The sequence below is a fragment of the Hypanus sabinus genome, unplaced genomic scaffold, assembly GCF_030144855.1.
Source record: "Hypanus sabinus isolate sHypSab1 unplaced genomic scaffold, sHypSab1.hap1 scaffold_118, whole genome shotgun sequence".
NCBI lineage: Eukaryota > Metazoa > Chordata > Chondrichthyes > Myliobatiformes > Dasyatidae > Hypanus > Hypanus sabinus.
This window is the reverse complement of record NW_026779240.1, coordinates 755,487-827,575: the sequence shown is the minus strand read 5'-3', so window position 1 is coordinate 827,575 and position 72,089 is coordinate 755,487. Positions and strand designations below refer to the sequence as shown.

General features: G+C 44.3%; 1 protein-coding gene and 4 non-coding genes across 6 annotated transcripts; 2 read left to right on the top strand and 3 right to left on the bottom strand.

Annotated features, from left to right (window-relative positions):
- Positions 1-13,269: 13,269 nt before the first annotated feature.
- On the bottom strand, positions 13,270-48,902 carry LOC132386494 (NACHT, LRR and PYD domains-containing protein 3-like). 2 transcript variants are annotated; one of them, XM_059958784.1, is made up of 12 exons: positions 46,013-48,902; positions 43,504-43,670; positions 41,576-41,672; positions 39,135-39,422; positions 34,340-34,506; positions 32,276-32,447; positions 32,108-32,173; positions 15,966-17,703; positions 14,922-15,008; positions 14,596-14,766; positions 14,273-14,440; positions 13,270-14,108 (listed from the first exon to the last, which is right to left on the bottom strand). In XM_059958784.1, exons 3-12 carry the CDS (start codon positions 41,583-41,585, stop codon positions 13,991-13,993), a joined length of 2,985 nt encoding a protein of 994 aa, XP_059814767.1. In that variant the 5' UTR covers positions 41,586-41,672; positions 43,504-43,670; positions 46,013-48,902; the 3' UTR covers positions 13,270-13,990. The 2 variants fall into 2 exon arrangements, with proteins under 2 accessions (XP_059814767.1, XP_059814769.1); XM_059958786.1 differs by lacking the exons at positions 39,135-39,422; positions 41,576-41,672; positions 43,504-43,670; positions 46,013-48,902 and adding an exon at positions 33,620-33,721 and having other exon boundaries at positions 34,340-34,459.
- Positions 48,903-64,968: 16,066 nt separating this feature from the next.
- trnas-gcu (transfer RNA serine (anticodon GCU)) lies at positions 64,969-65,050 on the bottom strand. Its single transcript has one exon. It is a non-coding gene; the product is annotated as a tRNA-Ser (tRNA).
- Positions 65,051-65,946: 896 nt separating this feature from the next.
- Positions 65,947-66,038, top strand: trnar-ucg (transfer RNA arginine (anticodon UCG)). Its single transcript is given in 2 exon segments — positions 65,947-65,983; positions 66,003-66,038. It is a non-coding gene; the product is annotated as a tRNA-Arg (tRNA).
- A 3,183-nt stretch (positions 66,039-69,221) lies between these two features.
- Positions 69,222-69,293, top strand: trnae-cuc (transfer RNA glutamic acid (anticodon CUC)). The gene has a single exon. It is a non-coding gene; the product is annotated as a tRNA-Glu (tRNA).
- Positions 69,294-71,868: 2,575 nt separating this feature from the next.
- trnas-uga (transfer RNA serine (anticodon UGA)) lies at positions 71,869-71,950 on the bottom strand. Its single transcript has one exon. It is a non-coding gene; the product is annotated as a tRNA-Ser (tRNA).
- Positions 71,951-72,089: the final 139 nt, after the last annotated feature.

Here is a 72,089-nt window from a genome sequence, read left to right as displayed (position 1 = left end):
TCCCGAAATCGTCTTCTTGAAGATCCTCTGGACTCTCTCCAATGACAACGCACATTTTCTAAGATAGAAGTCCCACATACTCTAACTAACGGAATGTTAGCCTTCATTGGTAGAGGGATTGAATTCAAGAGCAGGGAGGTAATGCTGCCACTATACAGGGTACAGGTGAGGCCGCACCTGGAGTACTGTGTCCAGTTCTGGTCTCCGTACACGAGGAAGGATATACAGTACTGGCTTTGGAGGCAATGCAGAGAAGGTGAACCAGTTTGATTCCAGGGATGAGGGGGTTAACCTATGAGGAGAGATTGAGTCACCTGGGACTTTTCTGTCTGGGGTTCAGAAGAATGAAAGGGAATCTTATAGAAATACCTAGAATTTTGAAAGGGATAGATAAGATAGTAGGAAAGTTGTTTCCTTTGGTAGATGAGACTAGAACTCGGGGACATTGCCTCAAGACTCCGGAGAGAGGATTTAGGACGGAGATGAGGGGAAACTGTTTTTCCCGCAGAATGGTGAATCTGCGGACTTCTCTGTCCAGGGAAGCAGTTGAGGTTTCCTCACGAAGTATATTTAAGATACGGTTAGATAGGATTTTGCAGAATAAGGTAATGAAGGGTTATAGGGAAAAGGCAGGTAGATGGACCTGAGTTTCCTGACGGATCAGCCATGATCTTATTGCATGGCGGGGCATACTCAGTGGGCCAATGGCCGACTCCTGCTCCCATTTCTTATGTTCTGACGTGCGGCCTGAGGAGTGTCTTGTAAAGAATCAGCATTATCTCCTTGCTAATATATTCTACTTCACTTTAAATAAAGCCAGCGTTGTATTTGCCTTCTTTACCACAACTCAGCCCGGAAGTTAATCTTCTGGGAGTCTTGCCCAAGGTCCTGGTGTCGTAGTGACGTCAGCGCCGGACTCCGTAACGGAGGTCCCCGGGTTCGAATACAGTCGGGCCTCTCCCTTGTACGCTTTCCATCCGTGCCCGGTTGAGTGTTGAACTCGCAATTCGACCTCATAAAATAAAGAAAAATACTGTAGGAGAAGCGCCCTACACAACCTTCCGATTCTCGCCTAGTAAGGCATGGAAATGCCCGACGCTGCCCTGAGTCAGTCCTGAGTCGAGGACATCATCATCATCATCATCACGCTTCCTTCTGTACTTCTGTGGCTTGAACCTTCTCCCCAATCACGTAACAGTTCACTGTTGTTCCTTTTGCCGAAATGCACTACCGTACTTTTCCCAATATTGTATTCCATCTGCCACTTTCTTGATCGTTCTTCAAATTTGTCTGTGTCCTGCTGCAATCGCATTGCTTCGTCAGCACTACCATCGCCTCCACCTACCTTTGTATCATCCACAAACCTTGTCACAAAGCCATCAGTTCCATTATCCAAATCATTGACAAACAATGTGAAAAGTAGCGGTCCGAATACTGACCCCTGAAGACCACAAGTCACTGCTGGCCAACCAGAAAAGGCCCCTTTTATTCCCACTCGCTGCCTCTTGGCTGTCAGCCAATCCTCTATCCATGCCAGTATTACTTCTGACTTTTATCCTGTTAAGCAGTTTCATGTGTGACACCTTATCAGAAGCTTTCTGAAAATCCAAGTAAATGACATCCACTGTCTCTCGTTTGTCCGTCCTGCTTATGACTTCCTCGAAGATCTGTAACAGACTTGTCAGGCAAGATTTCCCTGTACAGAACCTATGCTGGGTTTGACATTATATCATTAGTCTCCTAGTACACCAAAACCTCAACTGTTATCATGACTCCACACTTTCCCAGCCACTGAGATTAGGCTAACTGGACTATAATTTGCTTTACTTTGCCTTCCTCCCTTCTCAAAGAGTGGATTGACATTTGCAATCTTCCTGTCCTCCGGGACCATGCCAGAATCAAGTGATTCTTGACGTGTCATGACCAATGATTCTGTTACCTCTCCAGCAACCTCTCTCAGGACTCTGGGATGTAGTCCATCTGGTCCAGGTGACTTATCCACTTTAAGAACCTGAGTTTGCCCTGCACGTTTTCCTTTGTAATTGCAATGGCACTCACTCCCGTTCGCTGACAGTCATGGATCTCTGGCACACTGGTGGTGTCTTCCACAGACAAGATGGATGCAAAGTATCTATCAAGTTCACCTACCATCTCTTCCGTATTTGTACCCCATGAGCATCATTTTCCAGTGGTCCAATATCAACTCTCGCCTCCCTTTCGTATTTTTTATAACTAGTTTTTATTATTGTATATTTTGCTGACTTATTTCACCTTTCCTCTTATACCTTTTATTTTAAATTTGCCTGTTGTTGGATGTTAAAAGCTACCCAGTTATCCAACCTACTACTCAGTTTTGCTACCTTGTATGCTTTTATACAGTCCTTAACTTCCTTTTTCAGCCACGATAGCCGAGCCCCGCTGTTTGAGAACTACATCTGTGGGACATATCTATCCTGTACATTGTGAACTATTCCCAGAAACGTCAGCCATTTCTGCTCTGACGTCATCCCCACCAGCATCCTCCAATCCACCTGGGGAATCACCTCTCTCACGCCTCTGTAATTCCCTTTCATTCCACTGCGATACTACACATGTGACCTGTGCTTCTCCCTCACAAATTGCAGTAGGAATTCAATCATATTATGTTCACTGCCTTCTAATGGTTCCTTTACTTTAACCTCCCTAATAAGATCTGGGTTATTACACAACACCCAATCTAAGATAGCAGTTCCCCGAGTAGGCTCAACCATCAGCTGCTCTAAAAAGCCATTTCGTTAGCATTCAATACATCCCCTCTTTTGCGATCTCACTCCAATCTGACTTTCCCAATCCTCCTGCAGATTGAAGTCACCCACTACAGTTGTGTCATTAACTTTACTACATAAATGCCAAACTTTCAGCAGTACCTCGGGCAGAAGTGAGGATAAATGCTTTTACAAAGGAGAGAAGGTGTTTTTGAAGCTGAAAGGCCTGAAGGTAGATAAGACACCGCAGAGTTCAGGAAGAGGTAGCAGAAGAGATTGTGAAGGCATTAGAGTCATAAAACACTACAACACAGGAAAATGCCATTCGGCCAGTCCAGTCCATGCTAAAGCATTAATCTTCCGAGTTCCAACAACTTCCACCTGGACCATCGCCCTCCACATGCTTCTCATCCAGTGACCTAAGCAAACTTCTCTTAAAGATTACAATCGGATTCAGCGGGTGACGCTCATGGAGTGAGTACTGTTTTAGATTCGCTCCATAACCTTTACTTTTTTTAACCTTTGATCCCCCTTATCCAACTTATTTTTAACTACACCAAAAGATTTTGGAATTATCGTTAAGAGTTTATTGTGAATTTTTGAAGATATGCAAACAGAAATGTCTCTTAGATCTAAAGGACGACAACCTGGGCGGAACCCGAACGGTAATGGAAAAAAGCAAGCTCATCCACAACGCACTGAATTAACTTATGAGCTGTTTATGGAGGTTCTGGATAAAAAGTTTGATGAACTACAACAAATTTTTAAACATGATATGAAGGCTTTTCAAGATTATATGGTTAAGACGGATTCAGTAATTAACCAGCAGCAAGTTCTTATCGCATCTCTGCAAGAAACGAGCATTTTCTGCTCGGAAACGAGATTTGACAATTGAAAAATTGCAACAGGATTTAATTTCGACCACTAAATTGGAGGAAACTCTTAAAGCCAAGAGTGTCAACTTTGAGAATCGTTCCAGAAGACAGAACCTACGTATACTTGGTCTCCCAGACGGCATAGAAAAAGACGACCCTTCAAAATATTTCGCTCAACTTTTAAAAGAAACGTTTCCGTCGGTTTTTCCAAATAACCCCCTGTTACTTGATCGCGCACATAGAATTTGGCGTCGATCATCGAGTGCTCCAGCTAAACCTTTGGTTGTCATTGTCCGGTTTCATTATGTACACGACAAAGAACAACTTATTCGTGTGGCTCGGCGGGCAGGACTGTTTAAATTTCAAGATTACTATTTCCGTTTGGTTGAAGATTTTAGTCCTGAAGTTACGAGGAAAAGGCTTCTTTTTAAACCTCTGATGTCTGAATGTTATGAGAAAAATCTAAAACCTGCACTCTTATACCCTGCGAAGCTTAGAATCTCTCCGCCGAATGCTCCACGGCAAGTTGTCCTTTCAACATCTGAAGAGAGAAGTTATCTGGATGAGAACTTCCCTACTGCTACAGACACTAATCTCTAATAAATGAGTGATTCTGATCGTGTAAGATGGTTTTCGATTCCTCAAACCGGATTTAGTCTCTGGTTATTGGTGTAGGTTTATCCTACACTTTATATTTAAGTTAAAGTGTGTTTTCGTTATTTTAATCGCTCTGTGTAATACACTTTAACCATTATACTATATTCTTGACCATTATTTTTGTTCCTTTGAAGGTGTATTTTTAACCCTGCGAAGGTGAATTTTTTTTATTAAGATGGTGGTTTTTTGAAAAATATTTTTTTGGTTTTGTTTAAGATGGCGGTATTTTTTTTCTCACTTGTCTTCTCCCTACAATGCATCGCTTATCATAGTTTAAAATTGTTTTGATTTGTCTGGGTTATAACCCGATTTATAAGCTTTTAGTGATTATATTCTTTTTTTTACAACTAAGTATATCAAGAAGAGTGGTTTTCGTAGAGTGATCATAATTTTTAAGGTCGGGGTGGATTTCTTTATATATATCCTAAATATACGGAGTGGTCTTCCGCTGATATGGGAGTAGAGTTAGTCTTATCTTTTCCTTTTTCAAGCCACAATTTGGCTTATTCTTGTCTTTTTCTTGTGGGGTGGGGGGTGGTCTGTTCTCTAATTTTATATTTTCTTTACTAGTTTGTTTCAGTTTGTTTTCATTTGGGCTGTTTTCGAACTTCAAATATGTCTACGATGTCGTCACTTCCGGGTCCGCTCTTTATTTTTGTTCCTCTTCCGGGTGCATGAGTTTAAAATCTGGTTAACCTCTTTTTATACCAAAGGGTTGATTTTAGAATTATGGCTCAGACCATTAATTTTGTGTCTTGGAATACTAATGGTTTAAACCATCCGATTAAACGAAAGAAGATTTTCAAAGTATTCCAAAGGCTTAATGCTCATATTATTTTTGTTCAAGAAACTCATGTGAGGAAGGAGGACAAATATCGCTTTTTTAGGTCTTGGCGGGATCAACAGTACCATTCGAATTCGAATGCCAAAGTAAAGGGAGTTTAAATTTTTATTGACTCCTCTATTGCATTTGTTCAACACGATATCTTTTCGGATCCGAATGGTAGATTTTTGTTAATTACTGGTTTGCTTTGTAATAAAAAGGTTGCTATGGTTAATGTTTATGCTCCAAATGTGGATTGTCCTGATTTTTTAAAGTCATTTACTTCTTTACCTAATCTAAATGAATATAAGTTAGTAATGGGTGGTGACTTTAATTGTTGTTTAAATCCTTTGATGGATAAATCTTTATCTATTCAGACTTTACCCAATAAGTCAGCCACCTGTATTAACTCCTTTTTGTCTGATAATGGAGTTGTTGATATTTGGAGATTTCGGTATCCAAATATAAAGAGTTTTCTTTTTTCTCACATGTTTATCATTCTTATTCGAGAATTGATTATTTTTTATTGACTCTTGTTTTATTCCATCGGTAATCGGCTGTAATTATGATATTATAGCTATCTCTGACCATGCTCCATTAAAACTTTCTATTAAATTTACGGATACAGTTTCTAATGTTAGACAATGGCGATTTGACTCTACTGCAAAATTCGGACTTTGTTAAATTTATGAAGGAACAGATCGATTTCGTCTTTTCAACCAATTCCATGGATGATATTTCTTGCGGAACTCTTTGGGACACTTCTAAAGCGTATATATGTGGACAGATTATCTCTTACTCCGTTGGTTTGAGAAAACGCATTAAGAAGGAAACTCTTTTTATTGGTCGATAACATTAAAGAGATTGACAAGAAATATTCGATTACTCCTGGTAAGGAGCTTTAAAACAAAGGTTTGAACTTCAAACGGAACATAGTTTATTACTTTCATCTCCGATTGAAAATCGATTAATGAAAACCAGATCTGATTTTTATATACATAGTGATAAATCAGGTAAACTGTTAGCTAGTCAGTTGAAGAGTGCTTTGTTTAATCTTCAGATCACTAAGATTCGTCAGCAGAATGGGGATTTGACAGTTAACCATGATGAGAAAAAATAAGTTATTTCAAGACTTTTATACCTCTCTGTATCAATCTGAATTCCCACAGGATCGTAATACCATATGTGAATTTCTTGGGAAATTGAATTTTCCAAAATGATCATCTGATGATCTTTCAATATTGGATACTTCTATTACGGACGCAGAAATCAAAGGGCTTATTTCCTCAATGAATTCTGGGAAAGCACCAGGTCCAGGTGGGTATACAGTAGAATTTTTAAAATGTTTTTCCCCTACTCTTTCTCCTTGGTTATGCAGGGTTTTTGAGGAAGCGATTAGATTGGGGAATTTGCCACAATCTTTTTATAGAGCTTCTATTTCTTTAATACTGAAGAAAGATAAAGACCCTACTGACTGTGCATCCTATAGACCAATATCTTAATGTAGACTCCAAGATCTTTTCCAAGTTACTGGCATCCAGGCTGGAAAAGGTTTTACCCCAAATTATTTCGGAAGATCAAACCGGTTTTATTAAAAATCGCTATTCTTTTTTCAATGTTAGGAGATTACTGAATATTGTCTACACTCCTTCACATAGCTCTTCTGAATGTGTTATTTCATTAGATGCGGAGAAAGCATTTGATAGAGTTGAGTGGCCTTACTTATTTAATGTGTTGGAGAAGTTTAATTTTAGTCCGACATTTATTTCCTGGATTAAACTGATTATCACATTCCAGTAGCCTCAGTAATCAAAGATCTCCCATTTTTCGTTTATTTAGGGGCACTAGACAAGTCTGTCCTCTTAGCCCATTACTATTTAACATTGCTTTAGAACCCTTGGCAATTGCAATCAGAGAATCACAAGCTATTTTGGATATTAATCATGGGACAGATATTCATAAGTTATCTTTGTATGCAGGTGATTTATTATTATTCATTTCTAACCCTGAGAAAACTATTCCAGCATTTGTGTCATTGTTGGCTCAATTTAGTGAGTTTTCTGGGTATAAGTTAAATCTTAATAAGAGTGAATTGTTTCCTTTGAATAGACAGGTCCCAATTTATGGAAATTTACCTTTTAAATTAGTTAATGACCCTTTTATTTACTTAAGGATTAAAAGCACAAAAAATCATAAAGAATTATTTAGGTTTAATTTTTTTACCCTTAATTAATCAGATTAAAGGTTTCTTTACTAAATGATCATCATTATCTTTATCTCTGATAGGCAGGATTAATGCTATTAAGATGATTATTTTACCTAAGTTTTTATATATTTTTCAAGCGGTACGAATTTTTATTCCGAAGTCTTTTTTACTAATGTTGATTCAAAAATATCCTCATATATATGGCAGAATAAAAATCCCACGTTAAGTAAAATACATTTACAGAAGACAAAGTAGAAAGGTGGATTAGCATTACTTAATTTCAGATTTTATTATTGGGCAGTTAATATTAAATATTTTTTATGTTGGTTGAAAGATTGGGATAGATCTTCTGCCCCTCATTGGGTGAATTTGGAAATTAAATCGGTACCAGGTTATGCTCTGGGTTCTATTTTAGGGACTTCTCTGCGTTTTGCTCTTTCTAAATTGCTGAAACGTATTGACAACCCGATAGTTAAACATACTTTACGTATATGGTTTCAATTTCGGAAATATTTCGGGTTGACTCAATTCGTTTGAAATAACCCTATTGTATCTAATTGCTTTTTCCACACTTCAATTATAGATCAAGCTTATTTGGCTTGCAAAACTATGGGATTACTAAGATTTTCTGATTTATTTTTGGACAATTGTTTTATGTCTTTTGAGCAATTATCTAATAAATATAATTATCCTAGATTTCTTTTTTTTTAGATATTTACAGATTAGGCATTTTTAAGTACTGTACATCCTACGTTTCCAAATTTTGTGACTTCAGATATTTTGGAGAGTTTGTTTGGATTGAACCCTTTTCAAAAAGGGCTTATATCAAAACTTTATAGTATAATTATGAAGATACGTTCAGAACCCCTTTATAAGATAAAAAATGATTGGGAAAGAGAGCTTAATCCTATTATTCCTGTTGAGAATTGGGATAGAATTCTTCAATTAGTTAATACATCTTCTATATGTGCCAAACATTCATTAATACAATTTAAGGTTGTGCATAGGGCCCATATGTCCAAGGATAAATTAGCTCACTTTTATTCTTATATAAATCCTATTTGTGATATATGTCAATTTGAAACTGCGTCTTTAACTCATATGTTTTGGTCTTGTCCGCTTTTGAAAAAATATTGGAAAGATATTTTTGATATTATCTCTCCAGTATTAAACATCGATTTACAACCCCATCCTATTACCGCAATTTTTGGTTTACCAATGTTAGACTCACTGCATTTATCTTCTTCCGCCTGTCGAATGATTGCATTTCTCACTCTGATGGCTAGAAGATCTATTTTGCTGAATTGGAAGGAAATAAATCCTCCCACTGTATTTCATTGGTTTTCTCAAACTATGTTATGTTTAAATTTAGAAAAAAAAATAGAAGTGGTGTATTTGATACTTCTATTAAATTTGAAAAGATATGGAGACCATTTATTCAATATTTTCATATGATGTAATATGACCCTGTTCCAGGCTTATTTGATTCTACAGTTTTAATCTTATTTATGTTGAGAGGATTGGAGTTGATGACACTGATGACTATGTACTCTTGTGAGATATTATAGACAGCCCTTTTTTTCCTTTTTTAGTTTTTTTTTCTTTATTTTGCTTTTTTTTCTTTATTAGCTATTAGATTAGGTTAGTAATTTTTGCATATTTTTTTCTTTTTTCTGTGTTTTTTTCTATATTATATATGATGTAATACCTAAATTTACCTTGTTCATATACTGTATGGTTTATGTTTTGGGAAAACTCATTTATATTGTAATTATTGCTTATGTATTCTTTCATGTGTAATGGGAATTTGTATGTTTGTAATCGCTTTATTAATATATCAATTGTATTTTCTACTTATTATTAATGATAATAAAAAGATTGAAAAAGAAAGTAATTTTCTAAGTAGGACTGACTGTGGCTTTTCCATTAAGAATAACAGGATCCAGTAGCACAGAGAGTTGTTGAAATCCAACGAGGACAGTTTCCCTATCAACCTCTGAGCGATGATCTTCTTCAACGCCAAGCTGAAAAGCTGAAGATGAAGAACAGTGTCCTGGCGGATCAGTTACCATTTGGTGATGGCACGGGAAGGAGTGGAGGTGCAGACGCATCATCACTGGATCGAATTGAGCGATAAGTGAACTAGAAACCATGCAATAAAGATCGGAGTTAATGTCATCAATAATGAGCCACTTGAAGCAATTTATTTCTTTTTTCAGAGGTCGGCGTCACTGGACATGTACTTCTGTCAACCTCTTGGGAACCGCAATGATGGTGTCAGCTTAGCAGCGCGAGTGGACAGTGAACTGTTCCAGGGAGATGTTGAAAATATTTCTTAGAACCTGTTAACCGGCTGTCAAGTCTCTCAGAATGCTTCCATGTAAATTATCAGGACCAGCAGCTTTACCTGGAATGATCCTGGCTTGGGGTCTCCCTCACATCAGCTGAGGCCAGACAGAGTGCCTATTCCTTGGGGGTATTGGGGGCATTTGTTCCAGGCACGTCGTTCCGTGTATCAAACTGAGCAGAAAAGACCCGAGAGCAACTTATTTCCCCGATGCGACAGAAGCATCTCGATCTCTCAGCCGTGCTCAGACATCTGTTGCCAGCCATCATCCATGGTTTGTCCTGACGCAGATATGGTTAATAACGGTGACGTCATCAATGCCCTTCAGAGATCTCGCATACTCATTGCTGTTAATGTGGCCGCCTCTCTGAACATGACATCCGTATTTTCAAAACAGTCCCGAAATGCTGAGGTTCTTCCCTCTGGTCAAATCTTTATCTCCCTCTGAACTCGTTTGATTTGTTCCATCAGGGGTTGATATGCAGGAATCTGCAGAACAGATAAGATGTCAGAGAGGAAGACTCAGTGCCAGAGACCCGGCCTCTGCGACTTTTCCCTGTTATGTCGACACTCCACAACAGTATCCAAAGTGGCAACAGGGTTACTCTGCATTGGCTCCTTAAACCCTTTCCTCTTCCTGTTGGTCACACAGTTTCCTGTGTCCTGTACCTTGGGTGTAACTACCTCTCCATTTGTCCTATCCATCACCCCTCAGCCTCCCGAATGATCCGTTCATCCAGTTCCATCGCCAACTGCTGAACACGGTTTGTTAGGAGCTGCATCCGGATGCACCTCTCGCAGTTGTAGTGTTCAGGAACACTGAAGATCTCCCTGCCTACCCACATCCCTGACGAGGACGCACTCAACTATCCCGCCTGGTATCTCTGCTGTCCTAACTGAGCTGATGTAGTGGTCAGAGACACTGAAGATCTCCCTGCCTACCCACATCCCTGACGAGGACGCACTCAACTGTCCCGCCTGGTATCTCTGCTGTCCTAACTGAGCAGACGTAGTGGTCAGAGACACTGGAGATCTCCCTGCCTACCCACATCCCTGACGAGGAGCATTCAACTATCCCGCCTGGTATCTCTGCTGTCCTAACTGAGCTGATGTAGTTTACCACGAGATTTTATTTTTTTTTTCTCTCTCTCTTCTCTGAAACCTCGAAGAGCGAACGCCTCAAGATCACCACTCTCACTCTGTCCACTCAGACTATGGCCACTGCGACAATACACAGACACTGAATTAATTGTACATCCCACCATAGAGTTTTATAAATTTGCAACTTAACTTCCTGGCTTTTTCACTCAGTGCCTCCATGCCATTTGCCTTCTTAACCACCATATCAATCTCTGCAGCCACATTCAGGGAGCTGTGAACTTGGACTTCAATATCCCTCTGCTCATCAACACTGTCAAGACTGTTGCATTTAACGGAGTACTGTCTCTTTACATTTGACCCACCGAGTTGCCGAGGAGCAGGTCGAGAAGAGGTTTACAGGAATGATTCCAGGAATGAAAAGGTTATCATACGATGAACGTTTGATGGCTTTGCGTCTGTACTCACTGCAATTCAGAAGGATGATGGGGATCTCATTGAAACCGGCCTAGACAGATTAGACATGGAATGGATCTTTTCCATGGTGGAAGAATCTAGGACAAAATGACACAGACTCAGGATAGAGGGGCCACATTTCAAAACAGAGATGTAGGGAAATTTCTTTAACCAAAGGGTGGTGTATTTGTGGAATTTGTTACCACATGCAGTTGTGGAGGCCAAGTCTTTGGGTGTATTTAAGGCAGAGATTGACAGGTTCTTGATTGGACATGGCATCAAAGGTTACGGCAGAAGACTGGAAAGTGGGGTTGAGAAGGAGTAAAAAAGATCAGCCATGATTGACCTGGTTTTCTCAAGTCCTGTTGAATTTATTGCCAAATGAGCAAGTACGGGAAGGTACAGGGACAGAGAAACACTGACTTGTGGCAGTATCACAGGCAAGTACATTCAGATAACACACGGAACATAAATTATACAATTCTCTGTCAGTAACAATATAGAAACATGTTTTATGTCATGGGACCAGAAGAAACAGAGGATGAGCGGCAGCACAGGTCAGTAACAATCTGAGAATAGACGTTTTACACAATTTACAATAAATAAATATGCATTTGTGTCGTAATCAATATATAAATATATTTGTGTCATGGAAAATATATTAATATACATTTTGTGTCAATAACAGACTCTGAAATGTTGAATTTGGTCTCTCAGCCAAAGAGTTGGCACAGTTTGGAAACAACAGGGCTCCAAACACTGGTCCCCTACAACACCCAATTGATCACACTGTAGGCCCAAGAAGGGTCTGATTATTCCTTCTCTTTAAACTCACAGACAACAGGAGAAATGAGCAGGCCACAGAAGATGGGATGGTGCAGTTAGAGAATTACGTAATGACTGTCCTGTGAGAGTCTGACCTGGGAGTGTGTGATGTGATGCTGCAGAGGGAGCTTCTCTCAGTGCTTGACTTCCGGTGTTTGACGGGATGGTGTGGTGGGAACTGCTCTCAGTTTCTAACCCAGGGACTATTTGATGGGTCGGTGTCGAGGGAGTTTCTCTCTGTGTTTGAGCGGTTAGTGGGGTCGAGATGGTAGCTCTCCCGGAGATTGTGTAATATGCTGATGCAAATTGGGCTTTACTCTGTGTTTTAACCCCAGGAGTGTGTGGTGGTATGTTGAGGAAGAACCTTCAGTCTGTTTCTGACCTCAGGAATGTTTGACGGCTCTTTGTGGACAGTGTTTTGGTCTGTGTCTGAGCCAAAGGAGTGATTGATGTGAGACACTGAGGGAGCTTCACTCTGTATCTGATCCGGGGACTGCGTGATAGACGGTGCGGTGGGAGATTTACTCAAAGTCTGACACTGTGACTATGTGATGTGTCTGATGCAGGACCTTTGTCATGGTACGGCCCGGAATAATCTTTTCCCAAAGTCTGACCCTGGGAGTGTAACATGGAATTGTGTGGAGGGAATTCTCTGTGTCTGACCCTGTAAGATAAGTGTGTGATTATTTATTTTGTGTCCAATCCAGGGATTCGGAGATAGGACGGTGTTGAAGGAGTTTCACTCTGCATCTGAGCCTGTGAGTGTGTGATGTGACGATGTGGCGGGAATTTCACTCTGTGTCTGATTGAGAAATATTGAAATTCAACGTCCCGGAGTGACAATGAAGGGATGATGCACACCCTATGTTGATTGTTTTTTTTTTCCATTCTCTTGTTCGTGACCTTTGTAGACGCAGGTCAGATATTATACAGCATATGAGCTTCCAATCTCTTTTGTTGTTTTGTCTGTGAGAGCTGGAAGGTAGGAGTCAGGATAGTGCACGTATCTGGGGTGTGAGGAAGCGGTGGTCAGCCTGGATGGCGATGGGGAATGAAGAGGTCCTGGGGACCAGACACTATCAGACTAATATCCCTCAGCCTGGAGCTGAGACGCTGCTGTACCAGTGTGAGGAGCTCAAACCCATTATTGCAGTTCACCGGGTGCGGGGGGTGGGGGTGATCAGTAACCCCAGGTCACTGTGTCTCCTCTAATGAGACTCGAGTCCAACACCAGGACAGGAAGTTACAGTGGTTTATTGATTTCATCATGACAAATGTAAATTAAACAATGTGTGAGCTGCTGACGTGCGGGAATAAATAAGCTGCTCCCGACTCACTCACAGTCACACACAATTAACTGACCGGCGACAACGAGTGACAGTTTGAATAATCAGTCCCGTTTCTCACCGTCACTCTGCATCGGGGAACATCATAGATGACGATGAAATCGCACTTCAGGGCCGTATCCGAGATCGCTGCAGGTTTCTGCTGAAGGATTTGTCCATCTAACATTATTATATGGGTCACACTGCTGAATGCACCGTCCTCAGCAAAGGGAGCAAAAGGATTCTCTCCTGGGATAATCCCACCCCGGGACACTGACGTCCCAAATTGAGCCCTGGGCCCCAGACACTTCCTGCCTGTGTAATTACCAGGTTCTTACGTGAGGGAAGTCATGAACCCGGACATCCGGCGGCTGTTGCGACGCCGGACGACAGGCGGAAATACATCACTACGGAAACACTTCAGATGTCACAGAGCGTGAGACTGGAGCCACGTACGTTAGAATTAGATTTAGAATTAAACCTGGCGGGTGCTCATTAAAGGTAATTGCAGAAATTAAAGGTGAGGCCGGGCATAATCGGCCAAAATGTCGATCCCGCCGGCGGGGATGTTCACAGATCCAATTTCAGTCGGGGTTCGGGTTCCAGCAGAGATCTCAGTTCCTTCCTCCCGGTCTCACTGAACCGATTCACCACATTCAGATGTCCACAGATCCACTCTCAGTCCGGGTCTGGGTTCCTGCAGAGATCTCAGTTCCTTCATCCCGGTCTCACTGAACCGATTCCAGTCCAGCCTGAAACAGATGGGAGAATAAAGATGAAATAAACAGATCACACAACAGTGTCAGTAACAGGGGACTGGCGTTAATGTTTCAACAACACTCACAGACAAATATCACCAGAAAACCCGCGGATCCGCTGATATTTTATCACATTGAACATTAACACAAACACTCACCTGATCCACATCAGACTCCGGAGGGTCTGTATGAGGCGGCGGACAGTGGGGACAGATCGGTCTGTCAGCAAGTTTGATCCCAGGTTTAGCTCCATCAGTGATCTGTTCGTACTGAGAGCGGAGACGAGATCCTTAGTACCAGAATCTGTGAGACCGACATAGTTCAGCCTGGAGATGAGACAGAGTGAGAGTGAGGAACACCGAGAGACAGGAGACAGTACAAATCCACAGTGTTTATTAGTAACAGAAATACTGATCACATTAATGTTCAGTGTCAGACACCCAGTGACTGTAAACACAATCTCCCACAGTCTGGTACTTACTCCAGTTTCTGTATTTTACACTCCGGATTGCTCAGAGCCGCAGACACCAGTTTCACTCCTGAATCTCCCAGGTTATTATAACTCAGATGCAGCCCCATCAGTGAAGGGATTGTACTGAGAGCGGAGGCGAGATCCTCGGCACCAGAATCTGAGAGACCGACACGGTTTAGCCTGGAGATGAGAGAGAGTGAGGGTGAAGGACACAGAGAGACAGGAGACGGTACAAATCCCCGGTGTTTATCAGTAACACAATTACTGATGACATTAATGTTCAGTGTCAGACACCCAGTGACTGTAAACACAATCTCCCACAGTCTGGTACTTACCAAAGTTCCTGTATTTTACACTCTGGGTTCCTCAGAGCCGCAGACACCAGTTTCACGCCTGAATCTCCAAGTTTATTATCCCCTAGGCTAAACACAAATAGAAAAATTGAAGAACAAAGTGATTCAAACCGTGGGTCTGAGGGAATTTCACTCACTCTGATATTTCAGGAAACATTAAACCCTTCAGTAAATCACTGATCAGAGTTCCCATCACTGCCAATGCCCCTCACTGTCCAGCTCCAGGGGATTCACCAAATGTCAATAATTTAATCTGTCGGTGTGACCCTGTAAACTCCACATATTCTGTTTCATTCCCCAATGTTTAGAAAACCTTTCTTGACAGGAGAGGGTCGGAAGGGGCAGGGTTGAAGGATGGGAGGAAGTCCCACAGTGAGGAAAATTTGTGAATGATGAAATGTCAATGGGAAACAGTGGAAGAAACCCCACGTGAAGAAAACGGATAGGGAGACAGAATGTGCCGGAGGAGGGGGAACGGGAAAGGAAAATCCCTCAGGAGGAAGGGGAATGGGGATGAGAAGTCCCCCAGCAGTATACCGATGGGAAAAGATAATCCAATAAGATGAGATGATCCAGAAACAGATTGCAACGGAGTGGTGGATCTGAACTGAGGCCCACAATCGGGAGAGGAGATGTGCCCATCAGGTCTGGGTATCTAGTAGTGAGCACAGTCACACAGGTGGAGTTGATGGTGATAGTTACACATGAGGATAGACAATCTCACTGATGCATTTCTATCCCTCTCGTGGGGAAGTCCGCTGACCATTCTTGTCCCTCACCGGGAAGGGGGTGTGAATCTCTAACCCACCTGCTGCACTCAGTGTCGGTCTGGGTGTCAGTAACATCGAGACGAAACATTGTCAATGGACATGTCACAGGCCATTCCTGTGACTTACTACCATTAAACCAATGGCCGTTGTTCACCAGGTATTTGTCACAATTCTTCACAGTTACACAAATTCCTTTACATTGAAACAACACAATGGAACAGTTTCACAGTTCAGAGTGAGAGATAAATCAAGTTACCCCAACTCCTGGCACTTGTGCAGCCCGGGTCCCAGCCGTTGGATTCCTTCAGACTGAATGCGGCAGTTGTCCAGGTCAAGGTTTTTTATTGTATCACAGAGTCCAATGACATGAGACAGGACCGCGCAGTCAATAGGGGTCAGTGTCATTCCACTGAATGAAAGTGCTTCCACTGATCCCAGAGCAGCCTGAGCCAGTCCACGATTCTGAGACTCAAACAGGTAGTGCAATGTGTTCAGGAGGCTCCTTTTACCAGCTTCACTCTCTGTGTTTCCACTCTGGCGTTGAATCTCCTCCTTCACCCAGTCAATCACCCGGCAGGTTGTTTCATTGGGAAATGGACCCAGAAACTCCTCCAGGCCCCGAGCTGTCATTGGGTAGGAGAGACCAGCAACAAAACGGAGAAATACCTCAAATCGCCCATCTGTCGTGCTGTGGAGTTCAGTGAGGAATTTCAGGATATCCCCGGGATGTGGATTCAGGAATTGTGCGACTGCAGCTACAAACTCTTGGATCGTGAGGTGTGGGAATGTGTACACCACGCTCCGGGCAGAATCCTCTCTCTCCAAAAGCTCCATCAGGAACCCGGACAGGAACTGGGAAGGCTGCAGATTGTACTTGATCAAATCTCCATCTGTAAACACAATCTTCCTCTCCGACACCCCTCTGAAGGCCATCTGACCAACCCTGAGTAACACATCACGGGCGTTCTCAATCTCACGGCCGTGATTTTTCAGGACGTTGTAAATATAGTAGGTGTACAGTTGAGTGATGGTCTTGGGAACTCGCTGCGGGTCCCTGACTCTTTGTGTGAAAAAGGGGCCCAGTGCCAGAGCAAGGATCCAGCAGTAGGAGGGGTTGTAGCTCATGGTGTACAGGATCTCGTTCTCCTTCACATGTTTGAAAACAGCTTCTGCCACTGTCTGATCTTCAAAATGTCTGATGAAATATTCCTTCCGTTCCTCACCAACAAATCCCAGGATTTCAGCCCAGACACTGATATACGCCTTTTCCAATAAATGTAACGCAGTGGGGCGGGTCGTCACCAGCACTGAACACCCTGGGAGCAGCTTGCCCTGGATTAAACTGTACACAATGTCAGACACTTCACACCACCACTCCGGATCTGGACACTGGTGCTTGGGTTCTGTATCTCTCCGACTGTCAGCAAAATCAATTTTGTCTTTGGATTCATCTAAACCATCGAATATAAACAGCAATCCCTCTGGGTTCTTCCAGATCTCTCTCAGGATATTCCCAAAGTAAGGATACTGATCCAGAATCAGTTCCTTCAGGTTTATTCGACAGTTAATGGAGTTTAAATCCCGGAATTTGAAACTGAAGACAAACTGGAACTGTTGGTATATTTTCCCTGTTGCCCAGTCATAAACAATCTTTTGTACCATTGTTGTTTTCCCGATCCCCGGGACTCCAGCCACTGCTGCTGAACTACTAGATTTGGTTTTACTCCGGGAAAAGCTGCTCTGGAACAACTGATCAGTCCGGATTTTTTCCAGCTCTCCACAGAGATGTTTCTTTCTCCATTTTTCATGGTCTTTGCCTCTTGCCAGCAGCTCATGTTCCACCAGTCTCCGATCTCGAACAGTAGAAATGACCGTGAGCTCAGCGTATCGATTAACCAGCTGGAAAACCTTCACCTTCTCCCTCATCAGGGTCGTGTTCACTCTCAGTATTTCAGTTTGTGCCCGCAGGGTCTCCTTGTGTTTCTGCTGAACATCTTAAATGGCAAAAGAAATAAAATGATAACCAGATTACACTTGTCAAAGACACAACTTGAAAACTGCAACCGGATCACTGTGCTGATATTGCAAGAACTCAACGTTCCTACAGCTGACGGTGTGGACAATAAAACCTGGTTCATGGACCAAGAAAATGTAAGACATAAAATTCAGCGATGAGTAAAGATGAAAGTTCCCACTGCTGATCGCTATCTCCGGGTATCTCTAACCTACCTCAACACCAAAGCTCACATGTAACCTCTGCTCCTTCAGTTCAGCCATTCTGCCTCTTCACACTTTCCAAACCTGCACTGATAGCTCGAGATCTGAAATATAATATCCACTCCCTTTATTTTTGTATTTGTTATCCTTGGTATTGTACGCATCAATTGGGACAGAATATGAAAAATATGGCATAGATTCCCTGAGAAAATCAATATTGAATATGCCAGGCAACTGCGCTCACCGGTTCTCTGGCAAAGGTTCCTGTTGCACTGCAGCTATGGACGGATGTATTGCAAAGTTATAAATAGAAAATGTTAAACAGGAAAAGTGACCATCTTACAGATTGCAAAAATATTTTGCAGGCAGTTGAAACCATGTAGCAAGAGGAGATCATAAGCATGTATGTCCCCCTACTATTAGGTCAACGGGACTCTGGCCAACCATGATACAGTTGATGAAGGGATGTAAAAAATGGAGTTGCTGGGAAGTGAATGAACTTTCATGGATACTGGAGTCTGAGACTGGGGAATATTGAATCGGATTTCTTCACTTGGAAACAGATTTCATTGGACCATGGCATGTTTTTATTCCCCTTTTGATTTCTGTCTCTGAAACTACGCCTGGATCCATAATATCCGTTTTAACTTATTAACCAATGACAAGTTAGAAACATTGAAAGCCTACAGCACAATACAGGCCTTTCAGCTCACAAAGCTGTGCAGAACATGTCCTTACCTTTGAATTTTCCTAAGCTCCATGTACCTATCCAGCAGTCTCTTAAACATCCTTATCGTATTCAACTCCAACACCGTTGCAGGCAGCCCATTCCATGCACTCGCCACTCTCTGCATAAAAATAATACTACTGACATCTCCACTGTACCTTCTTCCAAGCATCTTAAAACTGTGCCATCACATGTTAGCAATTTCAGCCCTAGGAAAAGCCTCTGACTATCCACACGATCAATGCCTCTCATCATCGTATACACAATCACGTTACCTCTCATCCTCATTTGCTCCAAGGAGAAAAGGCAAAGTTCCCTCAACCTATTCTCATACGGCATGCTCCAAAATCCAGACAACATCCTTGTAAATCTCCTCAGCACCCTTTCTATGGTTTCCACGTCCTTCCTGTAGTGAGGCAACCAGGATTGAGCACAGTTCTCCAAGTGGGGTCTGACCAGGTTCCTATATAGCTGCAACATTACCTCTCGGCTCCTAAACACAATACCACTATTGATGAAGGTCAATGCATCATATGCCTTCTTAACCACAGAATCAACCTGCGTAGCAGCTTTGAGTGTCCTATGGACTTGGACCCCAAGATCCCTCTGATCTTCCGCACTGCCAAGAGTCTTACCAATAATACTATATTCTGCCAACATATTTGACCTATGAAAATGAACCACCTCACACTTATCTGGGTTGAACTCCATCTAGCACTTCTCAGCCCAGTTTTGCATTTCATCATTGTCCCGCTGTAGCACTTGACAACCCTCCACACTATCCACAACACCCCCAACCTTTGTGTCATCGGCCAATTTACTGACCCATCCTTCCACTTTCTCATCCAGGTCATTTATAAAAATCTTGAAGAGTACGGGTCACAGAACTGATCTCTGAGGCACACCACTACCGCCGACCTCCATGCAGAATATGACCCATCTACAACCACTCTTTGCCTTCTGCGGGCAAGCCAATTCTGGATCCACAAAGCAATGTCCCCTTGGATCCCATACCTCCTTACTTTCTCAATAAGCCTTGTATGGTATACCTTATCAAATGCCTTGCTGAAATCCATGTACTCTACATCTACTGCTCTACCTTCATCAATGCGTTTAGTCACATCCTCAAAAGAATCAATCAGGCTCGTATAGCACGATCTGCCTTTCACAAAGCCATGCTGACTATTCCTAATCATATTATGCTTCTCCATATGTTCATAAATGTTGCCTCTCAGAATCTTTTCCACCAACTGATGAACCACTGAAGTACGACTCACTCATCTATAATTTCCTGGGTTATTTCTGCTCTGTTTAATGAATAAGGGAACAACATCCACAACTCTCTAATCCTCCAGAACCTCTGCTGTTTCCCTTTAATGATGCAAAGATCATTGCCAGAGGTTCAGCAATCTCCTCCCTCGTCCAGTCCCGGTGACTTATCCAACTTTTCAAAAGCTCCAGCACATCCTCTTTCTTAATATATAAATGCTCAAGATTTTCAGTCTGCTGTAAATTATCCCTACAGTTGCCAAGATCCTTCTCCGTAATGAATACTGAAGCAGAGGATACCTCTGCTATCCTCTGGTTCAATACACACTTTTCCACTGTTGCTCTTGATTGGTCCTATTATTTGATGTCTTATCCTTTTGCTCTTCACAGACTTGAGAATGCTTTGGGATTTTCCTTAATCCTGTTCACTATGGCCTTCTCATGGCCCCTTCTGACTCTCCTAATTTCCTTAAGGTCCTTCCTGTTAGCCTTATAACCTTCTAGATCTCTATCACTACCTACTTTTTTGAACCTTTGGTAAGCTTTTCTTTTCTTCTTGACTAGACTTATAGCAGCCTTTGTACACCATGGTGTGTACGCTATCTCATTGGAATGTACCTATGCAGAGCTCCAGGCAAATATCCCCTGAACATTTGCCATTTTTCTGCCGTACGTTTCCCAGAGAACATCTGTTCCCATTTTATGCTTTCAAGTGCCTGCCTGATTGACTCATATTTCCCCTTACCCCAATTAAACACTTTCCTAATTTCTCTGTTCCTATCCCTCTCTAATGCTATGGTAAAAGAGATAGAGTTGTGATCACTATCTCCAAAATGCTCTCCCAATAAGAGATCAGACACCGGGCCAGGTTCATTTCCCAGTAACAGATCAATGCAGCCTCTCCTGTTGTAGACTTATCTACATATTGTGTCAAGAAAGCTTCCTGAACACACCTAACAAACTCTACCCCATCTGAACTCCTTGCTCTAGGGAGATGCTAATCGATATTTGGGAAATTAAAGTCTCCCATCACGACAACTCTGTTATTAATACACCTTTCAAGTATCTGTCTCCCTAGCTGCTCCTTGATATCCCTGTTACAATTGGATGGTCTATAACAAAACACCCAGTAAAGCTATTGACCCCTTCCTATTCCTAACTTTCACCCACAGAGACTCCGTAGACAATCACTCCACAACTTACTTCTTTCCTGCAGCCGTGACACTATCTCTGATTAACAGTGCCACACCTTCACCTCCTTTGCCTCCCTCCCTGTCCTTTCTGAAACATCTGAGGCCTGGCAGTCAAAGTAACCATTTCTGCCTCTGAGCCGTCCAAGTCTGTGTAATGGCCATAACATCATAGCTCCGAGTAATGATCCATGCTCTAAGCACATCCGTTTTGTTTATAATACTCGTTGAATTAAAATAAACAAATCGCAAGCCATCGGTTGGAGCACATCCCTTCTCTATCACCTGTCTCCTACAGCCTGCTCCAATCCCCCAGCCACGCATTTATCCTCTACCTCATTCTATTCGTCTACTCACTCTCTCGTGGAACAGGCAGTAATCCCGAGATTAATACCTTTGAAGTCCTGCTTCTCAAATTCTTTCCTTGTAGCCTTTTTTTCAGGACCTCCTCCATTTTCCTGCCTATGCCATTGCTACCAATATGTACCACAACCTCTGGCTGTTCTCCTTCCCACTTCAGAATATCGAGGACATGATTAGAATCATCCCAGACCCAGACACCTGGAAGGCAGACTAAGATCCGCGTTTCTTTCCTGCATCCACAGAATCCTCTGTCTAACCTCGTAACTATAGTGTCCCCTATCACTGCTGCCATCCTCTTCCTTTCCCTTCCCTTCTGAGCCACAGGGCCAGACTCTGCACCAGAGGTGCGACCACTGTTGCCACCCCCAGGTAGGTCCCACCTCCCAGCAGTACTCAAGCAGGAATACTTATTGTTAACAGGGACAGCCACAGGGATGCTCTCTTGCCCTTCCCTCTCCTGACTATTACCAACGTATCTGTCTCCCAAGGCCCCGGTGTGAATACCTGCCTATAGCTCCTATCTATCACCTCCTCAATCTCCCTGACCAGATGAAAGTCATCGAGCTGCATCGAAGTCGGATTCCCAACCCCTGTCCATTAAATCTGTTGAAGTAACAAATCTGAGATAAAATCTCAATCAAAGCACCTATATTTTGAAGAGAATGTTCATCTCTTTAACCGTGAAGTGAAAGCCAATTTATAAACAAACTCAGTCCCTTGCAGAAAAAGTGCAACCACTTCAGACATACCGCACACCGCTGAACAGTTCTCAGGAGATACAGGAGTAGATAAATCATACAGAGCTGTTATGAATGGAAGTGCCAACGTAGAAGTGGATTCCGACTTCCCTAAAAATGAATCTAGATTGCCTTTATTAAGGGCTTGAAGAGGATGTAAGTTTTAAAGTGTGTTGAGGAGAGATCCTGTTCTTTCGTGTAGTTAAATATGGAAAATGAAACTAAGCTTCATAGCAGTCATGGAAAGGAGAACAGATGGATTGGACATAGATATCCTGAAGTAGGTGAGAAATTGTATACCACAGCACTGATTGAAGGTAATTCTTCATCCAGTTAGCCGGAGTCATTCAAAAGTGAATAGCGGGAGTATGGTGCCAATGTGGGCATGAAGAGCAAATTGTAAGGAACATTGAAAATCAAGGTATATCAATGGTTTTACTGATAGAAGTTGCTGTACTCAGATTAAAGCATATACAAAAAAACAAAGAAAATGTTCGGCGAAGAGTAGAGTAGAAGTTCTTAAAATGTATTATGAGACCAGTTTGGGACATGACATGATGATGTTTAAGAAAAATGCAAAAGTGCTTTGTAAATATATTACAGGCAAGAGAGGTTCAGTGTATTAGGACACTGCCAAGTGTACATTGGAGTTCAGTGTATGAGGAAATGTCTGAGGGGGAGCATTTGCTACTGCTGTTCAGGAGCATTTAAACTAATGTGGCAGGGGGATGCGAACAAGTGCAAAGAGACAGCGGTGTACAATGAGGGTAGAAGCAAGAAGTAGTAAGTGAAAAGTAAAAGTGGCAGGCAGGCAAATCCAGTGCATAAATCAAAAAGGGCCACTTTTCAACATAATTGTATAAGGGCTAAGAGTGTTGTAAAAACAAGCCTGAAGGTTTTGTGTGTCAATGCAAGGAGCATTCGTAACAAGGTGGATGAATTGAACGTGCAGATAGTTATTAATGAATATGATATATTTGGGTTCACAGAAACATGGCTCCAGGGTGACCAAGGATGGGAGCTCAACATCCAGCGATATTCAATATTCAGGAGGGATAGACAGGAAAGAAAAGGAGGTGGGGTAGCGTGGCTGGTTAGAGAGGAGATTAACGCAATAGAAAGGAAGGACATTAGCCTGGAGGATGTGGAATCGATATGGGTCGAGCTGTATAACACTAAGGGGCAGAAAATGCTGGTGGGAGTTGTGTACAGGCCACCTAAGTAGTAGTGAGTTTGGGGATGGCATTAAACATGAAATTAGAAATGCTTGCGATAAAGGAACAGCAGATATAATGGGTGACTTCAATCTACATATAGATTGGTGGAACCAAATTTAAGGGTTCTTGGAATGTCTGCAGGATGGAAAGCGGCCAGTGAGTGAGTGGGCCAGTGAAGGAGTGGAGATTTGAGGCTTCGACGAGAAGAGGCGTAAGCCCAGCTTGTTCCCAGTTAGTCTTTACAATGCCTCCTGAGATGGTGATGTGCCTCTCCTGTGAGATATGACAGTCTTGGGGGAGCTCCCCTCTCCCGCACAGTCACATCTGCCAGAAGTGCTTGCGGCTGGGCGATCTGGAAGACCGTGTGAGGAATCTGGAGCAGCAGCTAGATGAACTTCGACTAATAAGGAAGAATGAGGCAGTTATAGATGAGAGCTACAGGGAGGTAGTCACACCTAGGCTGCCGGAAGCAGGACGTTAGGTGACAGTCCGAGGGGGGAAAGTGAAGGAGAGTAGACAGGTCGTGCAGAGCACCCCTGTAGCCATTCCCCTGAATAATGAGTCTACCGTCCTGGATTCTGTTGGTGAGGACGACTGACCAGGTGTGAGCCACGGTGGCAGGGCCTCTAGCACTGAGTCTGACCCTGTAGTGCTGAAGGACGGGATGGAGAAGAGGAGAGATGTCGTCATTGGAGACTCTATAGTCAGGGGAGCAGATAGGAGATTTTGTGAATGACAGAAGGAAACCCGTATGGTTTGTTGCCTCCCGGGTGCCAGGGTCCGGGATGTCTCTGACTGGGTGCATGACATCCTGGTACGAGAGGGAAAGCAACCAGAAGTCATGATACATGTTGGGACAAATGACATAGGCAGGAAGAGGGATAGGAAGAGTTTCGGGAACTCGGAAGAGGGCTGAAGAACAGGATCTCAAGGGTGGCGTTCTCAGGATTGCTGCCAGTACTACGTGACAGTGATGGTAAGAATTGGAGGAGATGGCAGTTGAATGCATGGCTAAGGAGTTGGTGCAGGGGGTAGGGTTTTAGATTTTTGGACCATTAGGATAACTTCTGGGGAAGGTGGGACCCGTACAGATTGGATGGGTTGCACCTGAACTGGAGGGGGAGCAATATCCTTGCTGGTAGGTTTGCTAGCATGGTTCAGGAGGGTTTAAACTCATTTGCAAGGGGGATGGAACCTGGAGCGATAGAGCGGTGAAAGAAATGCATGGAGTAAAGCCAGATCCAATAAATAGAGAGGCTTTCAGGAAAGAGAAGCAAAATAAAGGGTGTAAAGGTAGTAACAGGGGGAAAGTGCGTGTACTTCAATGCAAGAAGCTTCAGGAACAAAGGTGATGAACTGAGAGCTTGGATACATACATGGAATTATGATGTAGTGGCCATTAGGGTGACTTGGCTGGCACCAGGGCAGGAATGGAATCTCAATATTCCTGGATTTCAGTGCTTTAAAAGGGATAGAGAGGGGAGAAAAAGGGGAGGAGGGGTGACATTACTGGTCAAGGATACTATTACAGCTGCAGAAAGGGTGGGTAATGTAGCAGGATCCTCTTTTGAGTAAGTATGGGTGGAAGTCAGGAACAGGAAGGGAACAGTTACTCTACTGGGGGTATTCTATAGGCCCCCTGCTGGCAGCAGAGATACCGAGGAGCAGATTGGGAGGCAGATTTTGGAAAGGTGCAAAAATAAAAAAGGTTATTATCATGGGTGACTATAACTTCCCTAATATTGATTGGCTCTTGATTAGTTCCAAGGGTTTAGATGGGACAGAGTTTGTTAAGTGAGTCCAGGACGGATTTCTGTCACAGTATGTTGACAGGCCGACTGGGGGGAATGCCGTACTAGATCTAGTATTAGGTAACGAACCGGGTCGGGTCACAGACCTGTCAGTGGGTGGCCATCCGGGGGACAGTGATCACCGCTCCCTAACCCTTAGCATTATCATGGAAAAGGACAGAATCAGAGAGGACAAGAAAATTTTTAATTGAGGAAGGGAAAATTATGAGGCTATAAGGCTAGATCTTGCGGGTGTGAATTGGGATGATGTTTTTGCAGGGAAATGTACTATGGACTTGTGGTCGATGTTTAGGGATATCTTGCAGGATGTTAGGGATAAATTTGTCCTGGTAAGGAAGATACAGAATGGTAGTGTGAAGGAATCATGGGTGACTAGTGAAGTGGAAAATCTAGTCAGGTGGAAGAAGGCAGCATACACGAGGTTTCGGAAGCAAGGATCAGATGGGTCTATTGAGGAGAATAGGGTAGCAAGAAAGGAGCTTAATAAAGGGCTGAGAAGAGCAAGAAGGGGGCATGAGAAGGCCTTGGCAAGTAGGGTAAAGGAAAACCCCAAGGCATTTTTCAATTAAGTGAAGAACAAAACGATGAGAGGAGTGAAGGTAGGAACGATTAGAGACAAAAGTGGGACGATGTTCCTGGAGGCTGTGGAAGAGAGCGAGGTCCTCAATGAATACATCTCTTCGTTATTCACCACTGAGACGGAACTTGATGACGGTGAGGACAATATGAGTGATGTTGATTTTCTGGAGCATGATAATATTAAGGGAGAGGAGGTGTAGGAGTTGTTAAAATACATTAGGATGGATAAGTCCCCGGGGCCTGACGTAATATTCCCCAGGCTGCTCCATGAGGCAAGGGAAGAGATTGCTGAACCTCTGGCAAGGATCTCTATGTCCTCGTTGTCCACGGGAACGGTACCAGAGGATTGGAGGGAGGCAAGTGTTGTCCCCTTGTTCAAGAAGGTAGTAGGGATAGTCTAGCCAATTATAGACCAGTGAGCCTTACGTCTGTGGTGGGAAAGCTGTTGGAAAAGATTCTTAGAGATAGGATCTATGGGCATTTAGAGAATCACAGTCTGATCAGGGATAGTCAGCATGGCTTTGTGAAAGGCAAATCGTGCCTAACAAGACTGATAGAGTTCTTTGAGGAGATGACGAGGCATATAGATGAGGGCAGAGCAGTGGATGTGATCTGCATGGATTTTAGTAAGGCATTTGACAAGGTTCCCCGTGGTAGGCTTATTCAGAAAATCAGAAGGCATGGGGTCCAGGGAAGTTTGGCCAGGTGGATTCAGAATTGGCTTGCCTGTAGAAGGCAGAGGATCGTGGTGGAGGGAGTACATTCCGATTGGAAGGTTGTGACTAGTGGTGTCCCACAAGGATCTGTTCTGGGACCTCTACGTTTTGTGATTTTTATTAATGACCTGGATGTGGGGTTAGAAGGGTGGGTTGGCAAATTTACAGACGACACAAAGGTTGGTGGTGTTGTAGATAGTGTAGAGGATTGTCGAAGATTGCAGAGAGACATTGATAGGATGCAGAAGTGGGCTGAGAAGTGGCAGATAGAGTATAACCCGGAGAAGTGTGAGGTGGTACACTTTGGTAGGACAAAATCCAAGGCAGAATACAAAGTAAATGGCAGGATACTTGGTAGTGTGGAGGAGCCGAGGGATCTGGGGGTACATGTCCACAGATCCCTGAAAGTTGTGTCACAGGTAGATAGGATAGTTAAGAAAGTTTATGGGGCGTTAGCTTTCATAAGTCGAGGAATAGAGTTTAAGAGTCGCGATGCAATGATGCAGCTGTGTAAAACTCTAGTTAGGCCACACTTGGAGTATTGTGTCCAGTTCTGGTCGCTTCACTATAGGAAGGATGTGGAACCATTGGAAAGGGTACCGAGATTTACCAGGATGCTGCCTGGTTTAGATGGTATGGATTATGATCAGAGATTAAGGGAGCTAGGGCTTTACTCTTTGGAGAGAAGGTGGATGAGAGGAGACATGATAGAGGTATACAAGATATTAAGAGGAATAGACAGAGTGAACAGCCAGCGCCTCTTCCCCAGGGCACCACTGCTCAGTACAAGAGGACATGGCTTTAAGATAATGGGAGGGAAGTTCATGGGGGATATTAGAGGAAGGTTTTCCACTCAGAGAGTGGTTGATGCGTGGAATGAGTCAGTGGTGGAGGCAGATACACTAGTGAAGTTTAAGAGACTACTAGACAGGTATATGGAGGAATTTATGGTTGGCGGTTATGTGGGAGGCAGGGTTTGAAGGTCAGCACAACATTGTGGGCCGAAGGGCCTGTAATGTGCTGTCCTATTCTATAGTCTATAATCTATGGTTTTCTGAACCAACATGTCAAGGACCCAAATAGGGAGCAGGCCATTCTAGACTGGGTATTGAGCAATGAGGAAGGATTAGTTACCATTCTTGTCGTGCGAGGCCCCTTGGGTAAGAGTGACCATAATATGGTGGAATTCTTCATTAAGATGGAGAGTGACATAGTTAATTCAGAAACAAAGGTACTGATCTTAAAGAAGGGTAACTTTGAAGGTACGAGACGTGAATTAGCTAAGATAGACTGGCAAATAATACTTAAATTGTTGACAGTGGATATGCAATGGCAAGCATTTAAAGATCGCATGGATGAACTACAACAATTGTTCATCCCAGTTTGGCAAAAGAATAAACCAGGGAAGGTAGCGCACCCGTAGGTGACAAGGGAAATTAAGGACAGTATCAAGTCCAAAGAGGAAACATACAAATTAGCCAGAAAACGCGGCACACCTGAGGACTGGGAGAAATTCACAGTCCAGCAAAGGAGGACAAAAGGCTTAATTCGGAAAGGGATAAAAAAGATTATGAGAGAAATCTGGCAGGGAACATAAAAAATGACTGTAAAAGTTTTTTATAAATATGTGAAAAGAAAAAAAAAATATTGGTTAAGACAAATGTAGCTCCCTTACAGTCAGAAACTGGTGAATTGAACATGGGGAACAAGGACATGGCAGACCAATTGAATAACTACTTTGGTTCTTTCTTCACTAAGGAAGACATAAATAATCTTCCGGAAATAGTAGTGGACCGAGGGTCCAGTGAGATGGAGGAACTGAGGCAAATACATGTTAGTAGGGAAGTGGAGTTAGGTAAATTGAAGGGTTTAAAGGCAGACAAATCCCCAGGGCAAGATTGTCTGCATCCCAGAGTGCTTACGGAAGTAGCCCAAGAAATAGTGGATGCAACAGTGATAAATTTTCAAAACACTTTAGATTCTGGATTAGTTCCCGAGGATTGGAGGGTGGCTAATGTAACCCCACTTTTTAAAAATGAAGGGAGAGAGAATCCGGGGAATTATAGACAGGTTAGTCCGACATCGGTCGCGGGGAAAATGCTAGAGTCGGTTATCAAAGATGTGATAACAGCACACTTGGAAAGTAGTGAAATCATCGGAGAAAGTCAGCATAGATTTGTGAAAGGAAAATCATTTCTGACGAATCTTATAGAATTTTTTGAGGATTTAACTAGTAGAGTGGGTAGGGGAGAACAAGTGGATGTGGTATATTTGGATTTTCAAAAGGCTTTTGACAAGGTCCCAGACAGGAGATTAGCATGCAAACTTAAAGCACACGGTATTGGGAGCATGGTATTGATGTGGATGGAGAATTGGTTGGCAGACAGGAAGCAAAGAATGGGAATAAACGAGACCTTTTCAGAATGGCAGGCAGTGACTAGTGGGGTAACTCAAGGCTCAGTGCTGGGACCTCAGTTGTTTACAATATATATTAATGATTTAGACGAGGGAATTCAATGCAGCATCTCCAAGGTTGCGGATGACACGAAACTGGGTGGCAGTGTTAGCTGTGAGGAGAATGCTCAGAGGATGCAGGGTGACTTGGATAGGTCAGGTGAGTGGGCAAATTCATGGCAGAAGCAATTTAATGTGGATAAATGCAAGGTTATCCACTTTGGTGGTAAGAACAGGAAAACAGATTATCATCTGAATGGTGGCCGATTTGGAAAAGTTGGTGGGGGGGGGGGGGAGTGCAATGAGACCTGGGTGTCATTGTACACCAGTCATTGAAATTGGGCATGCAGGTACAGCAGGCGGTGAAAAAGGCGAATCATATGTTGGCATTCATAGCAAGAGGATTTGAGTACAGGAGCAGCGAGGTTCTACCGCAGTTGTACAAGGCCTTTGTGAGACCACACCTAGAGTATTGTGAGCAGTTTTGGTCCCCTATTCTGAGGAAAGCGATTCTTACCATAGAGGGAGTACAAAGAAGGTTCACTAGATTGATTCCTGGGATGGCAGGACTTTCATAAGAAGAAAGACTCGATCAACTAGGCTTATACTCGCTGGAATTTAGAAGATTGAGGGGGGATCTTACTGAAAGGTATAAAATTCTAAAGGGATTTGACAGGCACGATGCAGAAAGATTGTTCCTGATGTTGAGGGAAGTCCAGAATGAGGGGTCACAGTTTAAGGATAAAGGGGAAGCCTTTTATGACCGAGATGAGGAAAAACCTCTTCACACAGAGAGTGGTGAATCTGTGGAATCCTCTGCCTCAGAAAACAGTTGAGAGGCCAGTTCATTTGCTATATTTAAGAGGGAGTTTCATATGGCCCTTGTGGCTAAAGGGATCAAGGGGTATGAAGAGAAAGCAGGTACAGGGTTCTGAGTTGGATGATCCTCCATGATCGTACTGAATGGCAGTGCAGGCTTGAAGGGCTGAATGGCCTACTCCTGCACCTATTTTCTATTTTTCTATGTTTCTATGAAACCTCCAGGGGTGCATTCAGGAATCGACCATGTACCGGGACAGTCTAGGAACAGCATGGTGCTTCACAGTGTGTTAAGTCTAGCCAGGGCTGTTTGCAGTTTTACAGTGCTTCAACACCCTGCCAGACGTCTGTTCAGTCCATGGTCATAATGTGGATTAAATGAAGTATAGCTTAACATTCGTGCAAATTGTGCTGAGTGGGACTTGAGCTGAAGGAACTGCTTCATTAGTTTTAGGGATACAGCACAGTGACAGACCCTTCCAGCTCATGCGCCCAATTACACCGATGTGACCAATTAACAGAGTGACCTCTACATCTGGATATGGACTGATTAAGAATAGTCAGCATGGCTTCGTGTGTGATAGGTCATCTCGAACCAAACTTATAGAGTTCTTCGAGGAATTTACCAGGAAAATTGATGATGAAGGCCAGGCAGTAGATGCTGTCCAGATGGACTTTAATACGGCAAGGACCCGCATGGGTGCTTTGTGAAGAGGTTTCAGTTGCTCGGCATTCAAGATGAGGTATTAAATTGGACTTGACACTGGCTTTGTGGGATAAGCCAGAGAGTTGCCTGTCTGAGTTGAGGCAGGTGACATGTACTGCAGGAATTGGTGTTGGATCTGTTGTTGTTTGTCATCTATATCAAAGATCTGGATTATAATGTAGCTGACTGGATCAGCACATTTCCAATGACATCAATATTTGGGGTGTAGTGGAGAACAACGAAGTCTAACATGACTCGCAGCGGGATCTGAAACGTTAGGAAAAATGACTGAACATAGCAGATACAAATTAAAGCAGACAACTGCGTGATGTTGTACTTTGATAGGGCCAACCACGGTCTACACAGTGAATGTTGGGGCACTAAGGAATGTGATAGAGCAAAAAGATCTGGGAATACTCGTACATAATTAATTGAAAGTGGCGTCCTGGGTAGACAGGGTCATTAAGAAAACTTCTGGCGTATTGGCCTTCATAAACCAAAGTATTGAGTACAGGAGGTGGGATGTTATGTTGAAGTTGTGCAAGACATTGGTGAGGCCTAGTTTGGAGTATTGTGTGAAGTTTTGGTGACCTGCAGAAAAGATGGAAATACCTGTCAAAGAGTTCAGTGAACATATTGCACAGACGGTGCCAGGTCTGGAAGACCTGAGTTATAACACAAATTTGAATAGATTAGGTCTGTAAACCTTGGAACGCAGAAAATCAAGAGGAGAATTGATAGAGGTATACAAAATTATGGGGGATATAAATAAGGAAAATGTAAGCAAGCTTTTTCCACTGACAATATCTGGGTCTACAACTAGAATCCACGGTGAATGTTTAAGGGGAATACATGGGGAAACACCTTCACTCAGAGTGTGAAACACATTGCCAGCCCAAAGTAGTGCATATAACCTCAATTTCAACATTTAAGAAGGTTGGATAGGTACATGGATGGAGGTTAGTGGGAGTAGGCAGTTTAAGTGGTTCGGCAAGGAATAGATCAGCCGATGGGCCTGTTTCTGTGTTGTACTTCTCTGTGACTCCATCTTCAGAATGTGGGAAAAAACCTGAAAATCCAGAAGAAACCCGCACGGTCACGGAGAGACAGTACAAGCTCCTTAGTCTGCCTCGGGAATTGAACCGAGATCACTGATGTTGAAAGCAGTAGTCTAACAGCAACTCCACAATGTCACCCTAACCGTGGAAGAACTTCCTGATTCTCCCACTCTCAGACAATCTGGGATATGCTGCTGTGTTACCAGCCAGCATTGTTGGGATTCACAACACCTCAGCCGACTGCCAGCAACATCTAGGGCTTTCATGGGCAGGAGGACCTTGCTGGGTGCAGATACCTGAGTGACTTATGGCCAAACAGTCAAAATACTGAACTGAGTTATTTTACAAAATATCAGAAAAGGTCTGAAGTGTTCCAACTCAAGATACCAATTCACTGATAGAGATTTCCAGTCAAGACCATCCCTTTCCACAAACACTGACAGTTGGATTCCTAGTTTCAGTAATCTATGAACAATCGCTGTTCAACATCATTTCTGTCAAGTAATCAGTTTGAATCATTTATTTGATCACTCACCCTTGAGTTGCGAAGATAGCTCACAAAAGCCTCGGCTGACAATCATATGTTCATATGGATCAGGACCTGTTGACATCGAAAAACTTTCATGAAATTGAATCCAACATGCATTGTTAAATCTGGAAAGTTTCAATCTGATTTAGGTCAGAGTGCGTTATTTCATGGTACCAAATTCCTGGATTTCCTTCAGTATCCTTTCCAACTTTGGTAACTCCTTCCTCACTTCCACAAAGGATTCCCACATCATTCTCTGGGCCTTGGCGCCTTTCTCCGTCACCAGACTGAGGAAGAGTTTGGAACTCTCTGTCCGGTTTCCCCACTCCGCAAGCTCCTTGACTTCCTGTGAAGAACAACAGTGAAGATCGGACGGACAGACACAGAACGATGAGGAAAATATGCTCATTGATGGGACATTCAACTAGTCGTCCCATTGCCCAAGAGCACCGGGACAATCACTGGTCTGTCTCCTGGTCCATTCTGAAAATCTATGGGTTCAGGCAATGGAACCGAAACACGAACTGAACACAATTACAAGTCGGTATTATTATTGCAGAGTGAAGTAATCACTTTTGCCACATTTCTTCATAATGCTTGTAGAGCTCTTACATGTTTTTGTTGATGACGGCAATGTGAGGTAGGCATTGGCCATTAACCAGTGGATTATGGCTCGTTACAACTCTAGTGTTCCTGCACAATGCATTGTCTCTCTCGCTGCTCTCTGGTCTGGGTCTGTCTCTTTCAGTGTGATGGAAGTGACATGGGTGAGCTCAGTGAGAACATTTCCTACCCACAAACACATGGGCTGATGACCTCTGTTGGCAGATACCACATTTGGAAAGTTGACTATGTTCGATTATATTGGATTGTGTCTTGATTGGTCTCTGGGACAACTCAACAAATCCCTGTTCATGATATTGACTGTCCTGAAGGATCCTCCGGGCTGATGTGGCCTGATCTAAAGTGAATTTCCGGAGTTGGTTATCAGATTCTATATCATGAATACATTCATACTGTCCTGGAAAAATGGAGCTGGTGAAAAACAGTGAAGCTTTATTGGCAGCAAAGAAAACTCTAAATACTCATTCAATAACACTTTTCTGTTCTACCAATTATTGAAACATTTTTCATTTGCAAGTTGTTATTTTTGAACCGACCTGGTGTATGTGTGGTGTTGTGGGGAAATTCGGCAAGCTGGCGTCTTGAGTGTACACTTCCACCACTGTCATTGGTAATGAGAACTTGTGGCCAGATCAAAGTGGCAGGGAACGGGCCCGAAAGCGAGTAATCAGCCAATGTTTGGTCGATATCAGTGCTAGACCGAATCCAAAAGGTTCCAATGCCACGGCTGTGAGTGAGGGTGTTTAGTTCACTGATTCGTGAAGTTTACTCACATCTGCGGCTCTGGTCTGGACTCAAGGACCGGCTGCTGCAGTGAATGTGGCTCGGTGGCCGTGGACTCACTTTCCACGTTGGTGGTCTCTGCGGTTAATATTCTCGGTGTTAATTACTTACTTTTAGTGTTCGGACGATCTGTTCCGTTTTTCAAACATTGGGTGTTTGGCGGCCTTTGTTATGTGAGTTTTTTAAATGGGTTCTATTATGTTTCTTCGATTTCTGTAAGAAAGTGAATCTCAGGATTGTATACTGTATACATATTTTGGTAGTAAGTGTTGTTTGAAACTATGAAATGCCGAAGATAATTCGAGAAACAACTGATAGGAAAGATTTAGGGTGATATGGCCCATTTTCCTGTTGTGTGATTCTAATTCTAGGGTCACAACACATTGGCGAAATTCCAGGCACCTGGCTGTGTTCGGGAGTAATGTGACCACATCGATGTGGTAGCCAGGTGTCCCGTCACACACGGCAGCAGAGAACTGGACATTTGCATTGTCCATGAGGAGAAATGAGATTAATCCCAATGTGACCAAAGGCCTTGATGGGTATTCTTATCAGGTTTTCATTTCTAATGCTGATTCATTGAATCACATTTCTCTGACCACTGTGCTGAGCTCAGCCTATTTGGACTGATGAATTAAGTTTGAATCTGCAGTTCGGATTTTTCTATTTCGCTGATTTTAACCCTGGTGCGAAGGTTTTGGTCACAAATTGTTCAGTGATCAATATCATCACTGCAGTGTACAGAAGCAAGAGGATGAGCCAGCCTGACCGTAGTCTCTCATCCCTCCTTTCACTAAAATGAATGGTATCCCAACTGTTACTCCCAATCACCTCGTGTTCCTGTTCACTGAATTGTCCCTCCTGTCTCAACGTCCAGCTGAGTGCTTCTACACGTGCTTCAATCGCAGGTTTCAGTCTCTCTCGGTAGAAAATAGTCAGGTGGAGCAGCTGATAATCTTCGCACTGTGTCATGAAATCTGAGATCGTAGATTTGGAATCTGGGTATAGAAATATAAAAATACAGTACTGTGCAAGGTTGAGTGTAGAGCAATTTGGTAAACCTGATGGGGAGAAAATTATGTTGGAAAAGGTGATTAAGGCGCATGCGCCACATGAAGAGCATGAGGCCCGTGGCAAAGATGGTGTGAGGAGTGTGGGACAGATTGCACAGGAGGTGGGAGGGGAGTGGGACAGGTAGCAGGAAAGGAGTGCCTGGGGTGGGGTGTAGTGAGAGCATGGACACATCCAGCCCTGAGACAAGGTCATCTGATTCCAAATAACTGGCTTATTGATCATTAAGGAATATCTCTCTGGTGTTCTTTCCCTACTGGTTTCCAAACAATGATTCCCCTCGCTCTGCCCCCTTCCAACTTTCAGTACAATAAAGACCCTTATCAGAGTCAGATTTATTATCACTCACACATGTCACTTTTCTTTGTTTTGCAGCTGCAGTTACATAAAATTACTACTGTGTTGCGCAAAAGTGTTGGGGACATATATGCTGCTAGGGTGCCAAAGATGCAGCCAGTTAGAATGCCTTGCATTGTACGTCTAGAAATTTGCACAATACTTATTTTGGTGACATACAAAATCTCCTCAAACTCCTGATTAAATATAGCCTTCTTAATAGCTGCATCGATATTTTGGGTCCAGTTTAGGCCCACAGACATAGTGACACCAGGAACTTGAAATTGCTCACTCTCCCCACTTCTGATCTGTCTTTGAGGACGTGTGTGTTCCCTCATCATACCCTTTCTGAAGTTCTTTGGTTTTATTTGAAGGTTGCAGCTCCATCACTAGGTGATGTATCTTGCACCCGTTCACCCCTCGTCACCATCTGAAATTCTGGCAACAATGGTTTTATTGTTGGCAAATTTATAGATGGCATTTAAGCTGTGCTGGCTACAACGTCTAATTATCCATAAATCTGAACCCTCCCCCCGCATCAGTTCCTTAGCTATGCATTCATCTGCCAAGTCATCCTATATTTACCCCCATGCTGGGCGGCATGACAGTAATCCTGAAATTACTACCCTGGTTGTCCCGTTTTCTACCTAGCTCCCTCAGATCTCTTACCAGTACCACCTCACCCTTTACTACCTGTACTGCTCACTCCCCCCCTCCTTTTTAAACACCGTGGACCCGAATCGAGTCATCCTTGGCACCTGGGAGGCAATGTAACATATGGGACCCTCTATCGTGCCCACAGAATCGCGTCTCAGTTCCTCCGACTAAGGAATCTTCCATCATCACTACATCTCTGTTCTCTTCTGAGCCACAGCAGCAGAAACTGTTCAAGATATTCCTGCATTCTCCAGCTAACCGTTTTTTTTATTGCTTATGTAGAAGTGCCAGCAATGCTTTTTCAGGAATTCATTGATTCTGGCAAGGCTTGCGAGGAACGGCTAACTGCAAATTTCGCTACACTCTTCAATAACGGACTGAGTCAGAAGAAATTAAATTATAGGCTTGTTAGTCTGAACTCACTGGTTGCAAAGTTATATATGGCGATTGTTAAGGGTACTTAATACCCTTAAGGGTACCAAGCGTAGTTGATTTCGGGTGTTTGGAGGCACATGATAAAAATACGCCTTGGTCAGCATGGATTCCTCAAGGAAAAATTGTGACTGACAAATCTGTTGGAATTCTTTGTAGAAATAACAAACAGGATAGACAAAGGAGAATTCGTGGATATTGTGTGCTTAGATTTTCAGAAGGCCTTTGACAAGTTGCCACTCAAGAGGCTGCTGAACATGTTAAGTGCCCACGGCATTACAGGAAAAGTTCTCGCATGGATTAAGGATTGGCTGATTGGCGGTAGGCAAAGAGTGGGAAAAAGGGTTTCCTTTTTTGGTTGGCTACTGGTGACTAGTCGTGTTTCATAGACATCTGTGTTGGGACCATTATACGTCAATGCTTTGGATATCAGAATTGAAGGCTTAGTGGCCAGATTTCCGGATGATATGAGGAGGGGAAGGTAGTTTTGAGGAAGTAGAGAGGCTATCCTCGGAACGCGGAAGTACTTGGACTGATTGGGAGAATGGGCGAAGATATGGCATGTTTAATACAGTGTCGGGAAACGTCTGATCATTCACTTTGTTAGAAGGAATAAAAGGGTTGTCATTTTACTGAATGGAATGAAAATTCAATAACCTGAGTTGCAAAGGGACTTGGGAGTGCTTGTGCAGGATGTCTTCAACGTTCATTTGCAGTTTGAGTTGGTGGTGAGAAAGGCAAATGCAATACTGGCATTTATTTCGAGTGGACTAAAATATAAATATAATGCCCTCCAGTACCAGAGGGCATGGATTGAGAATAAGAGGTCAGTTATTTAAAACAGAGTTGAGGAAGAGCTTCTTCTCCCAGAGAGTTGTGGAGGTGTGGAATGCACTGCCTCGGAAGACGGTGGAGGCCAATTCTCTGGATGCTTTCAAGAAGGAGCTGGATAGATATCTGATGGATAGGGGAATCAAGGGATATGGGGACAAGGCAGGGACTGGGTATTGATAGTGAATGATCAGCCATGATCTCAGAATGGCGGTGCAGACTCGAGGGGCCGAATGGTCTACTTCTGCACCTATTGTCTATAAAAGCAAGTATGTAATGTTGAGGCTTTATAAAGCACTGGTGAGGCCCTACCTTGAGTGATGTGAGGTTTTGGATTCCTTATCGAAAATAATGGTGTGCTGACATTGGAGAGGTTTCAAAGGAAGATCATGAGAAAGTCTATGGGAATGAGTTTCCATATGAGGGGCATATGAGGAGCGTCTGACGGCTCTGGCCCTCTACACAGGAATTCAGGAGAATGAGGGTGGCCTCATAGAAACCAGTCGAATTTTGAAAGGCCTCGATATAATGGATGTGGAGAGGATAATTTGTATGGTGGAGGAGTCTAAGAACAGAGAACCCTCTGTTAAAGGGTTATTGAAAAGCACAAGCCAGGATATTGATACAGGATAATTTCCAAGTTACTGAATATCCCTTGAAGTACAGTTAAGTCAATGATCAATGAATGGAAATAATATTGCACAGCTGTAAATCTGCCTAGACGAGCTGTTCTCAAAAACTGAGAGACAATGCAAGAAGAGGACTGAATTGAATTGAATGATCTTTATTGTCCTTATACATAGGTACAATGAAACTCTGTTAGGCTTCCTCTCAGGCAATCAAAAAAAGCAGTAGGTAAAAATAAGACAGTAATAGAATAAAAAACAGTATATAATAGATAAGTCGCTGAAAATAAGTTGCAGCCGCACCAGAATATCACAGTAATGCATAAAGTGCCGTTAGTGCAAGTATTTGATTCCTTGTGCGTGCTCACAGTTTCAGTCAATGCTCTGTGGGAATGGTGGGATGGAGGCCACAGCTCTGGGGTAGAAGCGGTTCCTCAGTCTATTTGTCTTGGCTTTTATTATCCTGAACCTTTTACTGGACGGCAACGTGTCAAATAGGGAGTGGCCGGGGTAATAAGGCGGTTACTGTCTGCCAATGCTTCAGATGTTGTATATCAGGTGTATATATTAGGAAGTTCTATTAGCCATGAGTGAGGGACAGAATCAAATGGTTTTTGATAGACAATATAACATTGGAAGATTTCTGTTTTCCCCCGGCCTTAAAAGAATTGCGTAATCTATCATCAGTTGTTCCTTAAATCCGTTCATACCCAACGGCATTCTTTCTGCTATTCTGTAAGTATATTGAGGTTGCCTAAGTGAGTGGTTATTAATTATCACATGTACAACGTTGTAACTTTAAACATAAAATTTTCATTATTATGAAGAGCGAATAATAACAGAGATGGTGGCCAATCAATAGTCTTATAAATGCAGTATTAAATCTGTCCTTTTGGCTGGCGGTACTTACATTCAGCCTTTTATATCTTCTACCCCATGGGAGTATCAGAAGAGAGAATGTTTGAGAGACCCTGTTAACTTGATTATGTTCTTCCAGGTGGTGACAAATGTGATGGATGAAGTTACACATGGATATTTTCTACTTGAGTTTTAGCCGAGTGTTTGCCAAGGTCCCACATGGGAGGCTCATACAGAAACTTAACATGCTTGGAAAGTGTGGTGAATTGCCTTTTGGATTCATAGACAGTTGAATTCCCATAGCAGACAGATGGTAATGTGATTTAACCTGTAGTTGGGTTCTTTGACCAGTGATGTACAATAGGGAAACACACTGGCATCAGCCATGTATACACTTATGTTCCTTTCCGCAGGAGTGGCCTCAAAAACTACCCAACAATGCTCTTGAAATTACTTTACCAGTAAGCAACCACGCCCACCCCACTGACACACCTTTTCCAATATAGGATGGGAATAAATATTGGGACTGTCAATAAGAGGCACTTCCGAGAGATGCTCTCTCCATCCTGAGGAATACATTTCCCTTATTTCTTATCCTAGAACTTCTTATCTGGACAGCTGCATTTCCTCCAATACACATCCTGGAAATAATTAGAGCAGGTAGTACATTTCCTGTAGTTGGGTAACGGGTGCCCCACTACACCATGTACCAAACCCACATATTTTCCCTCTCTGTGCAACCCTCCAACAAGGAATCACCTTTACCCTCCTCCCTGACGCATTCTGTGAACACATCACCCTCATATTTCACTTACCAACTCCTTGTTGGGGACTTGGCAGTTCAGTTTTAAATGAGCTTCCGAGCTGACATGCAGTCGCCTCACTTGTGCTGGTTCCAGGGTCCTGATCAGTGTCTGTGACGTCACTGTCTCTGGGCTGACTTTGCTCCTCCTCCTCTGCAGCCGGACTGCATTCAACTAGGATATTGCCCTCAATCTGACCCTGCTTTGGTGCGTTGTTTCCGGGGTGCCGATTATCTTCCCTCGGTGAGTTACCTGCTGAAAACCTCTTGAGTAATTCCCGGACCCGATTTAATTTTCCACCTGAAATAATTAACGAATTACAAGTTGTACTAGAGTGATTTAATGCTCATCAAAATAAGGATTCACAATGGGTGGCTACAATAAGATCATAAGGCATAGGTATAGAAGCAAGCCATTTGGCTCATTGAATCTGCTCCGCCATTCATTCATGGCTGATCCTTTCTTTCCCCTCCTCAACCCTAATTCTCGGCCTTCTTCCCGTAACATTTGATACCTTCTCCAATCAATAACCTACGGATCTTTGCCTTAAATACTCTCAATGACCCGGTCTCTACAGCTTCCTGTGGTAACAAATTCCACAAATTCGCCACCTTCTGCCTAAAGAAGTTTCTGTTTAAATGGATGATCCTCTATCTTGAAGCTGAGCCCTCTTACACTAGACTACCCCACTATTGGAAACATCTTTCAAAATCTACTCTGTCTAGGCAACTCAACATTCGAAAGGGTTCAATGATATCTCCCCTCCCTCATCTTTCGAAATTCTAGCGAGAACAGACACAGAGTCATCTAGCAATGGAGCCTGGACTCTCGCTGACCCGATTTGGAGTGGGACAGTGCTGGTGAATGTGATCTACACTTCCTGCCAGGGGACCATCGCAATAAGCCGGTGACCAAACACATCCACTCCCAGATACAGAACAGGATGGACACAATAATACTGATCACTGGCTATGCAGTAGTTGAACACACTGATAACCCGGGGTCTTAATGCAATGGTGTCAGTTGATACCGGGAAATATCACTGGGATTATTTTCCACAAGCAAATTCTCCCTAGATCACAAACTGTTCAGTCACCAGCGTCACTCACAGATCAGCCTCCGGATTACACACTGCCAGATCCCCTAAATCACATACTCTCCGACTGCTGTGTCAAAGTGTCCTGTCCCCTGGGTCACAGACTAATCATTACCTCGAGGCGCACGCTTTCCTGTCCCCTGGGTCACAGACTGACCATTGCCTCGAGGCGAACGCTGTCCTGTCGCCTGGGTCACAGACTGACCATTACCTCGAGGCGAACGCTGTCCTGTCGCCTGGGTCACAGACTGACCATTACCTCGAGGCGAACGCTGTCCTGTCGCCTGGGTCACAGACTGACCATTACCTCGAGGCGCACGCTGTCCTGTCCCCTTGGTCACGGACTGACCATTACCAAGCTACGCACACTGTCCCTTCCACAGGGTCACACACAGATCAGCCACAGGATTGCAGGCGACAATGTGCCAAGTGGACATCTGGCAAGCTTGCCATCATTAGCTGCGGAGCAGAATGCAGGCACAGAGATCTCTTGTGACAAGGTAATAAACTGTTGGTTGGACCAGTTCTGGTACCAATACTACAGAAAGGATGTATTAGTACTTGACAGATTGCAGATTGAATATTCCATTTACAAAAGATTGAAACGGATGAGAACATTTTCTGCCTCAGAGAAAATCATTTCAGCATATCAGCATTGAAGCTCCTTAAACGTCTTTTGAGAAAATGACGTTCACCATTTGTCCACAGCCTAGACATTCACTGGGGTGTTAAAACTCTGAAACACACCACAAATTTACCTACAATGAGCTGTTTGCTGATGGTCAGAAATTCTGACCATTGGCAATGTTCTCGGTTGGGCTACAGAAAACAGATATCGGAAACTCCTTTCATCTCCTTGGCGCAGCCGTCAACAAAACCAAGGGGAAGTTGACAGCTATCCTATCAAAACCTGAAATGCTGTGTTATCACACAATTCCTGAAATCCCGGAAATGCTCCAATCATCTGGCTCTGAATTTTATGAATGAAAGTTGGAGATGTCTTTCACCTCTGAACAGGCCCTGATGTGCAACAATCCGTGAACCTGGACTTTAACGTAACAAACAACATATTTTTGTGGGTGTTTTACACTCAGCCACCTGATTCAGGATACCCTGCTGCTTCCACTCAGGTGAAGATTTGCACGGTGACCTGAGAAATTCCACCATTACCGGTGACAGGCCCCTGCACTGGAACTGTTAAATCGATCGATTATTCAAGACCACTTTTCCATGGGGTTCGATGACCCTGTTCGATGAAACTTTTCTGTGCCCGTTAGCATCTGTGTCAGTTACTTCATCTGAACTATTGTGCACAAACACGACGGAAGTTTAATTATAAAGATCCCTGTTATCATACCTGTAGCCATTTTGATTCCGACTGACGAATCCTGGTTGTTGTTTCCTTGTTTACTCTTTGTTCCCGGTGTAGAAAAGCTCCACCTGCGGGTGATGGTCTAAATGACACACAAACAGATAGTGAGTCAGAGACACGATTACTTTATAAATATGACAGAGCCTACATCCCCTGTATCAGAACAGGAGTTGGCTTAAGGACCAACCATTCCCCTTTTCCATCAACTTCCACACCATGTCTGTATGTCTGTCCAGTGATATCTGGTGCATCCTTCTGACAGAGTCACACAGCAACAGAGCACAGATACAGACCCTTCAGCCCAATGAGAAAGTGCTAACCATATTGCCCACAGACATGGTCCTAATTTCCTGTTTTGAGCCCATTTCCCTACTGGCCTCCTCACTCCATCTTCATATCCCAACTGCTTCTGGAATTATACAATTGTGTTGCCTCTTCCACTTCCTTTGACAGGTCCCTCCACATCATCACAAAACTCTGCGTGAAACCCATGCTGCTCATGTTGAAATTTGCAATCTGTTTACCACTGCTTTACCCATTCAGATCCCGTATAAGCTACAATAATCTTCATCATGAACACCATCTATTAATTTTGTGTCATCAGTGAACTTACTGGTCAAGGCTTGTGCATTTGTATTCAAATCATTGCTTTCAAATAACGAATATCAAATATCCCAACTTGTAGCCTTGCGGTCCCTCTTCAAGGAAAATCCTTCAAACACCCCTCTTTGCTTACTACCTTCAAGGCAATCCTGAATCCATCTAACTTTATCTCCCTGGCCCAGATGTGAACTTATCTTCCAGACCGAGCTTTCATGTGGCACCTTGTCAAAGGCTTTACTGTAGTTCAATGTACAACATCCATTCCCGCACCCCCATCGACACTTATCTTCAAAAAACTTAAGAAGTCTTGTTAAACACAATTTTACATGCACAATGCCATGGCGTCTCCTGATCAGAATCTGTCGATCCAAATGTCATTGCATGACTGTCACATATTGTGGAAAGCTATTTCTGGCACCTCCCCTACCTTTTTCGCCACTCACCATCAAAACGCCGAAGTGGCAACCCGTAGTAAGATAATATTTCTCCAAATGCTCAAAATTCCTCTTCCCAAGTAACCATTCCAAGAGTTTGCCCAGCACTGATGTGATGCTCACTGGTCTATAATCCCCAGGATTATATATATATAACGTTTATTGAATTACAGAACAAGATATGCCATCCTCTAATGATTACTACGCCTGTGGCCAGAGAGGACACAAATATCATTGCCAATGTCCTTGTAAACTCCTCCCTCACTTCCTGTCGTAAAGTGGTATATACTGGATGCTTCAACAACTCCTCTTTCTGAACACTGCCATGCTACTATGCTACGTCACAATCACTGTCCATCTCATTGGTAACTCTGAAACAAAGCATTCATTAAGCACCTCGCCTATCACCGCATCCTCCTGGTACATTTCCTCCTTTGCTACCCTCGATCTATTCACCCTCCTCTTCTTCACCCACATGTATAACGCCTTGCACTTTCCTTCATCCTACTTCCCAAGGACTTCCCAAGTTCACTTTGACCACAAATCAGTTCTTAAGCTACTTCAAGGCTGCCTTATAATTCTCTAGAGCCTTGCTTGAATGTTGCTTCTTTTTTCCATTTGCCTAAATGTTCTAATCTCTTGTGAACCACGTTTTTTTTTCTCTGAACATTCTTCCCCTTTCTGAAGCGACCTTCGCAGTTCCATGTACATTAGTCTGTGAAAATGTTTTCCCAATTTGGAGTGATTGCAACTGGGTCTGACAGAAGTATAACTGGTACTTCTGGGCACATTCAGTCACACCCAAACTAATTCCGACCTTCCTTAGTACAGACATGTAATGTCTAAAGGACGAGTATTTGAGTGAATGAGACTCACCAAACTTTCTCCTGACTGACTGAAGGGTAACTCTGAGCCAGTGGGGTTTCTCCAGTTGGTGCTCTCAGTCTTCGGCTTGTTCAATTATTGCTGTTCCCTCGTCTTCAGTTCTTCTTTGTTTCCAGTTGTGGGCTTTTCATCCAATAAATCCCTTAGCACAGGTCTAACTTTAATCAGAGAGATAACGAAGCACGTTAACAATACAAAGAAGAACAAAACATTTCAGTCTAATGTTCTTGAAAACAAAACTCTTTGGAATTTAAATCTTGAACACAAATATAATAATCCGTTTGACGAAATCTGTAACTGTCCTGCACATTTTACAAAACCTGACACGGCATATAAAAGAACACACACAAAAAGCTGGAGGAACTCAGCAGGCCAGGCAGCATCTATGGAAAAGAGTACAGTCGAATTTTCATTTCTAATCCAGCCGGTATCTTCAGCAATTTGTCCTGCTCTCTCTCCAGCTGGAATGTATGCATGACAAGTTTTTTCATTGTCCCTCTGCACATGAGAATAATAAACGAGTCTCCACTTTAATTGTGTGGCAATAATAGACAGACTGAGCTTCTGCTCTGGAACTTCTAGGGGAAGAATTCGCTGAAGTGTACAAATGTTTGAGAAGCCGGTAAAAATGGAAAGGCTTCCTTCTTGCATTATTAGGGTTATATACCCGGAGACATTTGCTCTCTTCGGCAATCCGTAGCAATGGAATGGAGTCAAGGAAAAAAGAAAGCCCACCCACAATGCGAGGACGTGACATCTACGGTTCTCACTCCCTGATCTGAACGGAAGAAAGATTAAACTGCACAACCACGAGAAACAAACCCTCAGATGCAAGGAACTGCGCACGCGACGTCAGATGGGGCAAATGGCCAAATTCTACTCTAATATTTTATGGCTTTGTCTGGGGGCACCAGAGTGACGTCACGTGCGGGTGAGAGCTTCTATTCAAAAGCTGTTTAGTGGAGGTTTTAATGATTTCAGGGGAAGAACGAAAGAAGCATAACGGGTTCCATCACTGAATCCGATGTTGTGTGCCCTGCTCTGCCATGTTGTCCGTTGAGTGGGCGATGTGGTGCCTGTCTCGAGTTGGGTCACAAAGCCCAGAATGTTTCTGGGGAAGAGTTTCCAGGGTGATCTGATTTGAGGTGGTTCGGTCAGTGCAGTGTCTCGTTGTTTAGTATTTTCATAAACAACAGTTTTACTACTGTAAACAGGAATTGCCAGCAGTGGAAACACAGATTAATATCAGTTAACAGAAGACCTCTCGTCCCTGCTGTCCTTGTCTCCCAGTAATCGAAGCCACCACGACAGTGAGCGAATCATTCAGACAGCTGATCGCTGACAGGGATTTATTTCTTGCTCGTTGAAGTTCGCCCAGAGTCGTCTGGATGGAGTTAATGTGAAGTTTGGAGGGTGTCACAGTGAATGAACCGACACACGAACGCTCTGTGTTGTCCGTCCGACATCCTGTCACAGGTGGCGCGGTGGGGACCTCCTGCAGATCAGAGCACAGTGCCGAACCCAGCGGATGACGTCGGTTCTCCTGATCGGGCGGCGGTGAGGAAGGGGCTTATCTCGGGTTTGTGTAAATCGAAGGTCGGTTGCAGTGGTTAAGGGCCGGAACTGAACCAGTCATCTGGGGTGTCCGGGGTCGCCAGTGCTGCAGGCCTGGTTTCAGTTTTGCGCGCGAGCCGGGAATGTATGATCAGTTAGTTATGATACCCAAGTTGAGAGTGTGGATGTGGGTGAAGGGAATCTGTCCACGGGTTTGATTGTGGGGTGAACGATGGGAAGGATGTGGGGCTATTGGCGGGGTGGGGGGAGGTTGGGGGATTACGGATTATCGGACGCAGCGTACCGGGAAGGATGGATCCCGAGGCAAATCAAGTTGTAAATGACGGAGGATTTTCTCTTTGGATCGGACATGATACGCGTCCTCACAGGAAGCAGCAAGTTCCTCTTTATATTAGTTACTGTCTAATCTTGCTGTTAACATTGAGTTTGTTACAGGGCCCCAGAGTCTGCAAACAGATGATTGTTAGGAAGCAGAAGTTGACGGTGAGAAGCTGTTTCTTGGACTTGAGTTCCGCGCTTAGTGAAGTTCCCGGGGTTACACCTATTCCTACTTGTTGTGTATATCGATAATTTGGTTGCGAAGGTACAGGGTATGGTTAGTAAGTCGGCACAAATTAAATTCAAGCAATTACATTTCTGAAAGACAGTAAGTATAAACAAACCGCAGACATTCCCTCTCCCCACTCAGAACTGACCAAAAACTACTTCAAAACACGCAAAAGCTTGAAATGAGCAAACACTGAGGGAATGTGAGTGGCTTTAAAGAGCTGGGCTGCTGACAACACTTTACCAGACTTGGAGTGATTGCAGCTGGGTCTGACAGAGGAATACCTGGCACACTCAGTCTCATTCCAACTATTTCCTACCTTCCATTGTATAGATATGTAATGTCTAAATGATCAGTGTTTAACTAAATGAGACTCACCAGATTTTCTGCTGACCGAATCAATGGTATCTCTGAGTCCGGAGGGTTCTGTCCAGTTGATGCTCTCAGTCTTCGGACTGGTTCACTTGTTGCTGTTCCCTCGTTTTCAGTCGTGGTTCCCTTCCAGTTGCGGTTTTTCTTCCAATAAATCTCTCACCGCATGTCTGACTTTAACTGGACAGATAATAAAGCACATTAACAATACAAAGGAGAAAAAAGCTATTTCCGTTTATCGAAGTTAAATGTTGAAGATCACAAAGAAGAAATCTGAAATTTCCCCTCGCACTTCCCAATGCCTGATATGGGATACGAAGGAGTCATCGTTCAGTTATGGTCCGACACAAGATGTAGGAGGAGAATTAGGTGATTCTGTCCATCGAGTCTGCTCCACCATTCAAACATGATTTTCATTCCAACACCATATTCCTGCCTTCATCCTGCTATTGAGCAATCACGAACATATTTAAATCTGCCATAAGTATGCGCAAAGGGCAGTCTCCACCACCCTCTGTGGCAACAGTTTCCACACAGCAGCCATCCTTTGGCTGAAGAGATTTTCCTCAAGCAAGGCTGCAGGCCCGGATGGCGTCAGCCCCAGGGTGCTCAAAGCCTGTGCCCCCCCCAGCTATGTGGGGTACTTCACCATGTCTTCAACCTGAGCCTGAGTCTCCAGAGGGATCCTGGGCTGTGGGAGACGTCTTGTCTCGTCCCTGTACCGAAGACGCCGCGCTCCAGTGGCTGCAATGACTGCGGACCGGTGGCATTGACCTCCCGCATCACGAAGACGCTGGACTGCCTTGTTCTGGAGCAGCTCCGGCCTGTGGTTAGGCCACACCTAGACCCCCTCCAGTTCGCCTACCAGCCCCGACTAGGAGTTGAGGATGCATCGTCTACCTGCTGAATCGTGTCTATGCCCACCTGGACAAGCCGGAAAGCATTGTGAGGGTCATGTTTATTTACTTCTCCAGTGCGTTCAACACCGTCCGCCCTGCTCTACTGGGTGAGAAGCTGACAGTGATGCAGGTGGTTGCTTCCCTGGTGTCATGGATTATTGATTACCTGACTGGCAGACCATAGTACGTGCATTTGCAACACTGCGTGTCAGACAGAGTGGTCAGCAGCACTGGGGCTCCACAGGTGACTGTCCTGCCCCCCTTTCCCTTCACCATCTACACCTCAGACTTCAACTACTGCACAGAGTCTTGCAATCTTCAGAAGTTTTCTGATCACTCTGCCATAGTTGGATGCATCAGCAAGAGAGATGAGGCTGAGTACAAGGCTACGGTGGGAAACTTTGACACATGGTGCGAGCAGAATCATCTGCAGCTTAATGTGAAAAAAAAACTAAGGAGCTGGTGGTGGACCTGAGGAGCGTCAAGGCACCAATCAACCCTGTTACCATCCAAAGGGTCAGTGTGGAGATGGTGGAAGATTACAAGTACCCGGGGATACGAATTGATAATAAACTGGACTGGTGAAAGAACACTGAGGCTGTCTACAAGAACGGTCAGAGCCGTCTCTATTTCCTGAGGAGACTGAGGTCCTTTAAAATCTGCCGGACGCTGCTGAGGTTGTTCTACGAGTCTGTGGTGGCCAGTGCTATCGTGTTTGCTGTTGTTTGCTGGGGCAGAAGGTTGAGGGTAGCAGACACCAACAGAATCAACAAACACATTCGTAAGGCCAGTGATGTTGTGGGGGGTGGAACAGGACTCTCTGACGGTGGTGTCTGAAAAGAGGATGCTGTCCAAGTTGCATGCCATCTTGGACAATTACTCCCATCCACTCCATAATGTACCAGTTAGGCACAGGAGTACATTCAGCCAGAGACTCATTCCACCGAGATGTAACACTGAGCGTCATAGGAAGTCATTCCTACTTGTGGCCATCAAACATTACAACGCCTCCCACGGAGTGTCAGACTCCCTGAGCCAATAGGCTGGTCCTGGATTTATTTCCACTGGCATAATTTACTTCTTATTATTTAATTATTTCTGGTTTTATTTTGCTATATTTCTACTCTGTTCTTGGTTAGTGCGGCTGTAACGAAATCCAGTTTCCCTCAGGATCAATAAAGTCTGTCAGTCTGAATGTAAGTCTGTCTGTCATCACAATTTTAAAGGTAGGCGTCTTTATTCTGAGACGGTGCTGTCAGATCACAGACTCTCTGTCCAATGGAAACATCCTCTCCATAGCCACTGTAACCAAGCTTTTCAGCATTCGGTAGGTTTACTTTAACATACATCCCCCCACCACCACCACCGCCCCTCTGAACTCCATTGAGCAAGGATCCAGAAACATCAAATGCTCCTCATACATAAAGCCGATCATTCCTGAGATTATTCATGTGAACCTTGTTAGCAACATCTACACTGAACAGATTCCCAGGAACAACAGACAAATTGATACCAGAACAATTTAGTGCGAGAAGCTATGGTTTGTTTACTGTACGATTATCACAGCACGAGCTATTTACATTGCCAGTTTAAACCAGGTCCAATTCAGGAAATATAAACCAGTCCAGGGTGAATGTAATAAAAGGAAACTGGAATTACCAGGAACACTCAGCGGGTCAGGAACAGCTGTGGGGAGAGGAACAAATTTGACGATTCAGGTTTACACGTTTCGTCACAATTACTTCAAACTTTTTCAGTTTTTACTGCAGATCTCCAGCATCTTGAGTTTCTGTTAGATTTCCACTGTCTGGCAGGCGTGTGACAGTGAGGGGGAATTTACAAACACGGTTTGAACAATGATCACCCAGATCAGAAATACTCGCTCAACACCTCATTAACCTGGGCAAATTGACCCTCCGGTCCATTTTACTTGAATCTAAAACTATGATATCCCATGACCCAACCTCACAGGGTCACACAGCTGAACCTGTCCCTTACCGACGCCAGAAACCTCGCACATCGTCCACACATCTCACAGCAAGTGGTGTATTCAGGGATATACCCACAACCAATGTCCAGATGCCCGAGACTTCTGATTCATTTGGAAGGAGGAACATCGTGTCCCATCTGTATAAGTACTAAGAATTACAGCCCAAACCTCAACTCTAGCACTCCTTGTTACCGGTATAATGTTGCAGTGCTTCCGCCAATCAGAGTTCAGAAACTAACACTCCATCAACCTATGGCCGACGGGAACCTGATGGTCATCTGAATGGACCAATGATTGGGCTGGATAACCTGGGTGAGAGTCACAAGACACTAGGGATACGTTTCACATTGTGTCCTGCAGCTGAACTGAACTCAATTTATTATTTTCTTATTTGTTAACTGAGGTCTTGTCCAGCACAATTGGCCATCACATTTCCTGTAGGCTAACAGGAATAAAATATTTTTAGTATAAAATTGAAATAGTAGGGCAGGAAACACTTTTCACCAGATTAGCTTTGTGGAAAGAGAAACTGTGGAAGACCCAGTATCTGAACTGGGACTGTCTAAAATACTGCCCGATCTGCTGAATGTGTCCAATAATCTCTCTTTTTACTTTAAATTATGCACAGCTATTGACTGATTACAAGACGTTTCTGACGGCCTGAACAAAGTTGTAGAAATGTAATGCCCATATTCATTAGTTTTCTCTTCATTCCAACACAGGGATAGATCCGTCGATAGGGTCAATGCTCATAACATCCTCCCCACCCCAGTATCAGTCTGTTACATCTGTCTCTCACTGAGTGACCGTGACCAGAGAGTGATAAAAATGTGCACCACTCCCTGCAATTCACATAGGCTGTTACCCTGGCAACAGAGAAAGTGGCTCTCCAAAAATGACAAAAAAATAAAGTACCTGACTCAAATTTAAATGCTGTCAAGATTAACATTTCGAATTTGCAATGTTGCAAATAAGATTGTAATTACTGATTACAGACTGGTCAGAAATTGACAAGAATTTTGAGATATATCATTGAGGTGCTGAAATACAGAATGGACAGGGGTTGAACAAGGTGGTTGATACATATTATTGAGCTGTTGGGATACAGGCTGGACAGTGTTTAAACAAGTTGCATGGGGAATGAGCAGATGGAACCAGATGGGACAAGGGATCATCATTAGTTTTCCCTGCATTCCAACACAGGAATTATTCAGTACACACAGTCAATGCTCACAAATCCTCCCCACCACTTAATCAGTCCGGTACATGTGGTCATGGTCCACTAACTCTCACTGAGCAACGGTGAACAGAGAACGATATAAATGTTTACCACTCCCTGCTGGTCACATGCGCTGTTATTCTGACATGCAGAATGAGGCCCTCCAAAAATGACCGAAAAAGTAAGAAACGGGTTCAATTTTAAACGCTCTGAGTCTCGTTATGACAAGATTAACATGATTCAATTTTACATGTACTTGTTCAAAATAAGTCTGTGAACCTTGGTTTTCAATAATTGGTGCGACCACACCCCACCCCCACACCCTGTACAGCAATAACTTCAACCAAGTGCTTCTGGTAAATGTTGATCTTAAAGCACATCGACTTGGAGGAATTTTAGGCCATTTCGCGTTACAAAACTGCTTCAACTCTGGGATGTTGGTGGGATTCCTTGCCTGAACTGTTGCTTCAGCTATACAACAACATCCCTATGGGATTAACGATAGGATTTTGACGCGGACATTCCAAAAACGAAATTTTCTTTTGAAATCACTCTCCTATCGATTTACTCTTGTCTTTCGGATCATTGTCCTGTTGCATTATTCAACTTGAATTAAAACAGTTGACAGACTGCTACCCTGACAGCCTCTTGTAAAGTGTCTTAATAGAACATTAAAACAATGGCTATTTTATAACGTTGAAACTAAAATTGTAATGTTTGTCTTTACCTTACCTTATCCTGCATTAAACAAATCCTCTGCTATTTCTATGTAACAAACACCGTTCGTGCGGCAAAATACTTGAGAATGAGAACACGGTAGTAGTTTCCAAAGATTACAGCCTGAACAGCAACTCTCCCAGGACCCCTTGCTCCGGTAATATGATGCAGTGTTTCGGCCAATCAGAGTTCAAAAACTAACACGCCATCAACCCATGGAAGAACAGGAGCCTCATGATAATCTGACTGGACCAATGATCGGGCTGTAAAACCAGGGCGTGAGTCAACAGACACCGGGGATACGTTTTATATTGTCTCCAGCAGCTAAACTGAACTCAATTTATCATTATCTTATTGTTAATTGAGGTCTTGCCCAGCACAATTGGCTATCACATTTCCTGTAGGCCAACAGGAATAAAACGCTTTTAATATAAAATTGAAATAATAGCTGGACTCTTGTTTCATCAGATTAGATTTGTGGAAAGAGACCCTGTATCAGAATAAGACTGTCCAAGTTGCTCTCCGATCTGATGAACACAACATCCTTCCTGCCCCACTATCAGTCAGTTACATCTGCTCCCAAGGCCACTAACTCTCAGTGAGGGGCAGGGACCAGAGAGAGAAAAATGTGCACCACTCCCTGCAGATCCTGTGGCTGTTCCTGGGAACAGGGGAATTGCCTCTCCAAACATCACCAAAACAGGAAATATCAGACTCAACTGTAAATACTGGGAGTTCCGTCTGGCAAAGATCAACTCAGCGGCCATTTGGTAACATTGAAACTAAAATTGTAGTGGCTGTCTTTACCCTAGCTCATGCCGAGCGACTGAAACTTCGTGACCAGCCTCCCGTGCGGGAGCTTCTCATCTGGTTACTTACACGGACACAATAACGAGGTAAACATCATTCACCAAAATGTTGCTTTAAAAGGCAAAATCATAAAAGGTGCCATACATTACTATAAATACAATCCGTGACCTGTTTTAGAGCCAGAGGCCGACAATAACATGACAAGCGATCCATTATTGCGGGTAGGGCAATCCATAATACCTGGGACAGCACACCAGGACACCCGGTCGTGAGCAGGAAGTAGAGGTGAGAATACGTGTGGAATTCGGAGATATGTATACGAATAATAATCGCTATAATAGCAATAATAATAGAAGTAGTAGTAATACTTGAAGAATTCCTCCCAAATATTGCCCGAGACTGCCGAAGTGCCACCAATGTAGATCGGGTCAAATGTGTTTTGTGCCTCCGGGACCGCTTTGAGAAGTGAAATGAAGACGATACTGAGAGTCAGAGCGTTACATTCGATCACTTGTGAGGGGACGAGACGTTTTACGTCGCTCCTGTGTCAGTGGGGAATTCGTTCGTGACGAATGACCATCAATCCACCAGTTTCCAGGTTGTTAGAGAGAAGACAGAGAACAGACATTTCAGTCACAAACTTCATAGGTGTGAACCCTACTTTCGGTGGCATAAGGAAAAAGCAATGGGATCAACATGCACAAAACAGCGCCCCCTGAAGCCTTCACCGTCGTTTTGGGGGATGTTAAACAGGTCAGTCTGAAAAAAATCACCAAGCAATTATTATCAACAGATCGCTTGTGGTACCAGAGGAAACCACACACTGGACCACTCTTACACCACCAACTACCGTGTGGTCCCACTCCCTGACTTCGGGAAGTCTGATCACCTGGCTGTACTTCTGCTCCCTGAGTATAGGCCGAGACTGAAGACCGCAGCGCCAGTAGTGAGGACCAAGAACGTTTGGTCCAGGGAAGCGCAGGAACGCCCAGAGGACGGCTTTGAATCGCTGGGCTGGACTGTATCCAGCGATTCATCTTCCAAGCTGGATGAGTATGGTGTAGTTCTTACGGACTCCATTAAAACCTGTGTGGATGAGTATGTTCCTACAGAATTACTGTACAATCCCAAACCAAAGGCCGTGGATGAACCAGAGAGTACGTCGTCTGCTGAAGTCTAGATCTGTGGCATTTAATTCTGGCGACCTGGGCCTGTACCAGAAAACCAGGTATGATTTGCGGAGGGCGAAGCGACAATTTCGAAGGAGGTTGGAGGCGACATCGGATGTACGACAACTCCGTCAGGGTTTACAAGACATGACTTCCTACAAAGCGAAACCCGGAAGTATGAATGGCAGCGGCATTTCACTGCCAAATATACCCAACGCCTTCTCTGAGCGCATTGAAAGGGAGAATATAACTACAGCTGTGAAGATCCTTGTTGCACCCGGTGGCGCTGTGATCTTCGTCTCAGAGGCCGACGTTAGGCTGTCTTCAAAGAGAGTGAATCCTCGCAAGGGGAAAGGTTCGATGGAATTCCTGGTAAGATTGTGAAAGTCTGTGTCAACCAACTGGTGGGCGTAGTCAAGGACATTTTCAACCTCTCACTGCTACGGGCGGAAATTCCCACTGCTTCAATAAACCAACAACAACAAATATACCAGTGCCTAAGAAGAATAATATGAGCTGCCTTAATGACTAACGCCCGGTAGCACTCACATCGAGAGTGATGAAAAGCTTTGAGAGGTTGTTCATGACCAGGGTTATCTCCTGCCTCAGCAAGGACCTGGACCCACTGCAATTTGCCTATCGCCACAACAAGTCAACGTCAGATGCAATCCTAATGGCTCTTCATACGGCTTTAGACCACCTGGACAATGCAAACACTTGTGCAGGATGCTGTTTGGTGACAATAGCTCAGCATTCACACCATCATTCCGCAAACCTGATTAAGAAATTACAGAACCTGGCCCTCTGTGCCTCCGTCTGCAATTGGATCCTCGACTTCCTAACTGGAAGACGAAAATCTGCGTGGAATGGTGAAAATGTCTCCTCCACGCTGAAGATCAACTTTGGTGCACCTCTGGGCTGTGTGCTCAGCCCACTGCTCTACTCTCTGTACACCCATGACTGTGTGGTTAGACGTGATTCAAATACCATCTATAACTTTACTGACGATGCAACCATTGTTGGTAGAATATGAGATGGAGACGAGAGGGCGCACCGGAACGGATATACCAACTAGTGGAGTGACGCCTCAGCAACAACCTGGCACTCAACGTCAGTAAGACGAAAGAGCTGATTGTGGACTTCAGGAACGGCGACACATAGGATCAGATACCGATCCTCACAGAGGGATCAGAAGTGGAGAGAGGAGTAGTTTCAAGTTCCTGGGTGTCTGTTTATCTGAGGACCTAACCTGGTGCCAACATATCGATGCAGCAATTAAGACAGAGACTATACATCATTTTTATTTTGAAGAGATTTGGTATGGAGGGTTGTTGGGGGGTGGGGTGGAATGCGGTGCTACTGCACAGGACCGAAAGAAGCTACAGAGTGTCGGAAGTTTAGGCAGCTCCATCTTGGGTAATAGCCTCTAAACTTCCCAGGACATCATCTTGGAAAGTGTCAGCGTCCATTATTTAGGATCCCTGTAACCCAGGGCATACCCTTTTCCCATTGCTACCATCAGGGAGGAGGTACAGGAGACTGAAGCACACACCCAGCGATTCAGGAACAGCTTCTTCCCTTCTGTCATCCGATTCCTAAATGGACATTGAGCAGGTGCTTACTATCTCACATTTTTATCATATATTATTTCTGTTTTGCAAGGTTTTTAAAATTCACTCTGCACCCAATGTAATTAGTTTACTTATTTATCTACTTTTGCTATGTTATGGTTTGCTTTGACCTGCTGCTGCTAAGTTAACAAATATCACGGCACATGTCGGTGATAAACGTGATTTTGATCATGAGAATATCTGTTTGCGTCCGGTACTGCAACGCTCCGCGTTGAGCGAAGGACATGTCAAGACACAGATGAATTCATGGTTCTTCACTGGAACCAAGAAAAAGGTCAGTTTGTGCCACTGGACACGGACTCTTGAGGTCAAAAGAGTGGAACTGTCCCAATGCAAAAGGTTTTGCAATTCAGAAACTCTCCCCCATATGTTTCATGGACATTCTACTGTATTATGATGATATGAAAATTGGCCATGAAACACTTGAAAAGGAGCAGAAAGACCGACGGCAAGGAATAATAATGCTCTTCGCTCGCTCGCTCTCTCTCTCTCTCCCTCTCTCTTTTTATCTCTCGCTCTCTCTCTCTCACTTTCACCTCTCTCCTTCTCTCCCTCCCTCTGTCAGCTCTTACTGTCTCTCTCTGCCTCTCTCTCTCTCAGTCTCTCTCTCTTTCTCTCCTCCCCCGGCTCTTCCGCTTCTGTCCCTCTCTCGCTCTCAGTTTCTCTCTCTTTAAGCCAAATACTGTGTACGGAGTTCTATGTTCTATGTACTCATGCCAGCCTGCTTTTCAATCACAATATTCAAAAGTCAGCTTTTGAAACATATAGCGCTTTTCTTTAAATGAGCTTAATGATAGAATCTGCACGTTTTGTTCTAACCTTATCTTCGAATTTTACTCTCAGTTTTTTTGCGAAATCTACTGAATATTTTATAAATAAATTGTGAACATATAAAACTTCATACATCGGTATTATTTGACAACACCTCCCCACACCTGCTACTCAGGTACTATGCAAAAAGGGTTAACTGCATGTGTCATTTCATTAAATGCCGATATCGTCATTTCCACGGGGAGTTTCCCTCTCCTATTAATAAGCATCTGAATCACTGAGCTCTCACTGAACAGCCGCTCCGGCACTCACAGTGATTCGCCGATCCACACAGCGGGACAGAGAGAGCACGCTGCAGAAGGAAGGTTTGCTGGTTCCGGAATGGATCAGAGTCCGGGAACAGCAGAGTGGAGAGTGACAGAAATTCCGAAGAATGTCTTCTGGGCTGCTCAGTTTATAATTGCTAATTATAAATGGATGACCCTAGAGTCTAGGGGGTCGGCAACCCGCGGCTCCGGAGCCACATGTGATCTCTTTTACGTCTGTGCTGCGGCTCCCTGTTGCTTTGGGAAATAATTGGTCAGTATTTAATTAAAATGTATTTTATGTTAGTTTGTTAGTTTTTGAAATGTAATTCTAAATTTGATGATTATGGTGATCTTGTACAATCTAAATAAGAAGTTGTGGCGACATTGGAACCGGCTCACAATTAGCCAGCGTTCAGGCTAAGGGAGATAGCCTACGGGGGTTTGTGAGTACGTGTCTTTTGCAGCATCCGCGCCCATGGGGGGCGGGTTGAGGGAGGCTTAAAATCAAGGCTGTTTAGTTCGAATAAAGCTATCTTTGACTGCAGTTTACTGACTGCGTGTAGCACACCGCTACAACGTGTTTTTAATCGCTGGCTGTCCAGAGGGGAGGTGCTGAAACGCTTTGTCGCGTGTCTGGAAGAAGTGAAAACTTTCCTGGGCAGCAAAGGGCTCAACTTTCCTGAGCTGGAACAGCCAGAGTGGCTGGAAAAGCTACACGTCATGGTAGACATGACAGCGCACCTGAACACGCTGAACACAGCTCTTCAGGGGAAAGGACGTACAGCCCTGCACATGTTGGAGGATGTTTTGGCATTCGAGCGCAAGTTGACAGTGCTTGCCAGAGATTTACAGAAAGGCACATTGTCTCACTTCCCCAATTTGAGAGAGTTCAAACAAGGTCACAACATGATAAATTCGGAGTATTTACATTCTGCAATCATCGCAATGCAAACATCGTTTGGGAAACGCTTCTGTGAGTTCAGAGAGGAAAAAAAAAACACATTATACTTCCCGGTCACTCCCCTAAGCATCGAACCATCCCTACTGAATACGACTGCATTGTCAGGTGTGAGTCAACCTGACCAAGTATGATAAATATTTTAATTGCCTGTTATTTTACGTATATTCATATGTTTTCATTGTTCAGTGAAATAGTCCTTTTATTTTTCAGGTTGACAGCTGGCTGACGTTATTTTTGGTTTGCTGCTGGCGGCAAATTTAAGTTTGGCGTTTTTCATAAATACAAGAAGGACTCAAATAGACTTTGAGTATTTTACTTAAAAGTAACCTTCAACCCAACGTCTTTTTTTCGGAGTTCAAAATGTTTTTGTTGCATGCAGAAATGTAATTTCGTTTTCTCTGCAGGAGTTCATCAATTTCATAAATGCAACACATTATAGTTTGTTTATACATAGCATAAAGGCAAAAAAAACTTTGTATGCAGTGTTATTTCATTTTAAATGTCAAACGGGTTTTGCGGCTCCCAGTGTTTTCTTTTCTGTGGGAAACGGGTCCAAGTGGCTCTTTCAGTGGTAAAGGTTGCTGACCCCTGCCCTAGACCTTCGAATTACGTATGCATTAAAAATCATTCAATTGATCTACTTCCCCGTCCTCGCGATCATTGCTCTTCCCGGTAAGTCTCTCTCCAAAGCTCAAATATGCAACACTATTAAACTGTTTTCTAATGTTTATCGCCCATTTGAAATCATTGCTGCTGTCGCACACTGCGGATAAGACATTTTGATAGATTCAAATTCTGTAGCGATGCTGTTCCCTGTGACTCCCGGCACTGCGCAGGACGATGATGTAACCGGTAAAATCTGTCCAAACGTTGCACACATAATTTCATGACCTTTGATATTTTGCATCTGAAACGTTGCTTCTTTCCTGTCGCTTCTTCTCCCTCGAGAACATCAGCTGCCGAATCAAGTTGCTTTCAGACCTTGTGTTTACAAAGCAAATTAATGTTCCAAATCCAAATATTTGGAAATATAATCTAAATCCGTAATATTCTCGCAGCCAACTGCCCCGTCGACTGAGCGCCAGCCACAAATCTACACACTAGCCACAAATCGGACAGATTCTTAACAGAAATCGCTTCCTGATGTGCGTCACTTGAATATTATTTGTCTCCTCCTCGCAGTGAACCTGGTGACGATTTTAATCCTGTCCAGCGGAAAGTGCGGTCTCTCCAGAGTTGTCACTCTCTACCTGGTTGCCATGGCAGCGGCGGATCTTATGGTCCTTGTCCTGGACCTGATATTGAGCAAGATTCCGTATACTTACGCGCCAATGGAACTTATCCTCTGGCCTATAGATGCACCACTGTGTAAAATCCACGCCGCCCTGCTTTACGCCGTCACCGATTGTTCGGTCTGGTTCACCGTCACTTTCACCTTTGACCGGTTTGTGGCCATTTGTTGCCAGGAGCTGAAAACAAAATATTGCACCGGGAAAACTGCGGGTGTGGTTCTGGGAACAGTGACTCTGATCAGCTGTTTAAAGAACATTTACTGGTATTTTCGGCTCTCAAGGCATTATACATGGATAATTGCTCCTTTTATTTGTATTCAAACCGTGTATTACTTGTCTTTATCTGTCGCAATGCCAATAGACTTATTTCATTACCTTCTCACCCCTGTAATCCCATTCCTGCTGGTTCTCCTGACAAACATATTAACCGTCCGGCATGTTTTAGTCACCAGCAGAGGGCGCAGGAGACTCCGGTGTGCTGACAAGGGACAGGGTGCCGGGGACCCGGAGATGGAGAGCCGCAGGAAATCCCTCGTTTTACTGATGATCATCTCTGGCAATTTCGTCCTGCTGTGGTGACCGTTCACCGTGTATTCTTTGTGGAACCGACTGTCTGGTGTCTCTGCGGCTAATCTTCCTCCGGATTCTCTGCGAGAACTGGGCTCGATGCTGCAGCTTCTGAGCTGCTGCACAAACACGGCTCTTTACGCCGTCACCCAGACCAAGTTCAGGGAGCAACTGAAGGACACGATAAAACATCCCCTGGCTGTCATTGCTGGTAGGATGTCATGAAGTAATGATGTTTCCCTGCCTGGCTCAACTAATTCACCACTCATTGCAGGCAAACTCTGCAGCAAAGGGGACCCGTGTAAATACGTGTTCGTCTCATTCGTCACTCGCTTTACTATCGCGCATGATTCCTCACTCCAGCTCAACTGACGACCCGTTGAATCGTTTTATTTTCTGCATTCACCAGTGTATATTCCCCTCTCTTCCCGAGTGGAACGACCTACGTTTGTCAGTGTATATAGCGCCGCCCTGGTGACCCACAGTTCTGTCTTGCAAGGCCCACCGTCCACCTGGTGCGGATGCACTGCCCCACTCCAGCGTGTGATTCTGTGTTCCCGAAACCTCTCCTGTTCAGCGGTCCAGTTCCCCCAGTTCGCAGTTCGAGACTGGAGATCGTGTCCCGGGTATCGCTGACCGAGACCAAGGATTCCGGAAACATCTTGCAATCTCAGTGTTAACCGGAGCTTGAAAAGTCGGTGTTAGCCTGGTGGAAATGCGAACGTCAGTCCGCAATGTGGGGTGCAATTGCTGTAGTTTTTTATAAAGCCTCAGTTTGGTCGAGGGGGAAGGCGTGGACAGACACGTCGCCGGATTCCAATGCGAAAGAAACGCGGGGGAAATACAGCGCACATACTTTGGTGTTTTACCTATAGGGATCGAGAGACTGTAAACTCTGGAACTGCGCGTTCGTTCAGACTTAGCACAGACCTAATGCCATTGGCGTGTCTTTCAAACTTACCTGACTTCCCCAAATCTATCAAAGTCATTCAGAGTCATTGGAACAGCCGGTAAAATGGGCTGAGAAGTGGTCGATGTAATTTCATTCAGGGAACTGCGAGCTGTTGCGTTAGGAGGATTAACACGTTGAATGTTGGGGAGCGATCAGTGCAGTGGAACAGGGGGATCTGGGAATGGAGATCCATAATCTCTCGAAAGTGGAATCAAAGTTCGACAGGGCCGTAAAGAGGGCATTTGGTACATTGACCTTCATAAGTTAAGGTATTGGGTATCGGTGATGAGATGTTATGTTGAAGTTTTATGACGTCGGTGAGTCCGAATTTGGAGTATTGTATGCAGATCTGGTCACCTTTCTGAAGGAACGATATCAATAAGATTGAATGAGTTCATAGAGATTTTACGAGACTGTTGCGGGGTGTTGAGGACAGAGCTATAAGGATAGCTTGAACAGGTTATCGCTTTATTCCCTGAATCAGAGGAGAAAAGCGAGTGATCTGACCTATCACTTCAACATGTAGTAAACAGAACGATCACGGCTGATGGTGGCGCATCACTGACTCTCTGGTATAGTCACTGTGTATTCAGACCGGTCACTGAACACACGGACAAGGCTTCTCCCTCAATATCGGCAATCGTGTTAGAAATGTTTGTATCAGGTCCATGAATATTCGCACAGATCATCTCATTGGTCATTCAGAACTTCCCTCACTAAACTAACACTGCCGTTACATTTCCTGTCCCAACTCGGACACAGCAGTGACGTTCATATTTAAACTCGTCAATAATAATACCCCATAAACATCGACCACGGACTGTGACTGAATATCCGAGCACAATATTACATTTACTTCTAAATACCCAACCCCTATTCTGCATATTAAATTGTGAATTGTCCATCAAGAGCCGAAGTGTACAACCACGGGATGAACTACTCAGTTGTGCGTTTGCGAAAAATCAAATTAAGACAAGTTATTAAACGATCTCCAATTAAAACACGAATCCCTATGTTATTCCAATCTCAGGATACGTTAGAAATCACCGGTTCAAAGTGAGTCTATCATCAAAGTCCGTATATGTTACCATATCCTATCTCAAGATCTTTTTTTCATTTCTGGCTGTTACAGGAGAGGGTGGAAGAGAAGTAAACTATTTTCCCCCAACTGCTACACATAAGCAGATAGCCGCTGCCAAACAACTGAGAAGGTGCTTTTGAAAGATTTGTGAATGTGAGTCTGTACGCAGCAGGGAATCAAATCGAGGCAGATCGGCAGACGGAGAAGGACGTGAATCAGTTCCGATGGGATCGTCACAAACTCTCCACTCGGCATACTGACCGCGTGTCTGTGACGTCCTGGAGAGACACCGCCAGGACTGAAGAGGTCAGCAGACCCAAACACAAACTGAATGCTATGCCAACATGTTAGAGCCATCAAAGCCGGAATTTGGACGTTCAAAAAAGACACTTCAGTTCAATAAACAGAACTCTGTGTTTTTATAGACCTTCAGAAAGACACTTCAGTTGAATAAACAGAACTCTCTGTTTTTATAGACACCGCAGCGCTGCTGTGGGGAATAATGGGGACACGATTTTTTTCTTTCATCCCGCCCCTATCCCAACTTATTAGCTTTATGTATCGCCTTCTATCTTTTATCACCTCCATCTTCATATTCCAGCTCGATCCCCCATCTTTCCCAGTGTGATTAGGCAACTAAATACAGGAGCAGGAGTAGTCCAATCGGCCGACCGAGTCTTCTCTCCCATTCTATCATGGCTCATTTGTAACTACTCAACCCCATTCTCCCGCCTTCTCCCCGTGACGTGGCATCTAGACTAACCAGGAACCAACCAATCCACGCTTTAGTATGCTCAGTGTTTTGGCGTCTACAGCCGTCGATGGCAATGAATTACACAGGTTCAACATCATCTGGCTGAGCGAATTCCTTCTCGTCTGTGCTCTAAATGGTCGACTTTCTGTACTGACGCTGTGCCCGCTGGTCCTGTTTCCACAGTTACTCCATCGAGTCCTTTGGGTATTCGATAGATTTCCATAAATCCACCCTCCATGTTCTGAACTCAGGCGAGTACAGGTTCGGAACCTTCAAACTCTCCTCATCCGCTCAGCCGTGCATTCCCGGAATCATTCCCGTGAACCTCCCTGGACGCTTCCCAATACCAGCTCTACCTTTTTTACTGATGTGTCCCAGACCGATCACAATACTCCGTGTGGTCTGATGAACGCAGTGAAACTCTCCTCATCCGCTCAGCCGTGCATTCCCGGAATCATTCCCGTGAACCTCCCTGGACGCTTCCCAATACCAGCACCGCCTTTCTTAATGAGGGGTCCCAGACCGATCACAATACTCCGTGTGGTCTGATGAACGCAGTGAAACTCTCCTCATCCGCTCAGCCGTGCATTCCCGGAATCATTCCCGTGAACCTCCTCTGGACCCTTCCCAATACCAGCACCGCCTTTCTTAATGAGGGGTCCCAGACCGATCACAATATTCCGTGCGGTCTGATGAACGCGGTGAAACACCCGCTGAAACGTTTATCTACATTCGTTAAACCATAGAGCGACCAGTTGGTTTCTGCAGTAGAATCAAGTCAAACACCATGTTTCCTCCATAATCTATCCACCTGCCGATATGTGGAATCACGGTTAACAACTGAGCTCTCAGAAATGCGCATGCGTTTAGTGGTGATATAGTTCACTCGCTGTCTACCCTGCAGAGATGAAATGTGCCCGTCATCAGATATGTAATATGTAAGGATCCGTTCAGCTGTTCACCCGGATGGACGCTCTGCAGAACAAGGGAACTGTCGGTGACGGGTCACTCGTGTCCCGCCCGTTCTTTCTTTATTTTATTTTCATTCTCTCCGTTCGGTGTCATTCTTCTATCTGATTATGTTCACGGTGTTTTACTCCGGGCTGGTCCAATCAGAGTGGATCAGCTTCCTTTTCTCCATCCTCCTCGCTGTTTCTCATTTTCCTATTTAGTGATGTTCACGGTGTTTTACTCCGGGCTGGTCCAGTCAGAATGGATCAGCTCCCTTTTCCCCATCCTCCTCGCTGTTTCTCATTTTCCTGTTTAGTGATGTTCACGGTGTTTTACTCCGGGCTGGTCCAGTCAGAGTGGATCAGCTCCCTTTTCCCCATCCTCCTCGCTGTTTCTCATTTTCCTATTTAGTGTGTTCACGGTGTTTTGCTTCCGATTTCACTCCCGAACCCCTCGATTACTCCGGAAACTTCCCCGCTAATGTCTTCAACCTCGCCAGTATACAAATTTAGATTGGTGTGTTGCAGCATGAGGAATCATCATCGGAGCACACAGCGGAGTCGTGTGTTTTGTTTTCTTTCTCAACAATCTCTCCATCTCCTGACTGCTCCCTCTTTGTTCTTTCATATCCCAAGGCTCCGTGACAATTTGCTTCTTTGCTTCTCCCTCTGTTCTCTGTTTCTCTCCGACCGCACATCCGATCCCCTACTGAGCAAACTACATCTCATTGTAGCATTTCGGAACATATATTTACACTGATTATAAATGTACGCTGCACTTTAAAGAACTTACAAAGCCACCGATGTACACAATGTATCTCTTTCTCTCTCTCTCCCTCTCTCTCTCTCTCTCTCTCTCTCTCTCTCTCTCTCTCTCTCTCTCTCTCTCTCTCTCTCTCTCTCTCTCTCTCTGTCTCTCTCTCTCTCTCTCTCTCTCTCTCTCTCTCTCTCTCTCTCTCTCTCTCTCTCTCTCTCTGTCTCTATCTCTCTCTCTCTCTCTCTCTCTCTGGAATTCATTGAGGAAATAACAGGCAGAATAAACAATGGAGAGACACTAAATTTTGCTTACTGGAAATTCAGTACTCGTTGACAAAGCGCAGCGCTTACGTCTGATAAACAAAAGATAAACGCCCCTCATAATACAGCAGAGGTACAGCCATAGATAGACGAATGGCTGACTGGGTGGAGGCAAACAGTGAGAATAAAGAGGACTTGGCTATCGGTTACTAGTCGGTATTGGGGCTGCACCTATTCACAGTATATGTCAGTAATCGGGATGATGAAATTGGTGGCTTTGCGGCAATATCTGAGGAAAACCGAAATATCGGTTGAATGGTAGGTGGTCTTGGGAAGGCAGAAAGTGTGCGGAAGACCTTGGGCAGATGACGAGACGGGCAATGAAGAGGCAGATGGACTATACTGCAGGGAATTTTATGGAAATGCACTGAGCTCGAAGTAATCAAGGCGAAGACTATTCTCGGATCGGGACAAATCAGCAAAGAAGAGATGTGACATGAGTTCGGAGACCCAGTGCGGACTCTCTAAAGTTTCATTGCCAGTTTGACGCGGTAGTGAGGAAGGTAAATGCAATGTCAGCGTTTACTTCGAGAGAAATAGAAAATAAAAACAAATATGTAATGCTGAGCCTTTATTAGGTCTTGGTGAGACCGAACTTGGAATATGGTGAACGGTTTGCGTCCCTTATCTAAAACGGTTGTGCCGCCAGCGTCCAGTGGTCGGTCAGGAGACTGATGCCTGGAAGAGAAGAGTTATATATGAGGAATATTTTAGCACCCTGGGCCTTGGTCGCTGGAATGTGGAAGAATGACACGGAGATCTCATTGAAATCTATCGACTATTGTCAGGCTGAGTTGGAATGGACATGGAGAGGATTGTAATGTAGTGCTAGAGTCGATGGCCAGCGGGCACAACCTCCAATCACTTTAGAAAAGGGACTAGAAGCAATTTTTGTATCCAGACAGTTATGGATTGTGGAATTTATTGCCACAGAAAGCAGTGAAGGGCAAGGAATTGGGTACATTTAAAGCGGCGGTTGAAGAGGTGGACAGGTAGTAAGGGGGTCAACTGTGTCGATGACAAGACACGGGAATGGAGATTAGAGGAATGATATATATGACCATAAGACCATAAGACAGAGGAGCAGAATTTGGCCATCTGGCTCATCAAGTCTGCTCCGCCTTTCAATCATGGCTGATCTTTTTATTTCTCTCCTCAAGAACTCCAGTTCCCAGCCCTCTCCCCGTAACCTTTGGTGTCATGTCCAATTAAAAACCTATCAATCATGCCTTAAGTACACCCAACGACCTGGCCTCCACATCTGGATGTGGCAATAAATCCCACAAATTCACTAGTCTTTGGCTAAAAGATCTCTCTCCATCTCGGTTTTGAAAGGGTGCTCCTCTATCCTGACGCTGTTCCATCTTGTCCTAGACTCTCCCACCATGGGAATCGCCCTGTCCACATCTATTCTGTGTAGTCCTTTCAACATTGGAATAGTTTCAATGAGATCCCCCTCTCATCCATCTGAATTCCAGCGAGTACAGACCCAGAGACATCAATCATCCTTGTGAACGTCCTCTGGACTCTTTCCAATGCTAGCGCATATTTTATAAGATGAGGGACCCAAAACTGTTCACAATACTCAAGGTGCGGCCTCAGCCGTGATGGAATGGCGGAGATCGGTGAGCCGGATAGCCTAACCCTGTTCCTGTATCTTGTGGTATTGCGGTCAAATTTGGTGAGAAATTAATGACGAACATTGCTTTTCATGATTCGCATAACAAACCGTCCGGCGTCCCTGTGACTAAATTTGGAGGCTAGGATGTTTTAAAGTGACAGTTTCAGAGGAGGTCCCCCCGATAAACATGTCGCGACGAGGGTGGGATTCGAACCCACGCGTGCAGAGCACAATGGATTAGCAGTCCATCGCCTTAACCTCTCGGCCACCTCGTCTGCTCTTCTCTCTCTCTTGTGTTCCGAACTTCTGAATTTATTCACAGCATTTAAATCTTCTGCTTAAGGTCTACACGTTTCTATTCAGATTCTCTGCCGATTTGCTTTGCTCGCCGTTCTTATCAGAAATTCATATACGTGGATCAGGGCAATTTAGAGAGATTTGTGCCAACCAAAGGAAACATGGAAATAGGTATTTTATTTCATTAAGACGCGATGGAGCTGCTGTGGCATAAGTATCGATTCCGTGCTCTGTAACTCGGAGAAACTGTGAATGTTTTGAGTTGTAAAATGAGATAAATTTTTGAATTGAACAAAATTTCAATAGCTTCTGCTATCACATTGCTCGAATTCAAGTAAACAGATGTTATAGGAATTTGCCATCTGGTTGGAGATTGACGATTTTCCGTGTATTGGGCAAATGCAATAACCCGATGACTACCACATTAAGACGCGCTGAATGCCACGCCCGGCCGTGCGCAGCCGCAGATCCGAACACCCTAATGCTGAACCGACACAAACACATGGCCGCCCTGTTCTGCAATAGCAAACCAACGGCTGAAGTAGCTAATAAGAAGTCGAGTTTACTCTGTCATTAATGCATTGAATGTGGTGGACCTTTGTCACTGATTGCAATCCCAGAATATAACTGCTGCAAAAGACAGTGACGTGTGCCTGTGACCATTCCTTTCTGTGTGACAGAAATGGAATATTGACCAGCCCAAAGCAGGAGTGCATGGAAAGATATTGACACAACAATGGTCGAATGCTCACCTGGGATGAAATCACTGCAGGCGAGTACTTATAGCTCGGTCACGAAATCATTTTACAGGTGGAAACTCCTTGCTGCATTCAGCATTTCCCCATTTTCCCTCTTGGCCTTTCTCGCAGAATCCGGCCGTGTGGCCTAATGGATAAGGCGTCTGCCTTCGGTGCTTGACTGGTGGAAGTCATCAGAAGATTGCAGGTTCGAGTCCTGCCACGGTCTTTTTGACAAACTGGCGGATTCGGTTCCATTCTGTCTCTCACTACTTGCAACATGGTTGTCTCAATTCCGCCTGGGGATTAATCGGAGTTCTCCACCCTCGGGGATAAGTAATGCCTCGTCTTCGTTGTACACAACATATAATATTATGTGTCTACTCTGTGCAGTATTTCTGCAGACACTTTCATAAACAACTGGCTGGACCTTCTCAGACGTTCAGGAGGAGCTGCTGCTGGGAAGGTGAAGTTTATTTCACATTCAGCTCCGGCTCCGAGCACACCTCATCGGCAAGAATTCACCACGCAGCACTGACGGGACATGCTCCTGTTTTCAACCCTGCTCCTCTTCTTGGACACAACGCGCTGTTTCTCTGCCTGCTCTGGGATATCTTCATCACTAATTCCCGACTAGACATCAACCGCCTCAACATCAGGAATCCTCACTTCTCCTCGAACCTTACCCCCTCTGAATGCTCTGCCCTCCAATCTCTCAGCACCGGTCCCAAACTTACCATCAATCCCGCAGACAAAGTGCTGCTGTTGTCGAGTGACGGACTGTCCTCTACCTTGCTGAGACCGTCGGTAACACACGGACTCATCCTCACGCCTACACCTTGAAAAAGCCCGACTCCGGACGAACTGTATCCGGCATTACCACTGACATCATCAACTCTGGAGGACCTCCATTCACTGTGGAGAACTCATGGTTCCGTTGCCCTGAACTGCTCGCTCCTACCTCCTACTCTATTCACAAACCTGATTGTCCGGGTAAGCCCACTGTCTCTGCCTGTTCCTACCTCGCTGATCCTGTGTTCTCGTAGCTCCAGTCCAGCTTATGCCCCGTAATTCAGTGTCTTCCCACCCGCATTCGCAACCCTTCCCGTGCGCTCGATCAACTCGCTGACTTTCAATTCCCCGGCCCTGACCGTCTCATTTTCTCCATGGAAATCCAGTCCTCAGCGAAACAGTTTCTCCTCCGCCTTCTTCCACTTACTCCCAATTCAATGGGTCGCCATGGACACCCGCATATGTCCCGGATGCGTCTCCCTTTACGTTGCCTAAGTAAATCAATCTACCAAACCAATGTACCAGACCCTCCCCGGTAACGCACCCCAGCGCTCCCAGCGCTACATCGACCAATGTATTGCTGCCGCTTCCTGCATTCACACTGAGCTCGACAATGCCAACCACTTCGTCTCCAGCTTCCACCCCGCCCGTGAACGTCCCACTCAATGCAAGCAAAGCAAAGGGAGAAGAAACCAGAGGTCCACGAGCCAGTCCTCATCGGAGGATCAGTGAGGGTGAGCAACTTCAAATCCCCGGGTGTTCCTATTTCAGAGGGTTTGCCCCGGACCCATCACAAGTGCAAATGCGAAGGAAGGACGGCGGCGCCTCTTTTTTCATAGGAGTTTGCGGAGATCGGCAGGACATTTGAAACCTTGACACATTTCTGTAGAAGTGATATAGTGTGTATCGACTGACGCCGAATGGTATGGTGGTATGGAAACATTGATGTCATTGAACGTAAGTTCCTACAGCCGGTGGTGGTTTCGGCCCAGTACATGTCCGGTGAAGCTCTCCACCATTGAGCACAGCTGTCTTTGGGGACGTTGCTATTGAGTATTTGGTGGCTAGTGGGCGTTGATGCTTTCTGCTGAAACGTTGGGGGATGGTCCTGATACCTTTGCTGTTCCCCTCAACCTCCATTTCTCCGCCATCAGCCCGTGACCTTAGGAGCCCTGACTTTTCAGAAACCTACCAACTGTTGTTTTACAAAAATCGAATTGCTCCGCCTTTACAGCCGACCATAGCAATGATTCACCACTCTGATTCACCACAATTTTATCATCATCTTTCTTCCAAAGGAGAGCCCTTGTATTCAGAGGCAGCGCCGTCTGGTCATCGACTCCCTCCACTGGGTGAATTATTCCCACCAGACAGCTTGCAAACGTCAAAACGTATTTCTTCTGAACCACTGTCGCTGCAATCTGAAACCCCCAATTTCCCTTTAAGAAACGTACTGTTGATCTGTCTAAATTAATCGGCAGTTTAACGAGCTGCTGAAGGACCAGATGGACTTGACTCTCGGGAATGCAGATGCGGCACCTTTCAGCGATCAGCGAAGGTCACCCATTACCATTGCCGGAAAAGAGGTCGGTTCGGAAAACTTCAAGCCAGACTAAATGACGGGCTATGAAGCAGCCTCTACCCGGCATCTTCTTAGCCAAAGGCCACCGACTTGAAAACAAGATGCATTACGTCAGCGCAACATTGCGGTTTCGAAGGGAAATGAGGGGCTGCTGTCCTCTCTGTTCCATGGAGACATGGCTCAGTTCGGTGGAACTGCCGGAAGGCTTCTCAATCCACCGTTCGGAGAAGATAAGAAGGTATTGTGGTGCTGGGGGGGGGGGTGGAACGGGGGTGTTGTTTCATGACTAACTCTTCATGCTCTCCGTATATAGCGGTCTTGCCTCACCCTTGTTCTCCCAATCACAACACCCAATGATTGAGTTCTGTCGGTGCTGCTTACCGAGAGGTTCTCCTCATTGATCCGAACGGCACTTCACAAACCGCCAGAGCAGATGTTAAGCAAGCATACCATGTACTGAGTGCCGCGACCAGCAAACAAGGAACTGCCTACCCTGAGGTCTTTCAAATCATTGCGGGGGTTTCTATCAGGCTTGTTTAATGAAATCTCGGCTTATTTGTCATTAGCACGTCATCCTCAGTACCAGGGGCTCCCGCACTCTCGACCACTGTTAGAGCACGATCAGGAAAGCCTACCATTCCACCCACAGACCATATTTCGGGCATTCTGAACGTCTGGTTTTCTTTCTCCTACCTCCATCCATGCGGAGGGTGAGGAACCATACACCAGATGTATCGGGAACAACGTCACCGGAATCTGCGAGAGACAGGAATAAAAATGACCCAGAGCTCCTAAGAGAATCTGAATGTCACAATCTTTATAAAGACACTGGAGAACGAGTGTTTCCCACCGATTCATACAGTCCAGAGTGGTCTTTAACCAGAAGCAGTGGATGAACCAGCGATCTGCAAAGTGCTGAGCAGTAGATTCACGGCAATATTTATCACATTTATTCATTATTATTATTACCAATAAGTTTCGTTTTCGATTTTGCTGATTTGGTAGTTCTCTATTGCTGTAGGGAGAGCACCATCAGCTTCCCTGGTGATCTAGTTGTTAGGATTCGGCGCTCTCACCGCCGAGGCCCGGGTTCGATTCCCGGTCAGGGAATTAGGATATTGCCGAATGAAATGTGCTTATTTTAAAACATCGTGTGTATTAACTTACTGCCACAGACACCCCATTCCTGTCTATGCTTAACCTGATTCTGCAGCATAAGACCATAAAATATAGGAGCAGAATTAGGCCGTTTGGCCCATCGGGTTTGCATCGACATTTCCTCTCAGCCCCATTCTCCTGCTTTCTACTGGTATCATGTCATGCCCTGATTAATCAGCAATCTATCGATCTCTGACAAATATGCAAAGAGACTCGGACTCCACAGGGGCCTGTGGCAACGAATCCGACAGATTCGCCACTCGCTGGCTGAACAACTCACTCCTCATCTCTGTTCTAAAAGGATGCTAGTCTATCTCGAGGCTGCGTCCTTTGGTCTTAGATTCTCCCACCATAGGAAACATCCTCTCGACTTCCGCCCTGTCAAGGCCTTTCACCATTCGACAGCTTCCAATGAGGTCCCGCGCAATTTACTGAATTCCAGTGAATGCGGGCCCGGCGCCATCAAACGGTCTTCATATCACTAGCCATTTAATCCCAGCATCATTCCTCTGAATCTCCTTTCATCCCTCTCCAGTTTCAGCCATACTTTCTCAGGTAAGGGACCTAAAACTGCTCACAATACTCCAGGCGAGACCTCACCAGTTCTTTATAAAGTCTCTGAATCGCATCCTTGCTTTATATTCTAGTCCTCTTGAAATGAATGCGAGCATCGCACTTTCCTTCCTCATCACAGACTCAACCTGCAAATTAACCTTTGGGACGTTATGGTGCAGGTGAGTACGTCACAATGGGAGTCCTGTACACGGAGTCCCGAGGCTCTTAGCGCCTCAGTCTTCTTGTTTACATTTTCTCTCCTCTTAGAAAGTCTGCTCCTTCATTTCTGATATCAAAGTGTCTGACCATATATCTTCCTGCACTGCATCTCATTTGCCACTTCCTTCCCCATTCTCCAACCTTCTGTAGCCTCTTTAACTCCGAGAAGGACTTACTGCTCTTTTCGGACTGAAAAATCTGCATGTGGTGAGTGGTGTCATACCAAAGTATTGAACTGACAGAAATATGGGATGCCAACTTCACAAGTTCTCCGATCTCCGCAGCCGAGGGAACAGGATTTATTGAATAACGTGTTACCTGCTCCAAATGTGTGTAGATTACGGGACCAGAACTCAGTACATCGAATCCCACATCGTTAATGAAAATCGAATCGGGGAAGTACCGCGTTGAACAGAGAATCAGGATCAGGTATATTATCTCCGGCACGTGACGGGAAATGTGTTAACTTAGCAGCAGCAATTCAATGAAATATATAATCTAGCAGAGAGAGAAAATAATAATATTAACAACAAATGAAATAAAACATAATAATAAATAAAGAAGTAAATCAATTACCTATATCGAATAGATTATGAAACAGATGCAAAAAGAGAAATACTGTATATTAATAAAGTGAGGTCCTATGCAAAACTTCAAAGTCCATTCGTGATTCTGATTGCAGAGGGGAGGAAGCTGTTCCTGAACCGCTGAAAGAGCGTTTCTGTCTCATACCCTTAGACACCCAGGTTCAAACCTGATATCCGGTGCCATCTGTGTCGACGTTGCTCCTATGCAGATTGGAGGAATTTTCATCGTCAGTGTCATGACGGTCTATTATCGTCCCTCATTAATGAGCTGTCCTTACTGTGTCAGGCTGATGACGTGACGTAGCCGGACAGCGGGTTGCAATGAGAATATTTAGGCTGCAATTGGGTCGTTCAGTGAGGGCGCAAACTGGACAAAAGTGTTTATTGCTGGAATGGGTGAGGTCATGTACTTCGTTGAGATTGGAATTAAATAAAGGACGATCGGTTGGGGCGAGACTGTCAAAGGAAACTGTTCCCGAAACAGAGATGGCGAGCCGATGGGTGGATCAGGTATTTTGGAAGGCCACTGCAGATTGTAGTTCATTGCAACTCGATTGGGAATTAGAAATAGAGGAAACATTGTGATACATCTGTACAGGTTCCTGAGGTTGGCTCTGATGCGGTGACGGTAATTTCACTCCCCATATATGCTGAAGGGTACAGTAGCACTGGAGAAGCTCGGAACAATTTAACTGACTCAGCTCCAGTGATGAATTTACATCCTCTGACGAACAACTGAAGTTAAAACTGTTCACTACAGAATACAGAATATAATGCCCTCGGGTGGTCTCTGCCACAACTACAGTAACACAGGAATCGAGTGAGATTAGAATCTGACAGAGGATGAAAATACGTCGCCATGCGAATCGTAGAGCGAAAGGACGATGTCCTCTTCTTGACACTGACGCTGAAATATCCGTTCTCCGAGTTTGATTCTTTTAGTTTTATAAGACAGTAAAATTCCGAACTGCAGAGAGTTTAAGCTGCTTCCAGGGGATTGATCAGTCGGAATAGAAATGAACATTGCACAATGAGTAGAAATGTATTGTATTGAATTGTATTGAAGAGTGTAAAATTACGCAGTTCTCAAATGAACACAGAGCGTGCTGTGCTCAGACAGCATCAAGAGTGTTAAATTTTATTGGCAGTGGGATTGTTGGTGTGCGCGCTGCGAGCAGGGTTCGAACCTGCGTGGGGAATACCCATTGGATTTCAAGTCCAACGCCTTAACCACTCGGCCATCGCAGCAATAATGTTCAGCATCGCATCAATGTTCAGCACCCACCGTAGCACTGCCATTGAAGTGAAGGTTTTACTTGATTTCTGTTTGGTAATGGAAAGGGTGAATCATTATTCCAATACAAATAGTATAATTGGACATCTGTGG

Excerpts from the sequence above, each read along its gene's own strand:
- LOC132386494 (XM_059958784.1), bottom strand. Across the intron at positions 34,507-39,134 it reads AAGTCCCCAACAAGGAGTTG|ATTCCAAATCTACGATCTCA; the intron begins GTAAGTGAAATA and ends TTCTATACCCAG. Across the intron at positions 14,441-14,595 it reads TGTAAAATACAGAAACTGGA|GCTGAACTATGTCGGTCTCA; the intron begins GTAAGTACCAGA and ends TCTCATCTCCAG.